This window comes from Periplaneta americana, chromosome 14 (genome assembly GCF_040183065.1).
Source record: "Periplaneta americana isolate PAMFEO1 chromosome 14, P.americana_PAMFEO1_priV1, whole genome shotgun sequence".
Classification (NCBI taxonomy): Eukaryota; Metazoa; Arthropoda; class Insecta; order Blattodea; family Blattidae; genus Periplaneta; species Periplaneta americana.
Genome location: NC_091130.1, coordinates 72,072,231 through 72,144,319, shown reverse-complemented (window position 1 = coordinate 72,144,319; position 72,089 = coordinate 72,072,231). Strand labels below are relative to the sequence as shown.

The window sequence follows — 72,089 nt, the reverse complement described above, 5'->3', positions numbered from 1 at the left end:
CTCTATTATAATACGTGTCCGTGCTAGAAGTAGCCTATTCAACACTAACATACACAGGTATAATTTAACATCTGTAGGAATAGTAGTAGCTTTATTTTTCCTGACAGAGTTAAGGCCATAAAGCCTCCTGTTCCACTCAGCCATGTTTTAAAATATATAAAGTACATAGAACACATAAAAGAACAGAATAGAAACAACATACAAGTAGACACCTAAGAGATTACATAAAATAAATTGGACAGTTACAGTTATACATATATCAAAATTAGCACATGACGTGATAAACATAAACAACTTACAGGACTTGGATATTGCTTGAGATAAACTCTACGATAACATACTAGTAATACGTGTATGAAATGCATAACGACAATGTAGACAAATTGGATGATACAGAAATTGCTTGAAATAAATTAGACAGTGATGTATACGAATATTAGACATATACAGTCTTACTAATAAACCTTGTATAGTTTTTATACGAGACTTATGCAGAGTTGAGACAGAAAACATTACTAATAAACCGTGAATAAGCTATGGACGTATAAACAGGCTGTAACTATACAATGGGAATTGCTTTGCAGTAGTTATATACACAAAACCCCTTGTTTAAGCGTTGTATATAGGGAAAAAATGGCCGCCCCTCTAACAGCTGTTCGTATCGACTGTCATTTTATGATGATGTTTACCTTGTAACCACAGAAGAACAAACCAAAGATCATAGAATTATTAGAATAATATTGCTGTAGCTTGTACTCTTTGACCAAAATATAGTGTGGTAATCGATTAGAGCCAGTTGTACTATCGATATTTAACACGCCACACTAGAGCGCTCTACCGGATGCAGTAGAGAACCTCAGATATTCTATTACCTTTCGTAACGAAGTAATGACGAAAATATGACGTAGCTGTGTAACAGTTGTACTGTTATACACGACGTATGTAGTGATTATTAGTAAGGAATCTACACATGACTTATAAACGAGCTACTCTTTGTATAAGTATAAGAAAGTTAAACGTCTGTATATAGAGTTTTTATTAGTAAGACCGATAAAGTACATAGGTAGAATATAAATAAATTAAGTTACTTGATAGACTTATATAAATTACTTGAGTTAAACTAAGGAAATTACAGGGCAATTACAAATGATTCATCAGGTTTTAAGCGGCTGCATAAAGAAAAATATAACACTTAGAATAATGTATGATACATCAAAATAAACAGAAACTGTCCAAGTTTTGGACACACCTTCACAAGTGTTCGATGTGGCTTTCTCTCGTTACACGACACACATTGATGCGATATTGAAGTTCGTCTCATACGCGGAGTAGCTTATCCCTGGTAATGATCGTAAATGCATCTGTAATGCGATCCTGGAGCTCAACCAAAGTTGCTGTTAGTGGTGGCACGTACACACCCCCAGAGAAAAAAATCATAGACCGTTATGTCGGGGGATCTAGGAGGCCACTGTAACAACGCTAAGTCATCTTCAGCGCATCGCCCAATCCAATTAGTACCCCAGATGCGTACATTATAGCGATTAACTTTGCCACTCAAGTGAAATGTGGCCTCGTCACTAAACACTAGAAAGTCCTCAAAACCATCATTCTCTTCCATAGCGGCCTGCATAGAATTACAAAATTGATATTGTTTGACGAGGTCTTCCGAGTTTAGATTTTGCAGTAACTATGCGGTACGGTTTTATTCGCAATCGGGTTCGTAAAATTTTCCATACGGTCGGTTGCGAAATATCAAGTTCCCGACTGGCGCGGTATGTTGATTTCTGAGAGCTGTGACTGAAACTCGCTCTCACTCGCTCCACTGTTTCATTAGAAACGCTTGGACGTCCACGGCTTTTACCTTTACTCACGGTACCAGTTGCCTTAAAATGACAATGCCATTCCAGAATGCTTTGGTGACCTGGCGGCGAAGTTCCAGGGTATTGTCTCCGGAACGCACACTGTACGGTAACAAAGGAAAATTACTTCTCATATTCCAAAACTGTGAACACAAAAATATTTACTGAAGAAGAGGCGATTTTTGCCTTGAAAACATTGTATAAAGGATATTATAATTTAGTTATCAATGGGATGTTCAATTTGTTTCTTAGTCACCAAGTGGTAAAGCAATCTACAATCTTCGGCAGCTTTTCAGTGAACTCGGATCTGTTAAAGATTGTCCACAGTCAGGTAGGCCTATTGCAGTTACCAATGAAGACACCGAGGTTTTAGTCTTGCAAGCAGTCCTAATAAATCTAAACGCCGAATGGCTGTAGAACGAGTGTTTCAAAAAGATCTGTTTAGAGCAGGGCTGGGCATCGGGAGCGGATCCAGACTCTAAACGGGAACGCTTAATATTCATCCGTCACTGAATCAACGCTATGCGGTGTTCGGCGGGGAAGAAAGGGGATGAAGAGAAATCATATGGCTCCCCGTGAGAGAGTAGAATCCGCTCTTGCTGCCCAGCTCTGGTTTAGAGAATACTACAAAAGGTGAAATTCATAACCTACATTCAACGTCTGATATGTGCTATTGAATGCCGATCTTGATCGCAGGCTACAGTTTTGTGAATTTATGTTGAATTAGGTTAATGAAGGAGATCCTGAGTTATATTCAAGTTGTTTGAAGTGATGAAACAATCGTTAAGTTATCCGCCCATGTTAATCGCTACAACTATAAGCACTAGTATCTTAAAAACCAGAACATCAGGCCTGAAAGTCAAATTAACCACCTAACCGTTACAGTTTTGGATGGAATATTCGGATCATGCTTCTTTTTTTAAATGACATTGTGACTGATCAGACTTACTGTAATTGGAAAAGCTATCAACGTACGTAGTTCAAAGACTACAGATACATGGCAATTATTTTGACTCATTTTAGTGTAAATTTGAAAGTTTCTCCACCGTATTAAGCCACCGATGTCGGAACTATATCGAGAATTTTTTTATGGGAAAGTCGTTGAAAGGAGAGGATTAATTGAAATGCCAACAAGGTCTCCAGACCTCACTCATATACAGATAGTTATTTTTACTCCTAGTCAGAGAAAAGTTGTGCGCCACGAAACGAAGAATATTGGATGACTTTAAAGTATCCATCAACAAGGCCTTTAATTAAATATATTTAGACCAACAACTCTGCCAAGTCGTTTGTCTCATTGTTCGTGAATGCCTTCAGCTGTGTGTCATTACGCAAGGAAGACAATTTGAACAGATAAAGTAGCTGTAAATCACTATGGAGAGTAATAAATTAAAAAGTATTAGTAATAAATTGAGACTGCCAATTTGTAAGGATAAATGGGGAGTGACGTTTGCGCAATCATATACAGAGTGTTAATGAATAACACGATGTTTTCGCTGAGAGTAGAGGGTCTTGGACGGGTAGTTCGAAATAGGGAACTCATATTTTCCGGCATAAAATGTCTATGGTATAGGGCACTAAAGGAATTGTTACAATTTGGTACTCACAAATCAATAATTAATCAAAGTAGGATTGTAACTCATCAACAGTGTTTGCACAATTTACCGTTATCATATTAATCAGCAAGATTTACTGACTAGTCACATGATTGCACACCGTTTCATTAAAGTTGTAATCTGAACTCATTTATTGATAATAATTGTTGCGATTCTACTTGTCCTAGTGTTGCGAGATATCTACAGTTGATTGTTATTGTGACTTACAAGAAATCGGAGCAACTCTAAATGAATTGAAAGTTAAAAGAATGGAGAATGGTTGCACTTTCGCTGAACTTTCCGACTTGCATTTTATTTAGCTCAGATCTGGGCGTTATTAACTCGATTTACAGTCTTAAGCAAGCAACCGGGTGTGGAGGTTGATTTGTGTAAGTCAGAGGGATTAGCGTAGCAAAGGCATTGACCTGTGTAATAAGTAGGGGGCGTATGTTGATGACCTAAAAATCTACTTAAATCAATAAAATGCCCTTAAAATAGTGGAAAAATGGCATTAAATTAAAAGAAAATGACAAAAATATTATTCAAAGTATTCGAACCACAATTTCTTAAAAATTAGTCACCTTGTTTCAATGACTGCCCATCAAACTCGGAGAGAGAAGGCAACTTCCTGCAATTTGACTAAGATAAAGGAAGAGGGCATGCAACAAAATGAAGGTTTCAAGGGAAAACTACAGATTTTAATGAGGGTTTACAATGTGTTTCAATCAGAGGTGGTCCATGTCAGTGCCTTCATTCTCCGTCGCCAGACCTTTCAGATGAGCGAGTGTGAATGACAAAAACAAATTGTGGGCGCAGCGTGTATTTTTACAATCTTTGTGTTAAAAATACTGTCTACTACAGTAGATCCCTCCCGAACCATATTGGGGACACAATGTCCTATCGTCCAGGAAACTGTGAAAGTTCCCCCCTTCCAATTGTAAATTCTAAAGACACCCTGGTACCGACAGAAGAACAGTAGCAGTCAAAGCCCTCACTTAAACTGAACTGTTGTGAAGCATTTTACATTACTTCCGTTGTGTGAGGTAAAGCCTTCAGTGGAATGAGGGAGGAACTTTAGAGTTTGTTTCAAACTATAAAACTCAAACTTCACTGTTATTTACCTATTCAATAGGTAGTTATTACTGAGCTATTTGCTTAGAAAAAGAAGTAACAGAACTATATGTAAAGAAGGAAGTAAAATGCATTCCAAATGATCTAAAAGATCTTCATAGTATTAAAAATGACCAAAAATTCCGGAAAAAAATAAAAAAAAAACCTATTAAGTTAGTTCAAAAAATGCAACATAAGAAATTATTTTTTTACGTTGCTATTAACACAGAAAGAATTTCCATATTAATAGGCATCATCCTAATGTTAAAAATAAGAAGATGACTTTTCATCAACATCCGCCCCATAGTAATAACTAATAAGTGAACGAAGCCGGTGTGAAATGGAGGATATTGAAATGAAATAAGATTTAGTAGCATTGAAGGAGATCATAGAGGAGATGAGGAAGAAGATGGAAGAAATCCAACTTGAAAATGAAAGTTTGAAAAGCAAATGGAAGCACTTAGAGGATGAGAAGAGACGGAACTTTATATATTTTTTGGAGTAGAAGAAAAGGAGAAAGAACATAGGGTGAAACATGCGAGAAGATAATAGGAGTGTGTTGGGAGTGTTTTGGAATGAATTTGAGCGACGGAAAAATTGTAAAAGTATTTAGAATAGGGAGAAGAAATCTAAATTGTAATCCAGATCAAGTTAGGCCTATAGTTAAATTGAAGAGCATGATAAGGAAGAAAAAATCGTGGAAACAGAAGGTTGCTAGAGAACACTTTTATTAGAACGGACAATGACTGGAGCAGAAGACGGGTTTTTGTCCCTTTCCTGAAAAAAAGCTAGAAAAATAAGTCAATTTGCAAAACTGTGCAGAGACAAATTAAAGATTATAAATTGATCTTTAGTGTAGACGAATGTCTCGGAGGCATTAAGGAGCCGGAAATAGATTCGCAAGAAATGGAGAGAAATAGAAGAGTCTTGAAGGAAAAAATTATGGGATTAATGTCGATGAGTATTGGAAATAATATCAGCTTGGGCAACTTTAATGAAAGTTGTAGTTATTATGAACCATCACCTCCCAAAGTGAAGCGGAAAAGCATTCACGAACAGTTTTCCGAAAAAAAAAAAAACAAGCAATGTGTCTATGACAATGTCAAGAAAGAAAACCATTGCAACAACTGACAGAAAATTTAAGATATCACTGGAAAAAGTGCAGCAAATAATAATAACAACTCTTTAGAGAGGTGGTAACGATCATCATCATCATTGGCATTGCGGCCCTTATAGTTTAGCCTTAGCCTCTCTTTTGGGTTTCTCAACGTTAACATTTTTCCGGGATTGGGTTGTCAACCCAAAGCCCAACCCCCAACCTGGAAGGCCAGGGAACCTTCTGTTAGGGTTACCATTCCTTAGCCGAAAAAATCCCGTTTAGGCGCCGGATATTCGCCTTGAGTCTTCCTAAAGAAGACCTACTGGTTTTCTTTTAGTGAGGGCCATTCCTGAGATTTAAAAATTCACCTATTCGGCTTCGGTGAATTCTTCAGGACTACTACCAGCTGTTTCTCACCGGTTTCTCATGTATTGTTGTTAAACATGCCGGGGTTATTTATCGACCAGCCAGGTCTAGATCCGCCATGTTCTGTATAAGCAGGGCCACCTCTTGCAGGATGTGGTTCTTCACCACGCATGGACGGTCTTGGCTATAGCGTCCTCGGCAAAAGATCTTGCATATGCCTCAGCTTAGCCCTGGGTAGACGAGGACCAGTGCTGAGTCAACCCCATGCAAAGGTACTACCTCTGTCATCCCCTTGACCCCGGTAACGATAGAACACAGAACTAATCGAATCCGTCAGCATATGTAGGCCTACACAAAATTACGGAGAAAGCGAGTGATATGGGATAGGAATTGACTACTAGCATTTAAATAATTGGGCGAAAGAAGCAGCCATCTCGATGGACATTCCCAATTTTAAAACTATCAAATATTTCCTGGATCAATTAAAACGCCACTATAAAATAATATCACACAATATCACAAGGTTCGTTACTAGGAGGAATGTTATTCTTGACATCGCCGTCGTAAAGATCAGAGCAATTGGAGTTTCTGCAAGAATTAGGGCTACATTGCAACTAATGAAATCAATGCAGACATGGTGTTCAGTACGGACCAAAGTAGATTTGAATATAAACTCGCGTCGAACAGGACATTATAAATGACTGAGAAAAAACGACTAAAGCTGTTATAGAATCACTCTTCTCGGGTTCTCAGCCAGGTGAGTTGGAGATTAGCTTCCAAGCTTTCGACGGCTAGCTCTGCCATCCGAAGAAGATGGCAGAGCTAGCCGTCGAAAGCTTGGAAGCTAATCTCCAACTCACCTGGCTGAGAACCCGAGAAGAGTTATTCTATATCAAACGCCGGAAAAGCCTCAAGTCATACACGACTAAAGCTGTTGTACAATGCGTTTTATCTACTACCCACTCCTACACCATTCAGATGTTTATTTTAATGTCAGGGTGTCAGTAATTTTCTGTTGATTCGTTGGAGGGACAATTGAAGAGTGTGATCCCAAAACCTGTTCAATCCATTTGGCCATTTTTATGATTTATAGGTTACATAATATATATTATTAAGCTTGAGCCCTCTATCATTATGTATTTGAAGCATGTTTTCTTCCAAAGCGACGCTAATTCTTGTCTAAAAGGCTGTTTATTGTGCATGTCACTTGAAAACTCGTTCAGTTCGTAGACCGGTGGATATATAAAACTAGAACAGTCCTTTTATAAAAATGGACTTGACGCGTTTTGAGAACACTCTTCAACTAATAATTAAATGCTTTTAAGTAGCAGTACAGTAAACGATACAATAAAGCCCATCATTAGCATAGGGATTTCTTCCTTATAAAAACATTATTTACCATTCTTCATTACTCTCTAAGGGATTTACAGACTACCGATAATGCCATAAGGATATCCATTCTTTAATTAATTAATTAATTAATTCCAGAATCTGAATTTTAGTGCAGAAATAATAAGAGGATAGATGGAATAAGAAATGAAGCCGCGTTGGAAAGAATGGGTAAAGAAAGAATGATGCTGAAACTGATCAGAAAGAGAAAAAGAAATTAGCTAGGTCGCTGGCTGAGAAGAAACTGCTTATTGAAGGATGCACTGGAAGGAATGGCGAACGGGAGAAGAATTCGGGCAGAAGAAGATATCAGATGATAGACGACATTAAGATATATGAATCATATGAGGAGACAAGGAGGAAGGCAAAAATAGGAAAGATTGGAGAAAGCTGGGTTTGCAGTGAAAGACCTGCTCTTGGACAGAACACTGAATGAATGGATAAATGATGAATGAAGGAATGCATGAATGAATGAATGAATGTTTTGATTGGTGCATGCACGAGAAATAGAGCGATATGTGAATCATATGAGGAGACAAGGATGAAGGCAATAGGAAAGATTGGAGAAAGCTGGGTTTGCAGTGAAAGACGTGCTCTTGGACAGAACAATGAATGAATGAATGTTTTGATTGGTGCATGCACGAGAGATAGAGCGATATGTGGTATAAACAGCTCCCAAATGCGTATTAATTGAGGAGATCGAAGTTAAAATGTAATATATATATATATACACACACACACACACACACACACACATTTGTATTATTTTCTTTTCGAAATAAGCAATATAGGGTGAACCCTAAGATAATGGGAAGCACGAGATTTATTAAAATGTATCTAAGTTATTTTATCTTTCACTTGCTGTTAGAATAAATAAGCCTAAACTAAATTAATGTTATTCATACGGGACCACTCACTGGACAGTAGAACTGTCCACGGGCTGGGATCAAGCATGTGATACTTTTAACGATATGAAATTGAACAGTAGAACATAGCTGCGCCCACGCATGATTCGACAAAATAATGTTATTAGTTATCACCAGGGAACGGATTTATATGGACTAAAAATATATGAAATATGTAAATATATATGTAGTTATTTTTACCAAAATATGGAATTAAATATGGATTTTTACCAAAATATGGAATTAAATATGGACTTAAAATTATAAAAAAATGACTATGTACGTTAAATATTGGTACATTTTAATCAAACTAAACAAAAAATATAATGGACGTACCTTATCTTCCAATGTAGTTTCAACAAAACACAATTTTTATTGTCTGTTACCATAACAATAGGTTACAAACATTTCTTTCAAGTGCTGAAAAGTGAATCTTCTTCTATTGTCTCTGAGGATAGATTTATACTGACTAAAAGAGCGTTCGACGTCACAAGAAGTAACTGGTACATAATTCAATTTCACAATGTCTGCTGGGGATAAGTCCAAGTTAATCTTCACTGTTGATTCACCACTCATCACAGCAACAACCTTTTGTAGTTCTTCATATCCAGGGTTTTTTGAAAGTACAGTGTCCACCTTAGCTCTTACTGCATCTGCAACTTTACCTCTACCACGATTCAGTTGTTCCACAGTACTATTTATAATTTCAAAACTTTCAGATAGTGAAAGGTGCCTATTTTGGAGACTTTTGAGCGTTTTTATGATGCATGAAAATGTATGCTGAATGTGAGCTAAGTCATTCTTCACACTTATGTCACAGGTAACTGTTTTCGCAGTATCAATTGAGACTGCATCTTCAGAGTCCAATGCAAGGAGAACATTGTTAATAGAGTCTATATGTTCGGCATAATATTCAACTGCTTCTAGCCATGTACCCCATCTAGTTAAAATTGGCTTTGGTGGCAATGGAATTTCAGGGTACATTTCTTTCAACACGTTAACTCTACTGGGAGCTTTGAGAAATACTTTTTTCGCTGATGAAATCAACAAATCTACTTTAGGGAAATTGTCTCTGACCACTTCTGCCACACGATGAAATGCATGCGCCACACAAGTAAAATGAGTCAATTTAGGATATACAACAGATAATGCTTGTCCAGCTTTGACCATATAAGGGGCAGCATCGCTAATAAAGAATAACACATTATCGTACATAATACCCTTTGGCCACAGGATACCCATAGCTTCGTTGAACAGTTTAACTATAGTTTTGTTATTGCACTTTTCTAGAACATCACAATGTAAAAGAATTCGTTCAGAATATTGTTCACTTAACAAACCGATAACTACATTACCAACAAGTCTACCTTCTTTGTCGGGAGTCTCATCAATGGAAACCCAAATTGAACTATCTTTAATTTCATCTCTTATCTTCTGTATTGTCTCATCGTAGATGGATGGAGCATACGTCTTCCTAAGTGTTGACTCATCCGGGATTGTATGTTGAGTATATTTTTCAAGGAATTCCCTGAAGACCTTATTCTTTAGTTTGTAGAGAGGAATATCAGCAGAGATGAGAGAACGGCACAGGTCGATGTTAAACTCAGATCTTACATTCGATGTTGTTGGTTGTGTTAAAAACAATTGTCTCTGCTTGGAATTTAGTTGTTTGTTGGCCTGATGTTTACTAGTTGTAATGTGTTGTTGCACCAGGAACTTTTGTGTAGATGATACTGCACACTGACACAAATTACAAAATAATATTTTATTGTCAGTTGATAAACCATCTTCTTTAAATTCTGAAATGTAACTTGTTAGTTTTGATTTTAAATTGACTGAATGACGTACTTTTGGCATATTTACCGTCTTTATAGTATGATTTACAAAACTGAACCTATGTGTACTCTGACTGGCATTTAACTGTTGAGCTGCACAACTGAAGTCTGTTAAAAATTTTAAATTAAATTAATACAGTTTTGTAACTTACTTTCCCATTGTTGATAGGACTGCTAATTTTCAAATAACTCTGATGTTAAAGGGATTACTGAACATGTGTTTAAATCTCTATTGTTGAAATGTATTTTTAAAAGTTAATGGAATTTTGTTTTGTTTTATTGTTAAACCTAATATAATATGGACTGTTTTATATGAAATATGGAAAATATATGGAAATTAACGAAAATATGTACTAAACTCTAAAATATGGAAAAATATGGAAAATAAAAGTAGGATTTTTCAACCCTACACATTGTGAAACATAAAGATAATGCAAAATATAAATTATATTAGCTTTATAAGTAAATATGTATTTACATATAAATCCTTTCCCTGGTTATCACGAAAGATGAAACAGCTTCTCACTTACTTCAGAGTGCAGATTCATTTTTGTCCTTATGTCACAATACTCCATTTACGAAGTCGCGTCTGTGGATACAGTAGCCTACTAGCACACTGGCCATACATCCAGGCGGCTCGGATTCGATCCTCGGTCAGGTCTGTAGGTCTGTGTGCAATTTGCGATTGACTAAAGGGACGTTAAGAGTTTTTCTCGGCGTACTTTCGTGTCTCTCTTCCATTCCATCAACACTCTCCACTTCCCTCTCATTTCATCTATAATCTATAATAGTAAAAATATTCTGGGGTGATATCTGTTAGGTGGTATGGGTTTCCAATGCTGTTCTAGGTTCTGAAGGCTTCGACCACAGGGCTCTGGGTTCAATCTTGTCTGTAAATGATGGAAACTTACCTGCAGGGCTAAAAAAGAATGACCCGCCTGTCAGTATCGCATTCACAATGTCACCCGAGTCATCTGTCGGACTTAGACATTCATCACATATATGATGTACAGTGAGCCTAAACATTCGATCAGTTGTATTTCCACACCCAATGAAAATTTTCACTGAGTAGCCCGGCATTCAGCGCGACGGATGTTGCTATCAGCAACTGAATCACTTAAGGCAGGGATGAGACGATATTAGCCCCCAATCATGGTAGAATAGCTTGACCTTGATCACTGGCGCATAGCGCATCCACTACGTACCGTAGCGTCGTAACGTAGACAACAGGGATGTACATGCATATAGGTACAGCACATCGAATAAAGGCAGCAATTATTACAATAACTTGCGTTACTAAATTTTTGGCTATGTAATAGAGTTAATTACTAAGTTATGTAATATACATGTACATATATGAACAAATCGCAAAGGGAAAGGTTTTTTAGGAACAAAAAGAGAAATAGGAAAAGTTAATTGTATGTAAACCATTCTATTGTTAAAAGCAATTATTTATTATGTAAATACTTCACTTCATTGGTTAGGAGAAACTATTAGGGTCTACCTGCTTGACGTATGTGATCTCTAAGTACTTTTGAGTATTTGTTGGAAAAATAATAATGGCAATATTGATTGAAATAGAGTATATTGATTGTGTGATTGTGAAAATGTAGTCCTTACTCTCCAGTCGTGATTATGTAATGACTTTTCCTAGAGTGATTTGTGAGATGCACGCAACACGAAAAAAAGAAATGGATTAAATTAAGATATTGAGAGCCATCGTAATTTTTGGGGTCAATCGTTTAAGGGGATATGTATGACTTTTAAAACTTTCAGTCCACATCTGTGGAGTAACGGTCAGCGCGTCTGGCCGCGAAACCAGGTGGCCCGGGTTCGAATCCCGGTCGGGGCAAGTTACCTGGTTGAGGTTTTTTTCCGGGCTTTTCCCTCAACCCAATACGAGCAAATGCTGGGTAACTTTCGGTGCTGGACCCCGGACTCATTTCACCGGACACCTTCATTTCATTCAGACGCTAAATAACCTAGATGTTGATGCAGCGTCGTAAAATAACTCAATAAAATAAAATTAAAAATTAAAACTTCCACAATTTCGGCCAAAATTTGTGAAATTTAAACTATATAAATAGATCTATAATAATATCATCTGTACAAAATTTGGTGCAATTAGTTCTAATAGTTTTGAAATTATTTTTAAGTATATTTTATATTGACGTTACTAAAAAAGCTCCTTGCATCAAAGTTTTCAAAATTTGCTAAAAATCCTGAAAATAGTTATTGGAATAAAAGTGAATTAGCATTTTGAGCTTAGTAATAGTATAAGTTAAAGTGCAATCAGAGATAAAATATTATTTCTAAATTAAAGAAACACGTAGTCTAATAAAAGTAAATATCCAGAAACAAGCAACAAATAAAACATCAACAATACATTTAAAATAAAGAAATAAAAGGAATCTAGATACTATCTACTGACCCAATTGTAAATTAATTTACCTTCGATGTCAATTCCGAAATGAATTTATTTCTCTCTTCTCCTGAATAATGCCTATATTTTTTTCATGTTGCGTCTCATAATGCAGTTTTATGTTGCTTTTTTTTGCAAATGATTTTTTTTTTGCACAACAAACACTGGACTTCATCACTATGTTCGAAGCGTAAACATTGTGTGGCTTCCACTCTTCCTTGAAGCTTTAAGCTCTTCCGTTCCGCCATGATGCGCTGTGTTCTAAGATCTGTACATCCTTTAGCAATGTTTACAAGTAAAAGAGCTCCGCGCGCGCGCAGCGGGCATAAAATAGCTCTCGTCCGCACTTATTAGTCGCAATCGCAAGACTGACTTAAGTCTACACCGAGGTCGCTGTGTCAATTGGCATTGCCGCGTGGCAAAAACCAGTCAGCAAAAGCCAGAACTCAGAGGTGAGTCTCTACAGACGCCACTGTGCCAATTTGCACTGGTGCATGCCACAATCCACCAGAGCCAGAACTCGACCGTCTGCCCACACTGGTGTCAGCAAGACTATAGGAGCGAGTCCATGTAAAATCGGACAGAAGATTAGACAATTTAGCGAACAATTTTTAATTGTCATATTTTTATACAATTAGAATAGAGAGAGATGGATTTTTTTTTTGCGAAATATTATATCACTAGGTCTAATAATTTTCTTGCAAAAATTCGCTAAATTTACTGTATATGAAGAAAATTTCGTTCTTTATGCAACTCTAGCTGCCGAACTATTTAAAATTGGCATTTCAACAATATCTCATTTTAAAGCTCTTATCTTTCTGACCATACATATTTGTAAAACATATTCAGCCGATTTAATTTGCATTATAATTATTTCCCCACAAATAAAATGAAAACTAAAATATGGAAATATTGCAAATTTTTAGGCATACAAGTACAGAAATACAATATTTCATGCTAGAAAATTAAGTTTCTTATATCTGTCTTGCACACCATCAGCATACAAGTCAAAGTTATGCAGGCCGACATAGCTGATACGACTTGTTGCAGAGTGACGTTGGAGAGGTGATTGTGAGTGGTTCATGGACCAGATTTCAGTGGTGACTTTTCTACAAGGGTTGTTCAATAAAGACTGGCACTAGTGCTGTAAAGTATTTATTTACAAAAATTATAATTTCACACTTTTGTCACCTTCAATAGGCTATACTCCCCGCCCGATACAATGCACGTCGCTTTGACAATGAAATCCAGACAGTGAAAGCTTTATAGGAGATTTTGAAGTATTTGCCAAAGGACGGCTTCGAGACTGTCTTCCGAGAGTGGCAATGGAGGTGGAACAACACCTCCATTGCCACTCTCGGAAGACAGTCTCGAAGCCGTCCTTTGGCAAATACTTCAAAATCTCCTATAAAGCTTTCACTGTCTGGATTTCATTGTCAAAGCGACGTTCCTTAAGATCCCTTTTGGTAGTGGGGTAAAGGAAGAAGTCACAGGGAGCGAGGTCGGGGCTGTAAAGAGGGTGATGTTTTGTGGAAAAACACTGTTTTCAGTAGCGACACACTTCGACAGGACTCTGCTTCTGTTCAAGAGTGAGAGTCGCGATATCCATCGTGCACCACTCTAGACATGTGCAAATGGTGCGTTAAAAGAGTATGAACGCTATCAGCTGCTAAAGCCTTGGTTTCTCTGAACCGACGCATGCGACGTGCGAGATGCGAGGCCGCCGCTGCGAACCATCTTCGCAATGACGAGGCTGCGAGGCTTGTGGTTTCTCAGGCTGCGAGATAGCGTGGATCAGTCGCTGAGCGCATGGTGTGTCACCTGTTTGCTAATGCTGAAAGAGGAAGATAATGATGAAGAGGAAAATGATCCTGATCCTGCATTCTTTTTGGTGAAGACAGTGATATCTTCAAGAATAGGAAAAGCGAGGGTGCTTACAATATTCTTGTAAACCGCCATCTGATAGTGAAACAAAATTCAAAAGTTATTTTGGAATCTCAAGGGACCTCTTCTATAGAATTTTGTATTATTTAACCCATTAAAGCCCAAATTATTTTTATTTAAAAACTAAAAAAAATGTATCTATTTCATAAATTTAATCCATAAGATGTTAAGAATATTATATTTTGTTTCTTCTGCCGTGCACCAAGTAGTTGAATATCACCCTGTCTATAAATAGACCGCTGGGCACTTATGATATCTGCGTATTCATTTGCTATAAAGTAAATATATTTTTTGTATATTTAATGTTTTATAACCAGAAACATTTACACCAATATAAATAAATTTATTTATAACGGTTTTAGTATTTAATGCAACAATAAAATGCTGCAGTAATAATGAAATACACTTATTTTAGTAATGTCTGTCTTTACCGAGTGTGGTAAGGCTCAAAGCATCTTTGACAGAAAGTTTCATCATACTTCTTGCGAAATGTTACTGGTCTGCATTTACACCATTCCATCCGGCAGTGTTTCTGAGAGGGTCGATTTGCCATGAAATGACCTCTATTATCAAACCTCATATCAAATTTCACTCCTCGAGATGATGAAATAGGGCGCCTCATTCTCTTGCAGTTCGAAAACATCTTGAGATATTGAACAGCGAAGTATCATCGGAATTCGAGTAGGTCCAGGGAGTCTCGTCCATATATTTCTCTGTACATAATCCAACCATTTACTATATCCATATCCAATTTTCTGACCATTCTTTTCCATGGATTGAAGTCGCATATTTGCCTGCTAACCAGTTATCATGCTCCAATCAACACATGTACTTACTGTAGTTCTCTATGATCTGTGGTCCACACCGTGGATTAACGGTTAGCGCGTCTGGCCACGAAACCAGGTGGCCCAGATTCGATTCTCAGTCGGGGAAAGTTACCTGATTAAGGTTTTACCGGGGTTTTCCCTCAACCAAATATGAGCAAATGCTGGGTAAATGTCGGTGCTGGACCTCGGACTCATTTCACCGGCATTATCACCTTAATCTCATTCAGGCACTAAATAACCTAAGATATTGATAAAGCGTCGTAAAATAAACTAACCTACATCTTCCGGCTACGAAACGAATCACGTGGGAGGGCGTTGTAATATTTTCTATTTAGCTTTAATACTGCTGTATGATAGCTCAGCACACGTCAAGGAGGTTTAAACTCGGTTGCTTGATGGGGACATCTGAAAACTTCGACCGAGTTTAAACCTTCCTGAGGTATGATTGCCGGTTTTTTACACATTTTCTACAGATTTACGCTTCCCTGTGCTATTCTACTACTAGATTCACGGTTATTTGCATCCAGTAGACAATATTTCCCTACTCCTTCATATCATCATCATCGTCATCATCATCACTATCCTCATCATTAATTATCTTGGATTAGGCCTTCTCGTCTGTTCCACTTCAGATTGAACGCTGGTTAAAAGCTGGTCTCTCCACCGCTTCCGACTTTTCGCCTGAAAATTTGAAGTATTTGAAAATATCCTCAGAATAGGGCATTAGTCCCTCAATGAGTGACTTTCGTGGTGGGACTGTTACCTTAAGGCCTCTAAACCTCCCTGCTTTTCTATCTAGGTATGACCTCTTAGCCAGAGGATTCCAGTTTGTGAGGGACGGACCTACGCTCTCATTCTCTCCCGTTTGCTATAACACTGACCAACAAGAATTTTGCTCCGACTTTAAACAATGTGTTCCTTATGTTTTTTTGTGCGCTGAATCTGAAAATGCACTTCTTTCCTTCGTATTACATAAGGAATTTAAGAGATACTATGATTTAACTTTTCGGTCAGCGTTGTCCTAGGAAACATCTGGCGCGGGGAGGTTGTAAACCAAAACTAAAGCTAATGCATTTTACCTCAACATGAGGTATACGCAATGAATAAACAAGGGTGTGGTTTTCAGTATTTAAAAGAAAAGCTTACCAGTTTCTGTGAAGGCAAATTAAAAGAGGGCATTTTCATCGGTCCACAAATTCACAAAGTTATGGCTGACTCTTTTTTGAGGAAAAACTTTCCGTTACAGGAAAAATAGCATGACGCGCTTTCAAAGATGCATGCTGAAATTTCCTTGGAAATTCTATGGCAGAGAACTACATAGAACTTGTTGTGGAAGCCATGTCACGTGCATATGAGAAAATGGGGTGTAATATGTCTCTCAAAATACCCTTTTTACATTCTCATTTGGATTTCTTTTCTTCCAACCTTGGAGCGGCAAGCGACGAGCATGGGAAAAGAGTTCATCAAGAAATATCTGAAGTGGAAAGACGATATAAAGGAAGATCATCATCCAGGATGCTTGGAAACTATTGTTGGTTCGTTGTAAAAGACATTATCGGGTCTAGTTAGAAACAGAAGTGATCCAGAAAATTCGTTTAATGTAAGTTCAAATTCCGAAATTTTTCTCATTATATGCATGAAATATTTTTATAGTTGTTCTCTTTTAAACTACATAACATCATGTTTGTATCCAGTACACATTTTTCAAATATTATGAGGCGTTTTGAATCCCAAGTGTGTTGTCATTTTACCAGAAGCGGTGAAAAATTAAAAATAAGAAGTTTGTAACAAAAAAATTCAATTCATTTTCCGCGGAAAATGGTACGTGATGGGGCAATTTGGATTTTAAATTCATATTTAGGGTACACATATTAGTAATATTCACCTATTTTTGTTTCGGAACAAGAGGAAAAGTAAAAATTTGTTGTTCAGTGTAACCACAGATTACACTGCCCCGGGGACCACGATGTGGACATGAATGGAGGTTTTCCCTACTCAACATATCTTAATTATAATAATATTTTCCTATATACCTCATTATTTTCTTCATTTATCTGTTTATGTGAACTCTCATAATGACCTTCAACTTCTCACTCTCCTTTTTTCACCTATGACGAAGATAAAACCATTCTCCGAAATGTTGTGAATTCATTTGCAATTAAGCAATGTAAAAATAATCCTATCTACATCTCTCCTATACAACCCACCATTTTTTCTTCCCTCTAGATGCAAAGCTATTTGCTGAAGCCTCGCAGTGCGCGCCTCGCACAAATTCGGCCGGACGAATCTGTCCGAGGGGACGCAGCGAGATCTCTCTACGATGCTGCGCAGACTGCGCATCTCGCAGCTGTAGAAACCACTCGCTATCTCTAGTGTAGTCCGGATTTGTGCGGGCCTTGCATCTCGCACCTCGCATGCTTTGGTTCAGAAAAACAAACGCCGGCGCTGCGTATAATTTTCGCAATGACGCTGAGAAGCTTGTGGTTTCTCATGCTGCGAGTTCGCGTGAATCAGTTGCTGAGTGCTTGTTATGTCCAATGAATTTCGCCGTCTTGCTACTTTTGAAAGAATAAGCCAAAATTATCATGCATTGTTAGTGGAGAAGACAGTGATATCTTCATTAGACTATTTGTCAACGCTATATGTATCTAATTCTAATATTTTTCTTGTGACGAAATTGGATATAGATAATCTGAAGAACGAAGAGAAAGAATAAAATTTGGAGCAAGTTTTCAAGAGAAACCCACTAAATTAGAATCCACACTTGAAAATAATAATGAGTACTGGACTCATTTTAAAAAGCTGTAAACCAGGGATGTCAAAGCGCCTGCACTGCGTGCTCTCAAGAACCTCCAAAACATTTCCTTAAGAGCGATGATTGCACTTTATCTTGCTGAAAATTGAACCTTGTTGGTTTTGTAATGCTTGTGGTATGAGCACGTAATACAGGCGATTTAACATCCCTGCTGTAAACAGATAACAGATTGGTTGGGTCACTGGCTGAGAAGAAGCTACCTACTGAAAGATGCACTGGAAGGAATTGTGAACGGGAAAAGAAGTTCGGAGCAGAAATAATTATCAGATGATACACAACATAAGATATTTGAAACGTATGTGGAGACTAAGAAGGAGGCATAAAATATGAAAGATTGAATAATGCTAGATTTGCAGTGAAAGATCTCTGCCGTTGGGACGAACACTGTCAGTGAATTAATACGGTTTTACTGCTACATGCACAGTATTTGCGATCAGTAGACTGTCTTTTTTCTACTCTACCTAGGCTATCTAATTTCAATTTTTTTCTAGATACGTCAGTATTTTCTTCATATATCCGTTCTTGTGAGCCCTCACGTTCGTTTTTCATCTCTTACGTATTTTATATTCTGCTCTTTGCAATCAATCGTTGGTTAGTCAAGTAGAATAGGTGTTTGTAACGACTCCGACGAGTAGGCTACCCTTCTTACCTTTCATTTTCTCACCCGAATAGGGAGATAGAACCAATCATCGAAAAGTTGTGAATTACTTTAAATTTAAGGAGTGAAACAATGTGAATTTACAACTTTTCTTTACCACCCACCATTGTTTCTTCCCTCTAGAACCAAAGCTATTTGCTGAGGCCTCGCAGTGCGCGCTTCGCACAAATCCGGCCGCGCGATTTGGTCCGAGACGACGCTGTGAGTTCTCTCTGCGAACCTCCGCAGATCGCGCACCTCGCAGCCATAGAAACCACTCACTATCTCTCATGTAGTCCAGATTTGTGTGAGGTGGGCCTCGCACCTCGCACGTCGCATGCGTCGGTTCAGAAAAACCAAGGCTTAACAGTGAGACGTGAGTCAGTGAGAACAGCAACAGCTCCAGTGTTGACTGTTGTCTTCGAGGCTGTAACTGGTACACTTTCTCCCTGCAATTCACAACTTTACTAGACTAGACGCCAGTTCGGAAGGCGGTCGGCTGCTAGCGTTTGCGTCGAGAGAGACAGATAGTGAGAGAAAGGCAATGCACAGCATTGCCACATCGTACTTGACGCGCGCGCGCAATACAAGTAGCTGAGGGGAGAATTTCAATTTTAAAAAGGCAATAATGACCTTAACCGTTGATTACTGCAAGCATGACAAACCTTTTATCAGAACATTATCAAATCTTACGTTTTATTAATAATGCTTAGGCTATACCAAGTTTTAAGATTTTTATGTGCTGTATTATTACATTATTATTATTATTATTATTATTATTATTATTATTATTATTATTATTATTATTATTATTATTATTTCACACAGTTTTAATACGAAATGTATACGGTGTATTACTAGAAAAAATGATACACTATTTAAGTAGAAATTGTATTTAGGTCTATTTCTAGGCGTAAATTATTTTATCTAGTTAAATACCGTAAAACAATAACTACGAGTACCATGTTATATTGTCACATTTCGGTTACATTTAATATAAATTAGGATTTAATAAATATTCAGTACCTGGTTTCAATCGAAGTCGCTAATTCCCTAATCAGTCCCGTCAGATTGTTCAGAGTCCGATTCTCGAAGGTGAATTACAAACCGATCCATGATTTCGTCTCTCGAAATTTCCCTTCGATAGTCCTCTTCTTGTAGATATTCTGCATATCTCACACAATTCTCCCAGGCAGATGTCGAGATGCTTTCAATGGCTTCATTTGTAAGTTTCTCAACTTCTGCAATCTTGAAAGTGTTGTTTCTTTCAGCGACATAACCCTTAACTTGTGATCAAATTAATTCTATAGGATTATAGTGACAATGATAAGGGGGAAGACGCACTACATTGTGGCCAAGACTTGATGCAATAGTGTCTAATTCATATGACTTGCGTTGTGGTTTGTTGGACTTCACCATATGTAAAAGTTATTCTCTGTTTTGTGAAGGCGAATAAGGAATGTTCTGCTTCTTTGGCCACATAATTATGTCTGCCTTTCTTGTAATTGTGGATGGAACTTTCTCGAGTTGCACAGAATGAATGCTGGCGTTGTCCATAGCTATTGTATAATATGGAGGAAGATTTGGAAGAAGCTGCTGACAAACCAGCTCTTAAAAACGGTTGAGTCCATATCGGAATAGTAGTCAGTAGATGTATTCTTACTTTTTGATTTGAATATTAATTTGCACTGCGGAATGAATCCATTTTCTTCGGACCCTGCGTGACACACGATGAGGCGCCCCCCTTTACTAAAAGGCTCTTTAAGACCTCCCGTTCCGTCGCTCATCTTCCAGCAATATTTCCTGGTGTGATTTTGATTTACCCAAGTTTCATCCAGGTAAAATATTTTCGATGTTCCTTCTTCTCTAATTCCATGCATTTTTCTAAGGAACTGAGTCCTGGCTGCTACTATATCAGTGCGTTCCATGAACATCTTCCTTCCATTATTGCACTTCTTGTAAGTGAAACCTATTCCTTTCATTATGCGAAGCATAGAGGTTTCACTACCTTTGAACCCTACAGCTTCGTTAATTTTCTTTACTAGCTTTTTAGCTGTTGGAAATTTCCCTTCGCTGTACATATCTAATACTGTACGTCGCAGCACACTTTTATTAAAGTCATCTAATTCAGAGACTGTTTCTTTACGACGAGGATGTTTTCCAGGAGAACGAAACGTGGCAGTTCCACTCACATTAAAAGATTTCTTTCCTTCACTAACAATTCTTTGCACGGTTCGCAAACTCACACCACATGCTTCTGCAGTCGTCTCCTGCGCGTTGGCAACGTTGCGGTCAGCACCATGATGCCCGGCAGAGTTCTGCTCGTTAATGTTTTTAAAGTAATTATACACCTTAAACACTATTTCCCGCGCCTGCCTGTGCAGTACTTGTCTTTTTTTTTTTTATAGTATCTCCTTCCATTTATTTATCTTACACACACAGTATATGTTAGTTTTACTTATTCGATGTTTCAAAACACTCATACGTGAACAAAGTAGCTCGAGAAGCACTTGTTACTGACTGATTCTGATTGGTTCTCCTGTTCAAGCTTGTGACGTCACATGCCATACTAGTTACGGCGCATCTAGTGGCCACCCGCCTTCCGAATTGCCATCTAGTCTAGCCATCTTGAAAATACCTGTGCCATCGAAAACAAGCTCGGCAAAACATGACAGACTCACCAAAAGCTCTCCTCAGTTCTTCATAAGTAGCTTAAGCGAACACAGAATTTTATTGCGTAACACTGCTCACGAAAATCAGGCATATTGGAAATTTAGAGGCGAAAAACACACACACACACACACACGCACGCACGCACGCACACACATCTATCTATGTCAGTACACTGCTATAGCTCAGCTAAGGGACAAGGGGAACGAAATCTTAGGACCTTAGGTAATGGGTATAAACATGCAGTTTCCTCACACACTGAGAGATGGCATGCGCAGCCAGTTTTGGTTACAGTGTCTGTATGAAGACAGTGTGGACCAACGAGCACAGAATACAATAGAGTAGACACTAGCATCTTAATACCATTGGACGGAGTGAAGCCGGTTTGATGGACCTGACGCCATCTTGTTGCTACCAAAACATTGAAAAATAGCTATTACGTTATAGAAGATCTTATGATAATAAGAATTCCATATGTCCCTAATTTCTTGTAGGACTCACACTTTCTTGTTTGTTTCGTAATACAGAATCGCTATGCACGTATTTTTAGCAAAAATTACGAAACTGTCATCGATAAATCACATATATACAGGTTATTTAAATTGGCAGCTCTTCAAATTGCAGTATGGTATTTAATAGATAATCTGGAAGGTTAAACAAACAATAATGATAAAAAAGGAAAATAACAGTTTGACCTTATTTTGCTACTAGTCCAATAAAAATGCTACCCTATAATAATTACTTTTATAGGTTGATCCATTTGCTTCGATTTAATAATGAAACTTGCTTCTTAACGCAAATTATCATTCTCTTCCTTTTGCCAGTATTTCGTATAGATGTCCCGATTTTGTTTGGAGAAAAAATGGAATGCTCTTAACCATATAATATTTGATAGGCTCTTCGTTTATAGTATATAATTAGATTATAACGGCGAACAAAAGTGAAGTTTTATTACCAAGTGGGTCAAGTCAGTTCACGACCGAGTTAATGAAGCTACTAAGTCTGTAAAGCATAAGTCTGATTTCGTGATTATAAAAATTAATTACAATAATATTAATACACTATTTCTTTTTCTTCATCAAACGAATACGTGCATTCGGTTTAAGAGAAACCTCGGTACACCAGTTTTCTATAGCACTCGACACAAACTTCCAACATGGGTTGTAGGTTAGCTTCGCTCGTAAATGCTAAGTCTGCAAAGCATGTCTGATTTCGTGATTATAAAAATTAATTACAATAATATCAATACACTAATCCTTTCTCTTAATCAAACAAATACGTGAACAATACGAATCTAACCGACTAACTTAGGCTAAATCATTCATTACCGTATCTAGCCTACCGGTAATAAGTACATTTCACACATGCATATTTACCCGTGAAAAGTTATTCCAGGAATTTTTTTTGGAAACCTGTTTGTGCAGCCATACGCAGAACATGTAGGCATATTGAAATTAGTTAATTTATTAATTAAAACAACGATGCAACATCACAATCAACTGCCCATGTGCTAACCGGGAGCGCAATGTTTTGGTAGCATCATAATGGCGACTATCCACAAAAGCGGCTTCACCTCCAAGCTGTTTATATCTACTCTATGCATTCTGTGCTCGTTGGTGTGGACAATAGCACAGTTCACGCCGACCGCCGCCATTAAAATTCCATGACGAGCATATGTTCCTATGGAACTAATGAAATAATCGTAATTGGAATATATTTATATGATGTTCTCCCTTTCTTTCAAACATTTTTCTGTCACACATAGTGCTTGAATGCGTTAGCAAAGGTAATTCGGCAGGTGTTTTATTATAATTGGCAGTGATGTAATATAGCAGTACGTAATGAAATTTAGGTTATGCTAGACAAGTTGGCGAGCTGCAGCGTTGCCAACCGTAGCTGGAACCGGTTAAACATAGAAGGATTTAAGGACCCGTAGCTGGTAGCCGGACGGCTGTAGCTTGATGACAAAATGTAGCCGTTTCGAGACTCGACCACCTGACCACAATCAAATATTATTCACTTTCTTAAGTTCGCGTGAGAGATGGTATATTTTTAGGAAGGCAAGTTCAAAGTAGGTTCATAAAAAGGGGAAAGATAGGATGGAGAATTTTTTTGAACAGTCTCTTGGAAAGATAACTGAATAAAGCCATAAAAAAGGGACGGGGTCTCAATTTATAAACAAACCCATGAAAGGACTGCCCGGTCAAGAAGTGAAAGTCTTGTTACCAGTACACGTTAGCAAGAACTGTGATATGTTTAAAGGTTTAAAGAAGCCGATTCACAAAAAGGAATAGGGGTTGTTTCGCATTATTCCTGTCCCTGAGAAGCTATGAATAAAGTCGTAAAAAAGGATGAAGAATGCAAACACTATTTCTGTATATTTAGATAAGTAGGCCTAATAGAGTCAACTTTCTAAGCAGAAACGTTGAATGGGCTGCGCAGTGAGGCCGTCAGTCTTGGACAAAAGATCCTACAGTATTTTTTTAACTTTGAAGGTTTCATTTTTATTGTTTTTTAAAGGGACTCTTGAACTGCAATTTTTAACATAAACTTTTTTCTTAAACTTTCTATTTCCCCCACCCTTCTTCATACCCTTCTATGCCCATCGTTTTTTGATATTTTAGCCTCAGTCTGTCTGAAAAATCAGTCGAATTCACTTAGTTAATCTTGACCTACGTTTTGCCTGTTTTGTAATAGTTTGTCAATGTGCAGTGTCTTACAATGGTGCTAAGTATGAGTTCTTCGGAGAGTGTATGTGAATCCACGCGTAGAAGAAGAGGTGTAGAGACTCCCGAGAAGAAGAAATTAATTCGTGGTGAATCTAAATTGAAACTAGAATCTCGACAACAAAAGTATAGGGGGGGATGGGAACAAGATTCTATGTTCAAAGGATGGATACGACCTGTAGTAGGGGTGCCGAATAAAGCATATTGAAAAGCGTGTAGATGGGAAACTGTGGCGAAATTGGGTAATTTGAGGGAACATTCAAATACTGAGAAACATTTGAAGTCTGTCAAAGGACTTGTTCATGGGCAGCGTACTTTGTTTCAGTGCAATTCACAACCAAGTAGGAATGTACATAGGCCTACCGACGCGAATTCTTCTGTTAAAAGAGCAGAAATTTTATGGGCTGGGTTAATAGCTAATAATATCAACCGTAGATGATGTATTTTTCAAAATGTGTTGAACTGACGATAAATCATCTTCCATTTGTAAATATTATATGTAGGGCTACATAATTATACAATATATATTTAAATAAAATTTAGGACGTAAATAGTGATTTAATTTCAAGACTTACGTGTAAATAGTGATTTAATTCCCACGTGTAGACTAAATAGTGATTTAATTTCAAGACGTAACATGGAGGACAACAATACTGCATCAGAAATTGGTGAGTTTAATGTTCAAAAACTTATTATTAGAATTATCTTTATTCGTTCTTGATTATGATTATACACTTTTAACACTTAGGTACATATTACTAATCTAATTGTTAAACTTGTTAAATTAACAACTTTTTAAATTCACTGTGTAAAATAATGAAACTACAGTATTATGGTACTTTATCTTAGAGACTAGTTTCGGCATAAAGTCGCCGTTAATTTAACAAGTTTAACAATATTACGTTAATGATATGACCGTGTAATCAAGAATGAATCTGCAAGACGATACCAATTAATTATTTTTGTTTGGTTCTTTGCTTATTAAACGTAGAATATTATTATGTAAAGTAATGTACACATGCATTAATTTAAAGATAATTACGAGCATTATTTAGGTTTATTTTCATATTTTTATTTGGATAAACAATTCTAAATTTATCCCTACTTTACTTTAAAGGGTTTTCATACTACCAGATGTTCATACAAAGTAGGTTAGTATAACAGCTGTCATTCAGTAGTAAATTTAAGTTCGGGATCTTTGACCGCTGTAAATCAAGAGACCCGTGTACTTTAGAAAATTCAGGTAGTTGTTTCTAAAGGGAACCTCACTTTCTTTGTTCGTTTGGTTCTCTGTTTAGGTGTTTACTATAAAACAGCCTACCATTTCGCACTATTACCATATAAATCACTCTATCTATAACATAAAATACACGAATCTAACTACGTATTCTGCTATCCCGCCAGAGATGTTTGGAAACTTAATGGCGGCCGCGTACCACGTGACTGCAATGACCAATCACAACTGAAGTCTCGTATGGCCACACTATCTTTATACAGACACTGTAGTTTTGGTTGCAGTAGCGACAAGGCAGCATAAGCTCTGCCCATTCGCCATTTTGTGGAAAATTCAAGTAAAATTGATATGGATATTATTTTATATATCTGGAAATGGAAGTCCAGTCCTTTAATTTCAGTTAATTGGGACTTCAGGAAAGAATATTTCGTACCTGAGAAACTTTTTTTGAGTGGTCTTCCCATTTTCAGTATCTGTAAGTTGTTACAGTGTAATGTCTTAAATGTTTGTGTTGTATTGGAGGTGGCCCTGGCATTGAACTGATCCCTTATCCGGGGAGGCCCTCCATGTCCTTGTGTGGTGGAAAAAGTATGTATGTGATCCATAAATTAATTCCTCTCCCGACAGATCGCGGCTCTGTAAGGCCCGGGTGGCGAGGATCGTGTAATAAGAACCTAAAAGGGAGAGGTTAAACTAAAGGAAAAAAGAAGAAGAAGAAGAAGAAGAAGTAGTTAGACTGAGCTCGAAAAATAACATAAACTCAACATATAACTTCTTCATTTGATGAACGTAAATTGAAATGTATTAAACGCTTTTAATGTTTATTATTACCAGTGCATTTAATTGCCAGTACCATTTAATATTCTGTGAATGGGTACCTGGAAAATAGTGTTGATACTGCATTACTAAACCGTAAACTTAGATGTGATATACAAACATCAGGCTTATACAAACTCTTCCTACTAACAGTGGTAAAACTATTAAAATATATCTTAAGCTAAATTATTACCTATTCTATGTTAATAGATTTTCATTTTATGTATTTACCATTTTTACATTACAATTGAATCAGTGAGTGGAAAAAGGGAATAACTACTTTGAGCCCAACTTTTTAGGAAACAAAAAAAACTTTCTACAACTTTTTTTGTTAAGTTTGATTTAAATGTTGTCAACAGTAAAAATGTTCACTATTGTTTGTAGTATATATATTATTACTAAACTTTGCTCTATGTCTTGTTAATATTTGTATACAAGTTTTTAAAATTTTAAAAGTTATTTCCTTTTTCCACTCAATAATCATACATTTACTTTAGTAGCTTCCTAATCTCTCCTCCAGTTTTCTTCTTCTTTAAGAATGTATATAAATGATTAAATAGGTTAATAACGACTTCCAAATTACAATTTTATGGAAAAAAAAAATATATATATAGAGTGAATCAAAAGTCTAGAACGATATAATCCTTCTTCCACTCAACACAGAACAGACATGAGATTTTACCTGGGTAAGAATGGTAGTAATATTCCCTTTTTCAGCTCATCCAATAGGTCTATCATTGAGGAACAAAATGGCTATCTCAGTTCAATTTAGCAAAAAAAAAAAAAATGTAGTTATTCCCTTTTTCCACTCACTGGTTCAATTAGGCTATTATATTTTCAATATGAATGTCTAACTATACTTCGCACGAAAACATGACGACCTTCCCTCATCCCCTTCACCAGTTAACTGCTGGCACGCGCAAGGGATAAACCCTTAGCCGAGTTGCCAATTCTTGAAGTCATTGCGATTTGCGAATGTTTTTCAAACTGTGTTCCGTGAAACCGCGATTTTCAGCGAGACTATATTATCTTTGTAAATATACCTTAATTTATAATTACTGAAACAAAATTGGTATAAAAATGAACAAACTTATTTTAAAAACACTCTATATTTATATTTTCACTAACATGTTTTGCCTAAATAAACAAAGAACTGCAGAATTATATAATAAGTGTTAAATTCTCATGTTATTGAAGTTCCAGAATTTTATACTTAATTAAGGATGTTGCGCTTGTAAAATTTTCGGAAACTGTGATCATTGAATAGCAATTTATAGTACAAGAGAGTAAACTTAGATTTTATCCGCTTCGCCTTGGGTGATAATTTCCACGAGCGCATAAAATCTGTTTACTCTAGCGTGCTATACAATATTTTATTCATTACCGATGTAAATTTAATTTTAAATTGTAGGTTTTTTCTTTGTAATGTGTTGTTGGCGAAGAAGTTCATATTTATTCATTTTAATTAATGCCAATATGTTAGTTGTCATGTAGAGAGTGATTTAAAAATATTTAATTCACTGCTGTAAGTTAGAAAACTTTTATTCACTGCTGTGAATAATGTCATTATTTAGGTTGCTAAGGACGGTGAAATAAAGACCAGTTTAGATACCCGTCATGGATAAATGTATTCCTTTTACATCATTTTTTCATAACACGAAAACCATATTAAAGCACGAAAGAATACATTTGTTTGTCTGCCAGTTTAGTTGCTGATTCGATGGAAATTTTCTTTAGGCCTAAGGAACGTTATAAGATACGAAATATGATTTAATTAATTAAGGGGGCATGTACACTTCTTATACCTTAAAATTCTGTTATATAAAATATAGGCCTAATATAAAATTTAAATTTCTACACCAACTATTGAAGTTCATTCAGGTAAAAACAACCTGTAGGCCTATTAGTTTTTTTTTTTTAGTTATTTAACGACACTATCAATTACTAGGTTATTTAGTGTCGATGGGATTGGTGATGGCAAAATGGTATTTGGCGAGATGAGGCGAGGATTCGCTATAGATTACCTGACATTCGACTTACTGTTGAGAAAAACCTCGGAAAAACCCCAATCAGATAAATCAGCCAAAGCGGGAACTGAACCCATGACCAAGTGCAACTTCAGATCGTTAGTTAACTTAGCCAACTGAGCTACGCCAGTGGCTCTGTATTAGTTCTGAAGTTATGATTTTTAATGTAAAGTGCGGCATTGGCTGTAATAGCTGTTAAGTGGAAAACGGCATGAGCTTTTTCTTCTTCTTCCCAAACTATATTCCTTAAAAACCCTTTTCCTGGTAATTCCGAAAGTGCTGGATAGAATCGAATGACATTTTTCTGAATTCTTAAATGTAATGTACAAATCAGGCCAGAATATATTTCCGCAAGTTTATTTGCTGTTGGCGATATCTCTTTCGCGTACTGTTCACATACTGTTCGACGAAGTAAATCACGCATAAAATCGTCTATCATACCGAATTCTGATTTAATTTGTTTATTTTCTCTTTAGTTGGTGAACCGTAATTCTTAATTTCTATGCCCTATATATATTTTTTTACCAACTCCGCCGGTTGCGTCCGATGTTAAACGATTAAGATTTGTACTTATCAAACTACCTCAACTTTCGATTACTCTACGCATAGAATTTCTAACGTTAGACACAATATTTTAACACTTTGTTTTCTTAGCTACGCTCCTCTGCAAATAAGATATTCTGTTTTCTTCGACGGTGTTATTTGTTCTTGTGATGGTCCTCGATCTTCAAGTGAATCAGAAGGCCTGGCTGCGGATCATCTGCTCCAACACTCATTAATCATGGCCGGAATAAATTAGATAAATTGAAGCGCACAACGGTATAAAACAACACGTCGACAAATGTCTGAAAAGTCACTGAGAACGGGTGAAACCAAACAGGTAGAGGCAATGACTGCTAGATTTGGCAATGCTGGGATCTATTGTATTTCTGCCACGCGGCTAGGGGTTGAGTAGAGGATGGGGGTTTATGAGGGATTACCAATTCCAAGAAGAGAGGCCGTCATGTTTCCGAGCATTTCATACTGCAGTAAAAAAAAAGACAAAATATAAGCAGAAACAAAATCCCATAAATTATAATTATGAAAAGTATTTCTGAAAAATTGATGAACACATACGAAAGCAGAACGTAGCGCCTAATTGGTTTTTCATAACATGTAAATAAATTATTATAAGAATTCTATTACCAAACAGAGCATGTAGGCCTCTGTTACTTTTTAAGTACACTACAGTGAATGTTCAGCAAGGGATTTATTTGAATAGGTTTTAGTACCTGGTTTGCACCGTTCCCGACCATTTTGCTGAAATCTTTATTTCTAACGTCTGTTTTTCCAAATTGTAGCTACTTTTTTCGAATCCCTTACTCCAAAACAGTTATTCCTGATGTTGATACATTTTTCCGAAAGAAAATTTTTCCGATAGCCATTATTTCCCCATGAAAAATTATGACATTGTAAAGCCCGGTTCAGACGCTGCTTGTTTTCATGCATGTTTCCTAGCTGGCTAGCAAGCTGGGTGCCGTGGTGGGTACGGTGCTGGCTCCCGTGTTGGCTACGGTGATGGCTGTTGTTCTCACGGAGCTGGCTCTTTCCACAGTTCAAGTTGGAAAAACATCTGCTGTTTCATCTGTTGCCAACACTCATGGTAAAAAAGAAACTAAACCGTGAGTGTAAAACAACTAAAGTCCTACATTAACAAAAGTAAATGTCGTAATAAGGTACTTAAGCCATAAGTGAAAAACAGCCAAAATCCAAAATTTAATTGCTGTTTCTTAGAAACTAAAGAATATAGAAAAAACAGCTTTAGTTGGAAAACAACGAACATGGCGACATGGTTTCAGTGGTGATACTATATCATCATCTTTGGTTCCAGCCGCAAACCATCACGAAAAATAGCAAGGAACCTACCCTCGGAATCCAGCAAGCTAGCCATCAAAGGAGCCACCAGAACGCATTACTTACAGCAAATGAGCACTCAGGGTAGCCATCAGCGCAGCCACCTTGGAATCCATCACGGAAACAGGCACCGTCTGAACCGGGCTTAACACTTTTGGGTTTGACGTTGCTAAGTATTGCTTATATTGCTTTATATTTCGAGGTAAAAGTTGTGTTTTATTCACCTATTTACTTACAGGCAAAAAAAATTCTGAGAGAGCTTCCAATAATAAATTACCATAGGCCTATCTGGAATGGTAGGTATGATATTGATTTTACGCCTACATCCACTTGTGCAGTAAAAATTATATTTGTAATGCAGGGAAAATGTAAGTATTTGTTTATGAGTAACTTTTCGAGTGTTTGAGGGTGCCGAACTATCACACGACTTCTTCCTCTGAACAGAGGAGAGGCAGAGAGACAGAGCAAGTAACACAAAATATGAAGCGCGCAGCCCAAGACCATCCGGAACTTCTTCCATCACAAACATATCGTACCGGTAATGAATTACGGGTTTCTTGCGGTGTCATAATTTTTTTGCTCTAACAGGAAAATTTAAAGAAATCACTTCGAAGAGAGAGGAGATGTGATTACCTCCTAAATCTGACATCACTAGAAGACTTTCAAATTCCCGAACAGGTGAATTTTTTTTTTCATTGAAAGAGAGTCTTATATTAAATTATTTGATTCATATCTACAGGAAAATAGTAATAAAGGCCGGGTAATTAATATGTTTGGCACCAAAGAAAACTTAGAATTTTAATGAAAAGTAACGAGTGGTTTATAGATAGCTTTTTCAAGGTTTGTCCTTCTATATTAAGCCAATAGGAAAGATAGGAGAATGCTAGGTTTGCAGAACATTATGTATGCGCGTGCGTGAGTGCGCGCGCGAGTTATATTCTCCAGTAATTTATTACGAAGCATGTTTACATGGTATATTATGAGTAGTAGACCTTTTTATACAGTTACTTAAAGCATATTTTAAAATCTGGCGGTTTTTATTAACATTCTGCTGTTTTTCGAGATGTTAGCGAGTTTTCATTTTTCTGAGTTGGCAACACTGGTGGAGTTACACTGATAAAAGTGACTAATGTTGTATGTTAGCTCAAATATATTGCAATTTAGAGAGTTGAGTATATAATTCTGTTGATGTATCACAAACACTTCTGGATGTGGTGGCCACCGATATTGGTGTCAAAACATGATGCTTGAGGCCTGGATTATAGTTAAGTTCCTCAAGTTCAATAGCTTTTATGATGCATCAGCATGTTGATGGAATGTAAAATTAATGTAGGTAAACTTACGAGAATTTGAATGCAGCTACTGTTGTGAACGTTATAAGCTCACAAAGTGCTTATTTAGTCGAAAATAACGCCTCACATCTTATATGTGTAATGAAAATTTGTCCTTTGTTGCTTCTCCACAACCTTTCAGAATCTACAAAACTCTTTTATTTACACCCTGTGGTGCGCTCATGAGAGAAGAATTTTATAATTAACTATGATTCAAAATTATCCCTGTGTTCAGCGTGGTGAAAGCTTTTTTTTTTTTTTTTTTTTTTTGAGATTTTGCACCTTGTCACAGTTTAAAAAAAATACGATACGGCACGGAGAATATTTATATTAGCTAGTATGACTGTCATTTTCTTATACAAATAAAATACTTAATATACAAAGTTTCAATCCTTTGCACTTATCTCATACATTACAGTCGTTGGTACAAAATTGACTATAATTACTGATTAACGTTATTGAACAAATAATAACTGCTTTACTGTGTTAATATCATATAAATTCTGGTGGTAAATTACCTGGCTGAATAGTTTCGACGTGATTTGCGTCATTCTCCGAAGCCTAGTGAGTTCCAGGGCTATCAGCGAATATGGATTATAAAGAATGGACACTGAGTGAATTTTCCTGTGTTTTGTTTCTCTGTGCGCCAGCGTTTAGTTCCACTTTCAAGCGCTAGAGGTTAGTGTATTCGAGCATACGCTAAGATAATAATTGAATATAGAGTTGAGACACAGGATCCAAACATCGCCTACCTTATTGCATAATCCAGTAACGCTTTGCTTCAAATAAATTCAAGTTAACAGCTTTTCCTTATTTCTCAATGACAAACTAGTAGTAATACTAATTTTTTATATTTCAGATATAATAAATTATATTATAAAATAATATAAAATATTATAAAGTTATGTATCAAATTGGTTTAATATTTGTATATAATATAATAAAGGTATATGGTTTTACTTCTCGTAAGAGTTTTGTTTTTTCATTTTCACTGCTATCACATCATTACATATTTCAATTGTTGTCGGGGTCAACGTCTCAACTCACATTATAAAGGAACTCGGAGTCTTGACATTACAGTTAATGACGGATTTATTATTTTATGGATCCAATTTATTTTATTTGAGTACATAATGTACCTAGATGTATTAATTATGTGTTATATTTCCGGTGTGTCGACTGCTAGCTGGTGTGATGTCAGCGCCAACTCTAGGGAGAAAGCAGAATCTCACGCTCTAGCTGGCTTGAAGGTCATTGAAATCAGTCCGGCTACATCAAAGGTACCGACGCGAAGTGTCCATTATTTATAATTCCTATTCGCTGGCGCTATCTTCTGGTTTCTTGTTGTGATGGGGTGTGTTTATGATTGTGTCGGAAAGGGCGTGTGTTTTGAAATTCAATTGAGTGTTCAAGATGTGTTGTGGGTGTGTTTTTTGTGTTTGCAAATTTCTTATTGTTCTAGGTTGTCAAGTTTCTGGTTTTTGGCTGGGTGTGTAGTATTTTCATGTCAGTATCTACATATCGTCGGTTTCTTGGTAAAAGTGACCAAGTCACATTGAAGGCTTCCAAGCATTATGAAAATTTAAGACATAATATTATATTAAAAACAAATAATGTAGCATATTTACCTTCAAAATAACTAACTACTAACATCTAAAGAAGTACAGTTTTCTTTGGATGAATCATTAAACCTTTAAATGTTTTTTCCCAACAATTTTGTATCTTGGACTTAGTCACTTTTACCAAGAAATCGAGGATATGTTGTACTGATTGGAGTTTGTGACGTGTTCTGCGTAGGTTGAATTGTTGTGTGGTTTGTTTATGGCTGTGATATGTTCCTTGTAGTGCGTTTGAAAAGATCTTCCAGTCTGTCCAATTGAAAATGTTCCATGATAATTTGTGTACACCAGTTAAGTTGTATTTGTTTGTGTGTCTTGTCTGTGTGTTAAGATGTTTTCGTAGTGTGATTTGTGTTCTGTATGCAATGTTGTAGCCTATTTTATAGTTTCTTGAAAGATGATGCAATCTTGTATGTGTTTTTGTTTTCATATGTTAGTGTGACTATATTTGTTTTGTTCTTGTGTTTGTGTTGCGTTTTCTTCTTTGCATCTAGTCTCTCTTATGATATCTATTACTTTGGGATTGCATCCATTTTCCTGTCTATGTATTCGATAGTGTGTATTTCTTCTTTGTAGTCTTGTAGGCTCGTAGGAATGTTGATTAGTCTGTGTATCATGGATACAACTGCCGCGTGTTTGTGTTGTGTGGGATGATTGGAGGTGTTGTGTATATGTGTTACCGATGTAGTGGGTTTCCTGCATATTTTGAACTTATGTTTATTGTCTGTTTTTGTTATTGTGATGCTTGAGAAATTTATGGATTTGTTGTTTTCTATTTCTAGTGTGTAGTGTGGTTTTGGGTGTAATTTGTTTTTGTGTAGGTTTTAAATCTGTCTTTTGTTCCCTTTATTTAATATAAGTATGTCGTCTAAGTATCTGTGCCAGTATTCTTTTTAATACAACCAAAGAGTTGTAATTAGCTACTGTGTCCCTCAAGTCTTTCCAGTGGTGATTACGTGGAAACAGTATGATCAAAGATAACGGAAATTATGGGGAGCAATGCATTATGGAACGAAGGAAGGGTAACGTTGATTACCAATTAAAGGCCGTTCAGAAATATAGATACCGCCAGCCCTTGTAAGACAAAATATGAAAGAAAAAATACTATACTTCCGGACAGATATCATTACCGATTCTGTGAGCAGATGTCTGAATTTGAAGTAGGCCTACATTCGACATCTAAAATTGATCATATGACTTTCATTTCCTTATTTCTTTTAGATTGCTCTGTACTTTGTGAAAAACCAGATATAATTATGTCATTAGGGAATATTTGTAGATATTCCTAGACAATGTTTAAGCTGGAATGCAAAAATGTCACATGAAACACTTCTTGAAGTGAGTGAAACGTTCGCCAAATAAATTCTCAATTCATAAGACAAACGTAGAGGAACAATTTTCGTGTTTTCAGTAGCTCAGTAAATTAATGCAAGAGTAAAAGTATATCCTCATACTCATCCTTTCACAACAATATTTTTCTGATTAATATTTCTAACTATTATGGCATCAACGTCATAGTCTTTTTCTATACAGATAGTAACAATAATGATATTAATGACAATTATGTCAATAATGTAACAATGACAATTATAAACGTCGACAGTAGAAAAGGAATATATTACGTTCGCGAAATTGTAGTACATTATGACATCCCTTTATCATTCAACATATCTCAAACCCTGCGAAAACTATGAAGTCCGCCTTATTGCCTGAGCTACTGCTAAGACAAGAGTGAAAGCCTCTCGTTGGTCAGTTTGTCCCTCTTATAGAGTGGTCACTTTTAATCGAACTCATTACTTATCTCTGGTTATATCTGTAAAAATAATAATTCATCCAAAGCGAACATAATAGTTGGCATAAAGCACTTCTTTGAGTTCTATATTTTATAGAATCTGGCAAGGTGAGATTACATCACATTCACATTCACATTACATTCACTTACGACCGTAAAATTTTGGTGGCACCTGTATGTTTGGCGAGCTGTTTGAATCCATAGGTACTTTTTTATTTCCAGAAATATAGTTATATCAGCTTATCATTTAATTGTATTGTTTCATAGGTGGAAGTAGTTTACAATTTAGTGAACTTTATTTTTATATAATTAAGCTGAATCACAATAAAGTTAAAAGAGTTAGACATGAAATTATATCACATTCTGCAGGTGGTTCTCTTCTTATAGTAATCTCTGCTGATGGTGGTTCTGATCCACTTCGAGAAGCGCGACACTTCAATAAATTTTATGGGGTATAAGCCGCTGCAGTTCAGTGAGCTGCGCGTGTTCATTCCCCACTGCATGTTTCCCACAAACAGCGGACCACCAGAATCGCCCTTTGAACACATGATGGAAAAGACAGTATTGAAATCAATAACTCCATATTAGAAATTGTTAAAACTGGCTCTCATCCTTCGATAACATTTGCTATTCCGATGGTATGGTGACAATAAAAAGACCATGTCACAGACTGTTATTTTTGTTTAACAAAAGTGTCAGGCTTTACTTTAAAAAATACACACTCCATTGTATATCCAAATTTGCCCTCAGCCGTTAGCCCTATTAAGCACACCGGTTCTCTTCCGATACCTAAATCACCTGAAAATTGGAACTTGGGCGAAGAATCGAACTGTTCCTCTGAAGCTGGACCTTCCTTCACTCCTGACTTTGGTTCTGAGATTATAGAGTCCAAAAAGCTCCATATGATTTCACAATCGGAGTTAAATGACCTCATAAGAGGCTTGGCTAAATCTCACAAAAGTCAAAGCTGAACTATTTAGCTTCTTGCCGACAATGATGGCACCTTCTTCAGCCTGACACTAACGTATCAGGTGACTCTTTGTTTGAGAAAAAACTTTCCGTTTCAGAAAAAATGGCTTGGCGCGCTTTCAAAGATGTTTGCTCAAATTTCTTTGGAAATTCTAGGGACGATAACTACATCGAACTTGTGGAAACCATGTTAAGTGCATATGAGAAAGTGGAGTGTAATATGTATCTCAAAATACACTTCTTATATTCTCATTTGAATTTCTTTCTTCCTAATTTTGGGGCGGTAAGTGACGAGCATGGGGAAAGATTTCATCAATAAATATCTGAAATGAAAAGGCGATATAAAGGAAGGTCATCAACCAACATGCATGCAGACTAGCGTTGGTTCCTTGTAAAAGACAGTCCCGGATCTAGTTATAAATGGAAGTCGTCCAGAAAATCCGTCGAAATGATGAGTTCAAATTCCGAGATTTTTCTCATTATACGCATAAAATTTTTATTGTTGTTGTGTTTTGACTATGTGACATCATTTTTGTATCCAGTAAATATTTCTCAAGTACTATGAGGCATTGTGAATCCCTAGTGTGTTGTAATTTTATCAGTAGCAGTATTATTAAATGGTACGTGATGGGACAATTTGGATTTTTAATTCAGATTTACGGCACACATATTAGTAATATTCACATATTTTTATTTCGGAGCAAGACAAAAAGTAAAAATTTATTGTTCAGCTAACCAATCTCCGAATTATTCATAACTCATAACTCATTTATTTATAAATAGCATTCAAATTCGGAAAAAAGTGTTTATTTCCTTCTGAATAACTCCTCTTCTTCATTCTCACAGTCTAATGGTTGTATGCACAGGTTTTTTTTTTTTTTTCATAGGTATTCTTCTATTTTCATCAAAACGATATTTGTTATAAATGTCGTAATTATTGAAAATATAATTAGTCTATCAACAATTTCAACATTCATCATCATCATCATCATCATCATCATTATCACCATCATTAGCAGCAGCAGCAACTGCATTATCTTCACCATCAAATGTTTCTATTTCAGCACCACTCTCTTCATCAATTTATCCTTTCATTATAATCATAATCATCATCATCAACACTATAATGACCATAATCACCATATTCATATTCATAAATTGCTCTTTCATTGACTGTCAACCTATATCCATCATCATTCTCTTGTAATTTCTTCCTAACCAACAGCATAATATTACCTGTATATTAGTATCAAGTTCATTTATTATCAACATTAGCACCATCATCATCATCATCATCATCATCAACATTTCTTTGAATTTCGTCAAAATCTTATATTTTTATTTTCATTACCATTAATACTATTCTCATCTTCATCAGTTCCTCTTAACCTCAGCAAAATTATTGTTTCACATCCTATATCAACTTATTCTATTGTCGCTATTATCTTATTTTTCAGTTTTTATAATCTTGAACATTATCGTTGTGGTTTTTTATCATCTTCAAGAAGTCACTTGTTCTACATAGATGCGTCCAGTGGAAATTTATTTCATATTCTTATTCAAATCAAATTATGATGCTCAATAACCTCTACAGTTCAAAACGTCGTTAAATTAAATACACCGTAACTACAACTTATTCACTAGATTATTTTAAAATATAATAAAATTGTTATTAGTAACTATATTAAAAATGGTTTGCTACAATAAATAATACATTAAAAGAACTATGTTGATAAATTCTCCACATGAGCGATTCCTTAACTAGAAAAATATTAAAATGGGAAACTATATATTTGCAAGACTTGTAAGAATGATGTCGGGTATGATAGAAGCCACAGATTGCCTAATCCTGTTTTCGAGTTTCATCATGTCATTCACTTTCCTTTCAAACAACCGAAAGTTCACTTATCCCCACAAGGAAAAACAACGTTAAGCAAGAATTGATCATCTTCATTGTTACGCTTAAAAATGTGGACAGAAAATTGCTGAAGAAAATACTAAATTTCTTGAAAGATTTTCAACTTTTCAGCATTTACTTTCAATTATTTTTGTTTGTATGTAGGCCTACTAATGATCTTTATACTCTTTATTCTACAATTTATTTTCGTATTGATTTACTTGGATTACAGAAAAATAAATTATTGTTCAAGTTTCTGCTGAAGCAGCAGTTCCGCCTGCTCTTCTCTGATGCAACACACCATTCGTACTAGATACTGGTTCAACCACCGTGCACAGTACTCTTAGTGTGCATTTGATAGATATTTGTGAAACTGAGGCTGGAAATGTCTCTTTAGGGTCACTGGTGAACTGGTTTGCAACAGCCATACGCAGACATTGCCTACTGCAGTTGAGAAGACATTGTTGAAATGCACAATGGCATGATTCTGATCAACTGCAATGAAATTCCTTACAGTATTAGTCTGATTCAGTTGATATTCAGTAACTACGTGTCTATTTAGCTAAAAGTGATATACGTAAATATAAAATATTATTGCTAGTAAAAGGTTAAATCAAACTGAATTGTTTTATTGAACGCAGCAAATGCTTGTTGATGTCATTACAAATAAAATCCATTTGGTATTACATTCTATAACCATGCGAAAAAATTTAGACACGGTGTACTACTACTACGAAGTCTACTGTTTCATATGTCAGTTTATTGTGTATGATTGAAAAATAATGAAAAAAATAATCGTTTTCAAATGTTGCAGTTGATTAGAATCATGCCATTGTGCATTTCAACAATGTCTTCTCAACTGCAGTAGGCAATGTCTGCGTATGGCTGTTGCAAACCAGTTCACCAGTGACCCTAAAGAGACATTTCCAGCCTCAGTTTCACAAATATCTATCAAATGCACACCAAGAGTACTGTGCACGGTGGTTGAACCAGTATCTAGTACGAATGGTGTGTTGCATCAGAGAAGAGCAGGAGGACCTGCTGCTTCAGCAGAAACTTGAACAATAATTTATTTTTCTGTAATCCAAGTAAATCAATACGAAAATAAATAGTAGAATAAAGAGTATAAAGATCATTAGTAGGCCTACATACAAACAAAAATAATTGAAAGTAAATGCTGAAAAGTTGAAAATCTTTCAAGAAATTTAGTATTTTCTTCAGCAATTTTCTGTTCACATTTTTAAGCGTAACGATGAAGATGATCAATTCTTGCTTATCGTTGTTTTTAGTGATGTAGAGATATTTCATCGTTCTAGAAAAATTAACAGAATTGCAGAATATGGGGTACCGATTAGAATTCTACCGATTAGAATTAATGTTAGGTGTGGAGTCGCTTATAATCATGGAACATTTAACTGTGAACTCATGCAATTATCTTCACCTGTTGCGCTTCAGGAATGTTGTTTCTCTACTTTAAAAAATGCAACAACAGACGATGCAAGATGAGACATCACCACATTTGGGTAATGATGTACTTAAATTTGTGGATAAAAAATTCCTATTTTGTGGGTCGGTCGGGGTGGCCTCTTCCCGTGATAGCTTCACTTTTCTCACATCACACCAGTGGCCTTTTCCTTGTGGGGATAAGTGAACGATCGGTTGTTTGAAAGGAAAGTAAATGACATGATGAAACTCAGAATCAGGATTAGGCAATCTGTGGCTTCTATCATACCCGACATCATTCTTACAAGTCTTGCAAATATATAGTTTCCCATTTTAATATTTTTCTAGTTAAGGAATCGCTCATGTGGAGAATTTATCAACATAGTTCTTTTAATATATTATTTATTGTAGCAAACCATTTTTAATATAGTTACTAATAACAATTTTATTATATTTTAAAATAATCTTGTGTACTTTTATCTAAAATAAAAATCAAATAATTTTTACAATTATTATATAGCATTATCATGTGTAACAATCCTTGATAAATTAACTTTTAAATACTTAATAGAAGCAAAATCCGGCCATTATTTAATATAAATTACTTTAAACAGTAAGACATAGGGCAAATCCGGTAGTGATGTCGCGCCGTGGCGGGTGAGTTGCTGCACTTTGGAGTTCTGATGGTAGAGGTTATTTTCGATAGATGACAGCACTGCAAGAATTAAAGGGATAGTTGACGCAATATAAAAAAATTAAACATATATTTTTATAAATTCATAAATATGTCTACTTTGAAGTTTATTTAATAAATGTCTTAGGTCTTATTTTATCTCGCTACTAAATCGATAATTATTTGTAAAAATGACGGTGAATTTTTCTTTTCACAGATTTGAGTACATTACAACACAAAATGCCTACTGAATATAAAAGAAAGGCGAATGTGAACAGGGGTCACTGGAGTGAGGAGAAACAGTCGTTTAAAAGCTCAAGTCAAGAAAAGACTGGCCCCAAAAGTTCAAAAAGTGCTGGGAAAACTATGTACTTGTTTACAATAAAGAATGATGATCGGATCGAAAGTAGAAAACGGTTTCATGTGCCTTGCTGTCCATACGGAGACAAAATATGTATCGATTGTGGTATGAAACAAGCACGAGAGTTAAACCGCGCCAATAAAAAATCATTCTTTTGAACTCTAAAAAACTAAGTAGTCAACATCCAAATTATAAATAGGTACTTTGAGAACTTTATCTACCTGTAGCCTACTTAATTAGTGATTATGAATATTTTCAATAAATCAGACGTGTTATATTTTAATTTACGGTATATGTGTTTTTATATTTAATTCACAGCGCGGCTTCTCACCCTGAATAGACGCGGCAACTCTACCGACATACTGAGAAAGACTCCTGGAGTTCAGCTTTTTAAATTGTTTTTATATCCAAGAAACTTTAATTTCTACACCTGTTCTGCCTATCTACAGGACATCATTTTATTTTTACTAACTTTTCTAATATTAATCGACTATACCTTTATATTAACGATTGAGAACCGGAAAACCGTTTGATACACCTTTCCACGACTGGACTCTTGATGATACTGGCGTAAAATAGAAAGAAAGAAGGGAAGAAAAGTAGTTCATCCATTTACGTAAACTAGGAAATATCGCGATTTTCAGTTTCATAATTTTCATTAGGTTTTTATTTAATCAAAATACAGTACTGTATTAACAATAAGTGTTTTTACTCGCGAACTGAGCTATCCATTCGGACGTATTCATTATGCAGTGTATATTATACTGTCTACAGCACATTAGCGTACAATTTAGAGAATGATGTTAAATTGAAAAATAATCATAATATAGATATTAAACACATTTTTTAAAATGGTGACCGTTCATTTCGATACAGGCTTCAGTTCTTTTGTCCATATTATCGCACTATAGACTATTGTACTTAATTCCAATTACCAGTTTCGGCCTTCCTGTACTATTAACTCATGTTGAAATAATTCTGTACCTACTCCATAAAAGAGTACTTTACGTACTGTAATTTCAATCTTCATTTCTGCCCGATCCGAAAAGATAAAATTACTCAGACATGCTATCTACTGTCCGTCCAAGTGGTTTTGTAGCAGGGTCTAGAAAGGGGGGAAATCACGTGACAGTTAATTACTTAACGAGAAACTTTTATTTAAGTTATTTTGAACTGTTGCCTAATATTACGTAAACGTCCAATTCCTAACAGAAATTAATGTTTTCAGAAAAGAGCTAAGATAGTCCAGCCACTTGCGTTTACAGAGGAGCGAGCAGAAGCGGGTGGGAGAAGCCGGGATGCGACGTAGGCAAACGGACGTCAGTACCTGTGCGAATATATGATTCAATATTGAAAGCTTTTTTGTCATTGAAAAACGCGAACATATTTCTGGAACATACTATGCTCATTAACTCAGTACTGCCTACTATGACTTTGAACTTAAGGCGACTTTGAGTGCATACGCGGCCTTGGTTCTGTGTGGAGAACGGTTGGAAGTTTACTAGTAGAGGGAGTGGGAGTGAAGTACATTCAAAACTTCAGGTACAATAAAAATTGAAGCAAAATAAAATGTCCCCGTATTATGAAAACCCATACATTAAATATATTGCTTCAGAATTTTCAGCCGTTTTGAACCTTTGGAGAAAAGGTTATAAATATAATTTTAGAAAGTATGGCATCACTACCGGATTTGCCCTACGTACGGAATACCGAAGACCATGTTTCTGCATCTGGCGTGCTCAAAATGTGTATTCACTTGAAATTGTCTAAGGAGATTACTTACACCTACAGTAAACTTCCTTTATAATTTGAATATTCAGGAAATTAAAATGATTACCACAGAATTTGTGAAGTATTACTTACACGGCAGGCACCCTTGAAGGGTATGGCAGAACTGGTCTCACTGCTAACACATATCGTGTTAATGTCCAAATAGAGCCAGAAGTATTTGCAATCCTGTCTGGAGATCGTAGTCACATCCAGGGCTTGTAGTATTGGAGGACTTATTATGTAAGGTTGAAACTAATAAAACACAAATTACACTCTTTAACTTGAAGTCTGTTATGGATTTATTATTTTCAGTTATGTGGCTCAGTGCAAGAGTTGCCTAAACCATAGTTACACTGAAAAGAGTTATTAATGTTTAAACTTAGACGTTATTTTTTTAAACTATATGCTCTCAATTGGAAATTAATTCTCATTTACTATCATCTAATATGTATTTAGTACATGTACTTTGGCACAAATATAAATGGTAATTTACAGTCATTCTGTGCAGAACTCAGAGGCTTAAAATTTGTGAGTTTGGCAACTTTGGAACTGAGTCACTCAATTCTGAAAATGAAAATAACGTTTAGAATTAAATGTAATCGAGTGGGCACGTTTTCTCTCACACGTTTTAAATGTGTCGTAACAATTCGGTTCATTTAATATTTATTATTTAATCGCGGTTAATTAGCATCAGAAATGATGGTTCAGCAATGGCTTATAAGCCAGAATCCCGGTTCAAATCCAGCTATACCCTGAGTTTATAATTTGTATTTAGCAAGCACGTGATCCGACAACACAGGGATTTTCTCCGGATACTTGCGGTGCCCATGACATCTCAACGATTCTTTATCATCATACTCAGCATCTGTAACGGGTGTAATGTAGATCCACCTGTTATGCTGCACTCTTGATAGTCTTTGACGAACTAGGTGGTGTACACTTCTGAAAACTAGCTACTTCTATGAGGATGCTAGTAGAGTCGAGGAGAATAACTGCAAGCTAAGGAAGCTCTGAATCTTTTAAATCTGCCTGAACATTCATTTTTTTAAATGAATAAAGCCCATTAGCATTGTTTCCTTGTATCAATTTGCTAAAAGAAGCACACTCAGGAATAGCTGGTTTATTTATTTCATTTTCCATAGCAACAATATTGAAACAATTGAAACAAGAGCTTATTTGAGAATAAAATATTCTATTCTGACTTTTGAATAACTCTATTTCAAAAACATAATAAAATTATTAACTCCTAAATGAAGTATTATAATTAGTAGTACATGAAAAGTACCTGAGTGAGGCCCCAACCGACGAATGTGGCTTTTGTTCCTACAGGCAGCTTTTGGCGAAACGCTGGAATAGTAACGGGTTCAATTGCTCGGTTATAAGCCAAGGGGTGTCTCATCTGTGTAAATAAAGAGTATTAAGGGACGATAATTAATTTTTTAAGATTAATTATAAAGATATTAATTGATTGTTTTACTTTGAATACAGTAGGTCTTCGATTATCGTAGGTTCTACTTAGTATATGGAGCGTTAAGGAAAAATCATTGGTTTTATGGGGCTTGCCTAATACATTGTAGAAACTGTGTGGTAGGTAGGCGTTTCTATGGCAACTGTCATTTGATGAAATAGTCCCATATACTCAATGTTTCTTTCTTAACGTGGAATCATCCATAGTTCGCTATTTAATACCATTAAATTCGATAAACTTAAAAATTCTACTAATAGCCGTGTTTGCCTAATCGTGTACTGATTGGGCAGTCTCGGGTAATTTCATAATACTAAGATTTTGATGAGAGAGAAGCAGTGGCGGCTCGTAATCAAATGTCCAGGGTAGGCAAAATTTACAGAACATTTTTATGTAATTCCCGCGATTCAATGACAGCTCGCTTTCATCATGCCCCCCGAAAATTTAACTCTTGCTTACATAACAATACTGTTACATCAATGAGCCGTTTCATAATTTGTCGGTTTTTTCTAGTTTATTGTAATACTGTTGTCTTGCAACCCTTGTTGTTCAGACAACATTTCCGAAATTGGATTCAAATTCTTTTCAAGTCTCTTTAGACTTACCGAGTTACAAATATGATCTGATTCCAAGTACCTTCTTTAGATTACAATAACAAACGTGACCACCTACAGCTTAGCTTTAACTTCACTTCCTGTTAGCCATTTATGTGTTTCATACCATACTTACTTACTTACAAATGACTTTTAAAGAATCCGCAGGTTCATTGCCGCCCTCACGTAAGCCCGCCATCGGTCCCTACACTGTGCAAGATTAATCCAGTCTCTATCATCATATCCCACCTCCCTAAAATCCATTTTAATATTATCCTCCCATCTACGTCTCGACCTCCCCAAATGTCTTTTTTCCTCCGGCCTCCCAACTAACACTCTATATGCATTTCTGGATTCGCCCATACGTGCTACATGCCCTGCCCATTTCAAACGTCTGGATTTAATGTTCCTAATTATGTCAGGTGAAGAATACAATGCGTGCAGTTCTGCGTTATGTAACTTTCTCCATTCTCCTGTAACTTCATCCCTCTTAGCCCCAAATATTTTTCTAAGAACCTTATTCTCAAACACCCTTAACCTATGTTCCTCTCTCAAAGTGAGAGTCCAAGTTTCACTATCATACAGAACAACCGGTAATATAACTGTTTTATAAATTCTAACTTTCAGATTTTTTGACAGCCGACTGGATGACAAAAGCTTCTCAATCGAATAATAACAGGCATTTCCCATATTTATTCTGTGTTTAATTTCCTCCCGAGTATCATTTATATTTGTTACTGTTGCTCCAAGATATTTGAATTTTTCCACCTTATCTAAAGATAAACCTCCAATTTTTATATTTCCATTTCATAGTGTTTCATACCATGAAGGATTAAATTTTCTTGCACCTTTAGCACTGACTTTATGAACAATAGAGCTTAATGCAGGAGTGGGTCGTCCATTGTCCAAAATACTTCTCTTTTCAATGTCATTACGACGCGAAAACGGACAACGTAACAGTTTACTTATTATATCAGTCATAATATAATATTATTGTTATCACTTACATTAACTATAAATCACCAAATATACTTAACATTAATATACAGTACGTACTTGCAAAAATCACATTTTCTAAAATACACTGTTAAAAAAACATCTTTTAAAACACACTGTTTAAAAACTGTTATACTACTCGTAACAATCTACGTTCCAACTCGTGAAACTTTCAAACAGAAATTTCGCAAATCGTAGGTGTTCGATAATGCTCGTGGGTTCTCGTTAGGGCAGGCAGAATTCTAGCGCGCTGGCTTCAGCATAGAACGCATGCGCTAAGAAAGCATTTAGAATAGCGATCTCTTTTAATGCTTACTCCAGGGCCAGCTTTGAAGTTACGTGGAAGGTCGGCTAACTTCGCTTGTGCCTACCTTCTGACGCATCGTGATCTGTCCAGTGTATTCTTGTCGCATAAATCGAACTGCCAGCAGTAAGCAACGTCCAACTAACCCTCAAAAAATCCCATTCATAGTTAATTGAAGAATTTCTAAGCACCTAGACAAGAATATATAATTATATAAGGTTTTCCAAATGTGTTGGGGTAGTTAATAAATATCCACTTTCAGGTTTTTCTAAATGTGTTGAGGTAGGCTTAGCCTACCCTGCCTGCCCTGAGGAGCCGCCTCTGGAGAGAAGGTAAAAAAAAAAAAAAAAACAAGAGTGTTCTGGAACTTACATATCAGCATTTTTACCTCAAATAAATTTATACAATAGTTACAAACAAGCAATACAAGTATACAAAACAATATAGCATTCTAGAAGAGTTGGTATAATTTAGGAATATTCAGTCAAATTTTAAATTCCTCTGTCAGATTCATACCTACAATACAAAAATTAAAGTTCTTTCGGAATTTTGAAAGGCTTTGACATGTTTAATTAAATCACTGATACACCTAAACCATTTTCCACCATGGTTGTTTTCCTAGAAATTTTCTAAGCGAGATGGCAAGAGATCATTAGGCTTATAATTCGGCTTTTCTTTAAGCACAGCTTTTCATTTGGCTCCTGAAGGTGATGTTGCTTCGTTATCTACCTCTTTAACTCATCTGGGAGTCTGGAAATGTCATTCTCTTTGGTTCCTTCCTAGTCCTCGTCTAACTTGCCAAGAAAAATCGAGGTCTCCCTGAGGAAGTTTTCTTTGTTTTAAGACACAATCAATTGCCTCTTTTTGTAATTTATATTGTATTTATTTCCACATTTTACCTTGCGATTATCTGCTATCTGCAACATGCACGACATGCAGAATATATCAGAGATGATCTGCATACACACACATACAAATATTTTACATCTAATGCATCCAGTATTTCTTCCACCAGAGAGTGTTATTATAATACGTAAAACATTTTAAACAGAAAAAATGACCTCGTAGAATGTGAAAAACAATAAGAAAATAACCTCTCAAAATAAGGCTGTTTCATAATCAGTACACTAATAAACATATATATTTTCAACGAAAATATACAAGGTCAGTACTTACCATTGAAAACAATTAAACCACAAATCACAACAAAAAATCTTCTTTTAACAAAGAAAATCGGATGGTGTGATCACTCGTAATTACAAAGCTATAGATCTCACAACTCTTCAAGAAGTTTCCAAAAAATCCGTTAACATCACTGGAAGAGCGTAGTGAACAAAATCTATGTTACAGATAGTATATTTTTTTACCATTGATAGTATACCATCAAAATTACATTTGTCGCTGGTATAATTTCGTGGTAAATTTGAAAAGAAGTATCACGAAATTAGTCGAGTTTGCCTTACATTATTTCTCTTGGATGGCTAACATTTGCATAATGTTGAGCATCCAGTCACTCATCCATGTAATTCATTCTCTAGAATAAGGTCCTTGTTACACAGGCATATAGAATTATGTCATCTATTAATTATAATTTCAAAATCGGCAAAGAAACATGGCGTTCCGTCGGAACATCCAATTTGGTGTATTGAAGTTTACATGGTTTAGCCTGTTATGCTTTTCTATCAAAGGTCTATAAGAATTAAAACGTATGTAAACATTTTTATATTTTACTCTAAAACAGGATCCTGCGGATTAGTCACAAATTACCGGTCACACGGGGAATTCGTCACACATTACATATTCATCATACAATTTTTACTTTTGTATTATAAAGTCGTTACCATATAGTTCGTCATATCTTACATTCCTGTCATTACAAAATGAGCCATGCATTAAGCATTTTTCAACCCACAATGTCAAATGCTCTATGGTGTAGCCGTCATCGCTCAATTCATGACACTACTGTATTTATATTGAAAATTAATTATTGTAATTAATTGATTTACCCTAATCTTTTTACGCAATTAATACATAATGATTACGTAATTTAATAATAATGTATATTATTGGACGTCTAACAATTAACATATTATCTGCATAATCTCAACATAATTTATCGGTTCAAAATTTCTAGTTTGACAGTTTAATCGCTTCTCGTTGAACATGCTGCACGATTACCCGTAAATTTAGATTAAAAAACAGAACGCGGCCGAGAGAAATTGATTCACTAAGATTTTATGTAATCTAATTACAGCTCGGATTTTTTGGTGCTTAAAGTCGAGAAAATATTAATTTTTTATGTTCTTATGTGACAAAATAGGAAAAATATTTAATTATCTTTCAATATATTGTATGTGAATATAAACAATATGCAGTATTAACAAGTATAAATTATGCTATCTCGCCAACTGCTTAAGACTTACAGTACAAAGTGAGATTCATTCTCAAGTTGTCCATCACAAATGACTGACGATTATCGTGGAACACTGCCTTGTACTGGGAAAAAAAGCGCTCTGGCCATTGAGAAACAACATGCACTCCCTAGAGACATGTTTATGATTGGAAACGAAAACAGAGGTAGCTGATGTTTATGAAATTATTGCTTCCTAATTCAGCGTTATGATAACTTACAAAGCACTACTAAGTGACACATCAATGTTTATGTGTGTTAGTTACAGTACAATTTTTAGTGATGACAGCTCTTCTCACTTGTGGTGAGAGAGGAAATTGCAGTTTCACAGGTCCCCAGATAGGCAATTCCGAGAAACAGTTGCCAGCTGTCACGGAGACCTCGTATGCTTCAGTTACTTATGTGAATGGAAAGGATTTATATGTAAAAAATGTGTAAATGTGTAAATATATGTTAGTTATTTTTATTTTAATAGTAATTAAAAATGGATCTAAACTTACCAAAAATGATAATTATTTTGCAATGTTTTACTTTCAATTTATTGAATTTACTTCCTGCTACCAAGTCAAAACACTACGAAAGTGCCTTTCAAGGACTCGAAAATGTATTCTGTTGTCTCTGATGACAGATTTATATTGACTGAAAATGCTTTCAACATCACATGATATAATGTGAACCGCGGATTTTTAAGTCCTAAATTGGTGCCTACAATAGGTTCTTTCAGTAACTCATTTAGGCTTTATAAAACATAAAATAGGCTCTAAAATTAGAGGATAGGAAACACTATATATATTAAAAAAAAGTAGTACTACAATGTTAACAAATTAGCGAATTGATTGGCAAATGCAGAGAGACTAACATTAGAGCTATACATAGTTGTAAACTGTAGGATATAGTATTTAATTGTTCACCGGTACTGTCACTTAAAATGATATGTATTCACCTAAAGGCATTTAAATCTCCACAAAAATTGTTTCAACTGTTCAAACCATAATTGGCTTCTCAATAAAAGCTTCTCTAAGAGTTCTAGAGAAAAACTTTGGCACTTATCGGTGAAAATCAGTTTATAAGCAGAAAAAGAACGTTCTACATCAACAGCCGTGTCGGGGGTACTTAACTTTCGGCACGTGTTCAACTGGAATGTTGCAGTCAACTACATCGTATTTCCCTACAAGAATATCTGTTGCTGCACACAGTTCTTTCGGGCCCTTGTTGTTTCTTTTGTAACACGTTTTCCATTTTTGTACGCACTTTTTCTCCCACATCTCTTGGCGCTTCCTTGATTCTTTTTAACTCCTCCAGTAAAACCATGTTTTCATAGATAGGTTTTAATGAACCTTCCAATTCTGAAATGACTGCCACAAGAAACGTAAAATGGGACCTATTGAAAGCCAAATCGCCGTGGATTGAGGGATCTTCAAGTAACTGGTTTGCCGAAGTGACACAAGCAACATCCTCGGGTACATTTTTTATATAACTTTCTGTATCTTTAATAAATGTTCACTGTAGTATTCTGCTGTTTTTAACTATGTACCCCATCGGGTAAGAACTGGTTGAGGTGACAGAGGAGTATCTGGGAGCTCTTCTCTGAAAGTCTGTGTCCTTGACAATGACTTAACGAAAATTTTCTTCATTGTAGAGGTTAATTTATTGACCCTAGGAAATTCTACCCTATAACTATCTGTATAGGCGAGCAGCACTTTGTTTCCTTCAAAATTATTAGTACTTTCAGTCCATTGTTGACAAATTGTGCAATTGTTTCCAGGTTTGTCTTAGAAGTTGCTTTGTGCATATCAGATAAGTTCGGGCTGGCGCATTTGAATTCAATTTCCCGACAACTAAATTCGCTGTGTATCGACCAAGATCATTAGTCGTTTCGTGAACTGATATCCAGGTATGTGAGTCTCCAATATCTTGTCGGATTCCGTTAATTGCGTCATTTTATGTTGAATCCAAGTACTTTTTGCGCACCGTTGACTCAGAAGGGAGGGAATATAAAAACAAAGGCTTTGAATTTTGGATTTTCTAGTTTCCGAAATGAAATATCAGCCGCAACAACGGCATGACAAAGTCACTGTAAGACTGTTTCTTTGCTAGATTCTTCAGGTGATTGTGTCAAAAGAGTTTAATTTTAGATTTGTGTTCAGCATTTGCCTTATGTAACGCTCATTGTATATGCTGAATTAAACAGGACTTTTTAAATCTCGAAACCAAAAAGAAGAATTCTATATAGAGTGCAAATAGCAAATTATTTGATAATTAATTCAGATAATTTTAAATTAATATAATCTCTTGATACATGCTTACATCATTAGGCCTATTAGGCCTAACGCCTAATGCCGTGAAATGAAAGCCGTAACTCTGAAATAAAATCAATAAAAAATAAAAGATGACAACTAACGACCTTGTTGTATGTTTGGCACAATATAATTTTCCCATCTGTCGAAAACTTCGGAAAGTCTTGAAGCCACTGCCTTATACGGTTTGGTTTGAAACTCGCTACTTTTGGCATTGTCATCACTGCACTGACATTAAAACTGAAGTAAACTGAAAACAAGACGTTGGATATTGAATTTCGAAATACTTAGCGTATTTAAATTACCAAATTGTTGGTTGCTCTGTTTGTGATCTGTGGTTGGTTGTGCCCATTGTTGTCAGTAAAGCTAGCCAGTTTAGTCAATAAGAAGCGCTCTTCCACTCACAGAGAAAGAGAGAGAGAGAGAGAGATATAGAAGAATTGAAGTCATTGTTGCTTTTAGAACGTAGATCTTCGTTTTTCTAAAATAGTACTTCACAAAGAGGGGCAAAAATAATATAAAATTTCGCTGTCTATTTTTAAATTGAAAAAAATTAGCAAAAACATCAAAATAGGCTGTTTTAGGCACTCTCATAAAGCATAAATGTTCATGAAACGTGTAAGTACAAAGTACCAAAGCCATACATTATCAATAGAAAAATAGTTTTTTTCCGAAAGATCTTCGGTCTTGACTAATAAGTATTATCGCCGTGGTCTCATGCTTAACATTCCGGCAGGTCTTTGAAATTTAATTGTATTATTGTTTTCAATTTCTTATGTCGCCGCTCCAATCACTCGCCTCAATTTCAATATTGCAACCAATAAGCTGCTTCCATTATTAAATGACAACTACTTATCTAATCCACGTGGACCAAAACCGAGGTTGCAATGTCTTGTGCTGAGGACGAACATTAAGGTATGTGATTAAAAATTATTATTAAAGAGTTATTATTAAGATTTAAAAATGTCAACGTACTCATAATTATATGAAATAATAATAATAATAATAATAATAATAATAATAATAATAATAATAATAATAATAATAATAATAATAATAATAATAATAATAGCCATTTAACAATATAACAAACTAGTGCATATTCTTATCGAAGAAGTAGACGTGACAACGTGACGCTTAGAGTGAAACCTACAGAGCAACAATCGGTCGGCAAAATTATGTTTTAAAAGCACACCGCACGTTATTATATGATGCCGACATGTTAAGTATGAGGCCGCGGCGATAATAATAACAAATTCTTAAATGATTGTTGAGATGTAGGCTACATAAGTTAGTTAATTTTCTTTTCTATTGTTGAGAGTACAGTTAATTTTAAAATAATAACAGAAACCAATTTTAACAGAATTACCGTAAATGATCAAGACTCTATTGTCTGAATCTATTATTAAACGTTTTTATTTAATGGAATTTCACAGCTTTTAATTAGACTTAATATGGACTGTATTTAGTTCTGTTTAATATTTTAAAATATCGCAAATATATTGAACTTTATTGTAATGTACCAAACTCTAAAATATGAGAAAAATTAGGAAATAAAAATAGCATTTTTCATCTCTACACATAGTAATACACAAGGGCCATATAAAATATGACCTACTATCTTAGCTTCATAAATATATGTGTATTTACATAGAAACCATTCATATATATATATATATATATATATATATGAAACTCATATATTTACATATGATTGTAACATACATGTAATACTGGACTACAGTACGTAACAATATACAGTAAATATTTGCTTACCTTCACCAATGCTATATCGAAACTAGTTCTGTTATGAATCCTATACTGTGGATGCACCCTTATACCCCGCACGTCTCTGAAAATAGCGTTTTTATCTTCCCAAAAGTCGAACCCAGCCTTTACAGTGATATCTTCACGTCTCCTTAAAAAAGAAAGAATAATAATAATAATAATAATAATAATAATAATAATATTATTATTATTATTATTATTATTATTATTATTATTATTATTAAAAACATGGTAACATGTAACAGTATATAATTGCGATAACACTTAATAGTTCATTAGAGGATGAGCAACTTAAAACGGTCCGGTCCAGCTAGCTGTGCTGACTATTATGTCTGCTAATCTTTGCTGCACTACGATCGGTGCACAGGAAGCTCACATCCAACATAACATTTTGAAGAGTAAACATATCCAGTTCTAATGTGAGTAAAAAAAAAAAAAAGAGTTTTTTTTTTTCTCATAACATTTCCTGGTGTCACTTTATACAGCCGGCCAGTTTTAAATTGCTCATTCTACAAGTTTCATGAACTTCGAAAGAATTATGTTCTTTCTTACGTAGTAACTGATAATCCTATTTGTGATTTATTTCTTGAATTACCGCTCAAGAAGCAGAACTAATTTAAATTATTTTATTTTATTTCACAAAGATCGAAACAAGCTTTCGTGTTCCACATTGCACATAGTCTTTTCTTATAATCCCATGACGTAAGGCGTCTAAGTTTTCTAGAAATACTTGTGCGATTTACGTAGCTGTAGGCCTACCTATTTTTTGTTTCAGAAATTCATAATAAATATTATTCGTACTGTAATATATTTTAATGTTGTAATATATAATATGAATCGTAAGTAATGTCATTAATTCTCGTGGATGATTCCTTCAGTAAGGAGCAACAAAAAAGACAAATACCATTTTTCTGTATTTTGAATAGTTTTCCAGAAAAATGTGCATTTTAAAATAAATCAATTACAAGATCGTGCAACGCTGCCTAATCAGCAGGGAGTGCACATAAAGTTAAGTTTGTTATGTTGCTCTGAACAATCCCTTATATGACTTGTTATGAACAGGGAAGTTGAAGTTCATTGCCACGTACATTGTTTTTAAACTCAGATGATATATCGTTTAACTTTTGTGTTTAAACTGCGATAGAGAGCGGAAAATGAACACTGCTCATTTCACGTTAAATAATATATTGAAAAATTTAAAATAAACTCTACAACCTAATTTTAATTAAATGTTCAGAAAACGCAGGCAATAAAATATGCTTATTTCAAATTAAATTGAAAAGATTCTACTCTGTCATTTCAATTGAATATTCTAGAGAAAGCTTCTGTCACGTTATGAGAACAAAATTTTAAAACGTTTAAAACTCCAAAGGAAATAATAAAAATACGACATGCTTATTTTACGTTAAACGAAAAAAGTTAAAAATATTAATTTTAAATTCGACTTAATTTTAATTAAATATTCGGTAAACACAGACAACAAAAAAGCTTATTTTACTTTATATAAATCTAATTAATGATTAAAAAATCTCCGTTTGTCGTACTAGAAGCATTTTCTTCAGCCTCTCTCCCTCCCACTTTAATTTTTACAGTAGTAACCGGTAAACTTTATACAAGAAATCAAATTTTACTTGAAGCAGTTTTATTGTGTTGTGTTTATATATCTCAGTGTCTCATCCATCTCTTGCATTACGCGAATTGCATCTGTCCAAACAATAACCTTTACAGGATTGTCAGAGTGCATCACGTTTTAAAATTCCTTTCCGGAACGAAAAGTTACATTTATTGGGATCAAATTTCTGCAGATTTAAAGGAGAAAACTAAAATTCTTTCAATCAGTTATCATCATAATAGAATGCTCTCTTAAATTGACTGAGCATATCTGGAATTAATTCAATAGTTTTCCCAAAATACGCCATAAAATGTTTCATATAAAATATTTGTTTTTCTTGAAAAGGAAGTACAAACGAGCAAAATTATATTAAGCATTTTTGTTTGAAATATCTCAAAAGGATAACATCTTGAAATTAATAAAATTACTTACGGTTAACCCTGTATAATCATAAAATCCTTCACATATAGCCTACTTTCCTTCTTCAATTAACTTGTTCAAACAAGCTGTGTACAGTACCATATTTTGTAGTTTCTTCACGGGTTTATATTAGTGACATATGTATAGAACGTATGGCGAATAATTTGAAATATTCGTGTTTCCGTCAGTAGTTTACCTTTATTACAATTGCATTATTTCTCTTTTATTCGTGCACGCATAATTCAGATTGTACAAATAATCTACGTACTTTGTTCAAGAAGCAGAACCAGAAAATAGATTATTCGTTAGAATGTCATATTCCATTATGCTCACACAACTGTCCTAGGAAGCAATGCTACCGTAACTACAGTTGTGTTCACCGGTTTGCATACACCTTAGGAAATGTCCATTAAAGATCTGCATAACAAAAACAAAATAAAAGCATGGATCCTCTCCTGAACTCTTATATCTGACAGAAGGCTTTACCTACATTCGAATGTGAAAATGAATTTTATATTTGTGGTCCATTTAGAGACGAACTTAACATTGTATGGGATTTAAATTCCGATTCGTACGTGTGCTGCATCTCTTATATGGAAATTGCTATTTGTCTCTTTTTTCTCTCTCTCTCTTGTGCCAACGAGTGACCTGAAGGCTTGCACTGCAGTCTGAGACTTATTGTGCTTACCACTCCTATTCTGTGAATGATTGGGTAACCGAAAGGCCGCGCTCTTGTACGAGTATAGCACACTTCACAGTGAACTGAGCCCGGGATATGGTATGGATGATGATGATGATTATGATGATGATATGTGAATTAATAATTACGAAATGGATCCGAGGTCCAACGCCGAAAGTTACCCAGCAATTCTGCTTCAATTTGTTGAGGGAAAATCCCGGAAGATCCCCAACTAGGTAACTTGTCCCAACCAGGATTTGAACCTGGGCACACTCGTTTGACGATCAGACATGCTAACCGTTACTTCACAGCGGTGTAAACTACTATTTTTCTTTCTATTTTCTGTTACTTTTAAATATATATGTATATAATTACTGAAAAACATGCATATAATAATTAAAACATACTTCTATATTATTTATTTTACTTCAATAGGCCTAGTCACGTTCGAATTGCCTGTTTTTATTCGATTTCAACATTAAGCAATACACCTTCTGATCCACTTCTTTTATTTACTGAATTCACTTCTGGCACTCAGAAATAGTAGGTTCCTGCACCGAACACTTCATATTCAACTCTAGAAATGAATTTTTATGCACATGAAGAAAATTCTTGCATGGGTCTGTACTATTCCAATATCCAACTTTAGAATCGAAAGGATGTATGTTTTCGCTATTACACTTGCAACATAGTAGACTAAATTAGTACACATTAGCACCATTTTAAGCAAAATATTATTACATAGACTATTAAAGGTTTTATTATTTTGTCCTACAGAATAATATCTGTAATATTGACAATTAATATTTGAGAAGAAAAATTCGCTCCGGCGCCGGGGATCGAATTTTTCTCCTTAAATATTAATTATTACATAGACGTTAAGGCATAATGAGATGTTTCACAGTCTGTAGTTTATTCAGTGGTTAAGTTTAATAATAATAATAATAATAATAATAATAATAATGAATGATGATGACGATATAAAGTAGCTATTCATCTCAATGCCATGAAATAAGTTTTATACATTTTCACACGAGTCAGTTTCCTAGAAATGTCATAAGAATAACATAGGGTGAATTAGGGTCTGTTGGACAGTCGGGCATGTTGGACACATTGTACTTTAACGTGTTACCTCGCTACCTGTGGGCACCACATTCTGCTATAAGTCAATGACGGAAGTAGCCTCACTCGTGGCTACTTCCGTCATTGACTTACAGCAGAATATGGTGCCCACAGGTAGCGAGGTAACACGTTAAAGTACAATGTGTCCAACATGCCCGACTGTTCAACAGACCCTAATTTACCCTACAACTTGAAGCATCATATTCAGAAAAGGCATTTCCATCATGTGCTTAAAAACTTTAGTCGACGTTAGATTACATTAATTTTCAGCAGAGATTTACACTACTCACTTGTTTTTAACACAGTGACCCGCTGTCAAAATAAATTTTCTGGTAATAATCGTACCAGTGCAAGCTCTTCTTCTTTTATATAGAATAGATACCTGTAAAATGAAACAAGTTACATTTATGCCGCATAGATGCACACACACACACTATATAAGGGAAACCCTAATAAATATATATATATATATATATATATATATATATATATATATATATATATATATATAAGGGAAACCCTGACTTCAATATTTTTGAATGCCTACCCTCCAATTTTGTTCGAATGACTCTAAAACATATCTACACAAAATTTTGTTGTGATTGAAGCTTTGTAATCAATGCCGACTGGAGCGCGAACTCGCATGAAGAACATGCCTGGACTTCTCACGCTGAGTCAAGCCTCGGCCTGTCAGTACGTGCAGTACAATCATCTGTTATTGATCGTGTCGCACGTATTTTCGAGTCGTTACTCTAACATGATGTCACATCAATTACGCAGTACCAGGAAACGTTTGTTTTTAATAGGCGTTATAAAACACCAAATAACTGGACACAAATTACCATCAAATAGCCAAGTGCTGAAAGTTTTATTTTATAACATACGGGAGGTAAAATTAACTCTTAATGAAAGTGCTCATCTTGTGGTTCTTGAGTGCGTTGTATTTTGGGAGAATTCCGACAAGAGCTATTGAGCATTGTTCACAAAAACTTATTAACTTGCATTTGGAGTGCAAAAAAAAAAAAAAAAAAAAAAAAAAAACGCAAAGTTTGCAGATTTTTAAGTGCCGTGAAAAGAAATTTATAAATAATTCGGACAATCTAATTGATATCGCACATGCGAATGCTCTACAAACAATCGAGTTGGAGGAAGACATGATATTTTTACTTCAACAGTGAGAGCCAGGACGTAAAGTCTACTTTGCAGGGGTTGACTGAAAAATCGGGGATAAAAAAACAAAGTGCGAGGCAAAGAAAATTGGAAGAGAAAAGGCAAACGAGACAACAGTGTCCAGCATCTACTTCTACATCTTCTGTTGTACCTCCTTTTTCATCATCTGAAGATTCAGATAAGGGATTTCCAAGTTTAGATGAAATCGATGTTGGTCAGTTTTTAGATTTCTGAGAGTACATCAATGCAGAATGCTACAAGGCGAGATACCAAAAATTTTATCACTACAAAATCAGTGGCTGCTTTGGATAGATGTCAGCTGAGCGTAAGCGATTCTGTATACATCCTTCAGTCGACAGCAGAGGCACTTGGCCACAAGACTGAAGAGTTCCCTATTAATAAATCTTCTATTCATCGACTCACGCAGAAGATGGGAAGGAAAATAATTAAATCCATTTTAAAGAATGATAGCCCTGCAATTCTTGCTGTTCATTGGGATGGTAAACTGTTGCCCGCATTAAATGACAGAGACTCAAAAGAAGAAAGGCTTCCAATCGTTGTTTCATTTGGGAACATTTAGCAGCTCATCGGCGTTCCATAATTACAGAATGGTTCTGGCAAAGAACAAGCGAATGCTGTTTGGAATGCATTAACGTACTGAGTATTGAAGACAATATACAAAGTCTCTGCAGCGACACAACTGCACGTGTCTTACTTGAACAAAAATTGGACAGGGAGTTGTTTTATTCGTGTCATCACATATATGAACTTATTTTATGATGTGTATTTGCATGTAAAGCAAGTGATGTAACAAGCAGTCCTGATATACCACTAAACATTTGAGGGAAAGCTGGAAAAGTGTCAATGCCAATAATTTTAAAAGTGGCAGAAAGAATGTGGACGTTTTTTCAATGAGTCGGAAATTAAGGAGATCTTAGACTTTTATGACAGTGAATCAGATAAACCAACACTGAGAAGTGATTACCGGGAACTCGTAGAGCTCTCTTTAATATTTTTGGGAAGAGACTTTGGAAAAAAAACTAGAAATATGCCCTCCTGGGGCGATGCATCAAGCAAGATAGCAAGAGCAATATATTGCTTAAAAATGTTTCTGTTAACATCTCAACTTAAAATGTTCATTAAAGATAAAAATGCCTTAATGGATCCCTCTCAGTTCATGGTAACTATTTATGTCAAACCGTGGTTTCAGTGTAGTGCATCTGTAAAACCTCCTTGTCAAGATCTCTGCTTCTTAAAAATTCCCAAATCATATTAAAGAATAAATTTCACAATTTCAAAAGCAGCTGTAAAGAAATTTAATCGCCATATGTGGTATTTACCAGACGAGTTGTCTGTACTATCGCTCCTTGATGATGAAGTAGATGTACTACTCAAAATCAAAATAGTAGCAAAATTTGAATAGAGAGAATCTACACATGGAAAATATATATATTCCTGTTTGTAGAGAATTGGATGGGCAAATATTTGTAAGTTTAATTTTTTTTCTGATTACCATTCTTTATTCATTTAATTCGTTAATTTACATCTCCTAATTCAATCTTATCTACATTTCAGAGAAAACAATAGCCGACTTTGTGTCAACCAAGAACAGAGTTTTGTGTATTTTTGCCTGAAGATGGATGCTAGTTTTAGTCAAGAAAGTCCTTCGACATGGACGAGCAACACTTAATATTTAGAAGCTGAGAGGATAGTTAAGGTGTTAAAAGCTGTGGAATGTCTCTCCTGAGAGCGATGTTAAATTAATGCAAGATTTTCATCGACTATTGCCTGTACATGAGGAGCAAAAGCAATTTGTGTTGCGTTGTGTTCAGGAACATCGTATACTGTAACATGATTTCAAGAAAAAACACTGAAAAGAAAGTATAGACAAGAATCCTAAAAATCATAATGCACTCTAAAGAGCAAAAATGTGTTCAATTTTAATAAAAAAAATAGATATTATACATTCATCAATAGCTTTTACACTGACTTCAAACTACAAGACCTTGAATTCCTAACATTCAAATATGGCGTTCGAGTCGGCATGGCTTAATGTTATCCTGTTGAGGTGAAATTTTGTTTTTGAGTAAATCTAACCAAATGTAAAATATTTACGGGATGGGCGCAAAAATCTTCGACGTTTTTTTTTTTTTTTGATAGAATAAGGGGCACCCTAATAGGGGAGAGTAGCCATCGATGGACCGTTGTCATATACTTGGTCATATTGACTGTATGTGCGTGAAACGTCACCTCAAGGCTTCCTCCTCGCATATGTCACTGCTTAGTTGTCTTTGGTGGCGGAAGCAAACACGTAGACTGAACAAGAAGCTCAGATATGTTTATCTTATTTTTACTATAATTTTAAAGTAAATTTAAGTACACAGTACATTGACTAAATGCCATTAAATTATGAAATGACATATATAGCTGGAAGGAGTATTCTATCTGCTTCTTTTTTAGTTGTCTTTTCATAAATTTTGTATAACATCTTCAGCGCTTTTGAGATGTGATTAGAAAATGGCGAAGTCGCTATGGATGGACCAGCTGGAATTCCCATGAATGGACTGCATTTTAAAATGGATCATTCGTGGAAATCAATTCCAATAGAAATGAACTTGACAGTTTCATCCCATCTCACCCTTTCGATTCCGCTTTCGTCCAACCTCTCCTAGCAAGGTGATTGAAGAAACCAAGAAATGCTTACAAGAATATCCTAGAGACATGGGACTGAAAATAAACTAAACAAATCAGTATGGTTTTAGGCAAGGCATATGCTAAAGCAGCTTAATTATTCACAGCTATGAGTTCATTTCGTACCTTCGTACAGCAAGAGTTTGCCCTGTGAATAGAGACATTTTTCAAGATCATCACTTTGCTCCTTCAGTGGATTTCACAATTGAAGTCGACGCCATTTCTGATCTCAGTTACAGACTTAATACATTCATAATTATTTATGTGAATTGGTGAATTGTCATGATGCCACATCTAACAGAGAGAACACAGAGTCTAATCTCGCTCTCTCCTTGATACCAGGCTGCAGCCCATGTGTTGAGAAGCCAGAGACCACAGCAGAGAGCTATTAAGTTAACGGCCTCAACTTACAAGAGAGCTCTTGAAGAAGCTGAACTTGGGTCTAAGACTAAGATAGGGTCCACCTCAAAAAGGGACTGTTATCCACTACTGGAGAAGAAAATTAAATAAGCAAGCCGAAAAAGAAGACAATGAAGAACCCATCAGAAAGCAATCAAAATCAACTCCTGGTTTTGTTTAATGTGTGAAGAAACCATCGAGAAATATATGATTCAGTGTATGTCTTGCAGGAAATGAGTACGGTTAATGAAAATTGTGCAAATGATAGACGGAGTCAAAAGAAATGTTTGCGTGCCATGTGTGTCTTGAAAAGGAAGTACTGTTTGATCTACACTATAAGAATAATCTCTAACTCGAGAAAATAATTTTATGTGCATCATTATGCTGTCTCATTATTTAAAGATGTTTTCTAACATTTTTAGCTACAAATTAGCTCATGTGAGCAGCCTAGAACTTTAAAATAGTGAAATGACAAGGACTGTATTTTTCATGGTTTCAGTTTCAAAATACAATTACAATTAGTTTAAAAGTAAGTTCAAAATCCATTAATCGAATCTATGTTTCTTCATTGCTATGATTTGTCATTTGTAGACATTATTTTGAGATATTTTTAAAATTTTTCTTTTGGTCCATTAATGGGAACTTGGTGGTCCATTCATAGAGGCCTGTCGCCTTCAATGGACCAATAGCCGAATTTTTAATGAGCTAATTTTTAAACAGATGGAAATAAGATGTAGCCCTAAAATTTTATTTTATCAATCCTTATTAGTAAAGTAATTGTTCAAGCTTAAAAACTGAATTTTTTAAAGCATTGATTTTGTCAGTTATAATAAGAAATCGTTAGGTGTTCCATTGATGGCAACCTTACCCCATATATATATATATATATATATATATATATATATATACATATACAGAATATCCGCCTTCATATGTGATAATTACCGTCATTTTTCCAGGTAACCGAAAATGGAGTGTGCTGTTGATGAGAAAGCTGTAACGTTTACTGTGCTGGATAAGTTTGATCTGATGGTTTTTTATGTGAGATCTCTCCCAGCTTAAAACATGTGATGAATTTCACCATCGTCATTCAGACAAAACGAAATTGAATGGCTCCCATAGTCCCTCAAACATTACAAGCCCATGTTCAATTGCGGATCTCTTACAAACATTCGCGCTGCATACCGTCCTATCGCACCAGAAATGTGCAATATGTAAAGAAGTTTTCATGCTCGTATCATTTCGGCAAGGCTCATGAGGGGCATCAATCTTAATGTCTGTTGCTGCAATACTTTCCTGTTGCAATGGAACGGAAATTTACACTATAATAACTATATTCCATCTATGAGACCGGAGATTTGGGACATCCGCTATATATGACTACAAAAGTAAGACAGTAAACCTCTGGAAGATCTTTTGACATAAAATTAAAATAGTGTTCACATTAGTTCAGGAACTATTCTATCATATGTGTCGTTCATGCTTTATTCCGAATTTATTTCTTCCTTGGATTATTTCTTCCTTGGATCTATATATCTTAAAGAGCAAAAAATCGTAAAGAAAAATGGAGATATGTGTTTATCTGGATTCTTGCGATATTTTTCTTTAAGAGAAGGAATCGATGAGGAAAATGAAGAAAATCAGGTATCCTTAATGAATATATAGATAAAACACTTAAAGATGCAGTCAATGAAGCTATTCGTTTTTGGATCAACCATTCAGAAAATATTTTCTCCTCGTCATAACTTCAGTCGGAATCAGTCTATTATAAAAACCTTAATTCTTTCATTACCGTCTTATAGTTCTGTTAGCAACGAGCAGTAGAAAACCTATGAATTATTCTGTGAATTGGCAAAATAAATAAGAAATAGTACCGGGAAAATCATTTAGCAACACCTAAAGTTTATTTTTTTTAATCAGGTGCAAGATAAATGTGACTGAAGACAACATAAGTGGAGTCTATAACTTTGTTCCCAACATCTCCAGTGCTACAACCAAGAGGGTGGCGAGTTCTTGGATGAGATTGGGACAAACGATGAGATTCTGGCATGCAAGTAAATTCCTAATACAAAGACTGCTTGAAAACAATATAAATATTAGATTCGTAACAATTAATAAAATTTCTTATAAAAAGGTAATGGCTGTAATGCCCATGGTTTTTGGGGACGTGGAAGACCGATATTAATCGATTTATCTTCTCTTAGAACAATGAATAATAAGTGTAGAACATTATTACATACACCCTTTTGAGATGAACATCGAAAGAAGGCCTAAGGTTGAGGAGACTATGAAGACTGCTTAAAGGCATTCTTTTTACGCAAAAATCACGCAAGATACCTTACTGATCGTTGCTGGATCACATGTATCAGACATATCCCAGCGAGGCCGATTATAAGCTTTTGTTCTTAATTGATTTGTTTTATGAATTGCGATTGTTACCTATCGTTTGAGTGAAATGGAGGTGATAATATCTGCGAAATGACTCCAGGGTCAGGTGCGAAATTATCCAGCATTTTCTGTTGAAACATGAAATTAAATTAATCCATTTTGTTCAGTGTATATCCATGATTAATGGTTGCGATGGTAATACAGTATTATATAACTATACTTTCAACTTCAGAGGTTATTTAGTGTCTAAATTCAACATAAGGGAGAAATAATAGACACGTTTCTAATAGGGCATTCTATTAGGGACAGAATTTTTTTACTCTATGACTGTGTGTTCACAGGTTTACTTCCTCACTTAATAAGATCTCTAAAGATTGTACCGCTTTCAAGAGCTCATCTTCCATATTATACAGTGAGTAAACGAAATGAAATGCAAATTGCATTATGAAATTCATTAATCTAAAACGTTTTGTCATTGATCACTTTCATTATTAAAGGCCCGTCAACCGTGATGGGAATATATTCCCACCACGCTGTCAATTTAAAAGTAAAGTGGTACTCAAAACTCAAAATAAAAGTTTTGTTAAGAGAAATATATCAGTGAAAACGGCAAATTCCTACGACTCCCGTTCTGTCAAAATTGCGTGTATAATGAATTAATGATACACCAGCTGTAGTCGTGACATCACAACTCCAGGTACGAATAGTTACTGCGATTTTTCCTTAGAGCTTCACTCAGTAGTGTTTCGTACGGCGAAACAACTAGGATGCTATTCATAGACATTTCGCTAGCCCGGGCTACGAGCGTGCTAAACAGGATTCATATCATATCATATCGCTGACACAGCTTTATGAATACGAAAAACGTTAGTTCGCTGATCATCCACCGAAAGCCCGCGATAAGAATGTCTATGAATACGGCCCTACGTGTCTTATTATTTTATATACAGTATAAGTTTGTGTGCTATTCTATCGGAATATTTCTGTTCAAATACTACAAACATAGATCTTGATATAACTATTCATGTATTTCATAATCGCCAAAGATCACCGATTAGATTCAAAGCGTGGGAGAATTGAATAAATCGGCGTAATTTCGAACCCACTTGGAATTTCGTCGTTTGTTCTGAACAGTTCACTCCAGAATATTTTGAAATTACATCCCTGCTAAGAAATTAACTTTTTGCGTATCAAAACAATTAGACCGGTTGAAAAAGTGCAATCCCTTCTTTAGAATTGAAACCGGGTGAAATTAACGAACGTCATCAAAGTCAGTGAAAGACTGGTGCATATATATGGAAGAAGATGATAAAACAAGCAATAGATGAGTCATTTACAAGTTCATACACCGAACTTTGTGAGACAGTGTACGAGGAAGCAGAAACCAGTGATATCCAAGACCAAACCAGTGATGATGCCAATTTAAACACATACAAATTGCGATGAATTTGTTTTGCAATGTGAGCTGAGGAGTGAAATTTTCAGGGGTATTTCAAACTATGAAGTGTCTGAAAGTGACAAGGTAAATGATGAGGATGTGTCCTTTTGTGAAACGACTTGTAGCAGTAGTGACGAGTGCACTGACTCTATGGGAGAAACGGTTTTACCGAAATATAAAAAGAACAAGAGTGTTATATTTTTTTATTGTGTGCGAATGTTTACTCACTCTGGTTACCTTTTGTCCAATATCCAATAAAAATTTCTATGTGTATATTGATACAAATTTATCAGTTAAAACTTTGAATTTGTTTTTTTAAATGCAGGTTATAATAGGTTTTTGAAATTGATTACTTTTTTTTTGATCGAGTTATCACCAACATTGACACAATTATAAATGACCAAGAAAATGTTTATTGTAGATAAGATTATTAAAACCTTATAAAAGGAAGAAACAAATTGGTAGGATAAAAGGAAATGTAAAAGTTAAGACTCTTTTATTGTTCTGAGTGTAGGTTGCAAAATATAATAAATTGTGATGATTTTTTTAAATTAAAAACAATTTCTGATTAATCAAAATACAAAATTTCCGTTCTATCAGCACTTCGAAAGTTTGTGTACTTATTGTCAGGGTCGGGATATTCCCGACGAATTTCTTTTATTACACAAGAAGGTAAGACTTTTCTGTTTCCTCTTCCGAGGGATTTCGAAGAAATAATCCAGTAAACAAACTGTCTGTAAGCTACATAGCGTATGTTCCTGATATTTACCAACCGCAACTTTTCCCTTTCAAAATTAGACTCTGATCTCGCCATCATAACATGCCTAGCAGTATTCAACTTGTCTCTGTTCAGTACAAAAGCGTGAAATGCATTATGAAATGTAATACATTCAGTACTTCCCTTTACATCTCTTATCATTATATTTTCATAGCAACAGTAGCACTCTTGATGAGTTGCTAAAGAAACATTCATCACAGAAACACCAGTCCGTGGTTCGTAGCCAGTCTGTATTCTCACTGCTTTCTTTTCGTATTCTTACAATTTCACATTTCCTGGGCTCAAATTGATATGGCTGATTCCAGCAATGATTCATGGAAATAACTATTTCATATAAGACACGACACCGGACACCAGAAACTTACAATAATAATAGGAAGAGGCTGACGCGGGAAGAAGCTTACAATTACCATAACGCCCAGTTGCTGCTCTCCTCAGTGGAGTAACTCCGGGAATTTTTAATTGTGAATTGTCGCCGTTCTATTAATCGTACGACACTTGGATTTTCACAGAAACTAATCTTTACATCTACGTACTCTGTTAGAATCATTTTCTACCTAAAAGTACATTTTTTAAGTTGACAGGGCCTTTAAGTTATACTAGATTTCGGATCTCCGAAGACTAGGGCAAGAGAACTTCGACTTCAAATAACCTGATCCACCAGGTTAGGGGTTGTTACGAATGTATCAACGAAAGAAACCGAGCTGACCTCATGAAACTGCCTTGGATGGATCATGTTCATATCTTGCGCATGGGCATTTGATTGGAAACGTGCTTTGCAAAGTTTGAGACCAAACCCAAGACAGAAATGGGAGATCGACGCAAAGGATGACCTAAGGGCAATGGAGGTGATGGGATAGAGACATTTAGCAGGAGAGAGGTCACAGTGGAAAAAACTGTCGAGGGGGCCAAAACCGCCCTATATTTTACAGCCAAGAGAAAAAGACTTGATTTTGGAAATTGTCAGCATGATTTTCACTATTTTATATCACATTGAAACAAAGTGAGAGAAGCAATATATTTCCACACATACGTAAAATGTATGGCCATGTATATTATTTCCTTCAATAGAAGGTATCTTTTCAGTTATCAGGGACACCCTAAAGTACGACGGTCCCCAGCGAGCTTACTGTCATCCTCTGAGGAGTTTAGTGGTGAGAGGAATGCGGTTCCTACTAGCCTAGCGCGGTACTGGAGTGGGAGGGAACAGTGACAGTGGCAGTCTGGAAGGAAGTACAATCATACTGAAAACATTTCACTCGTATATAGAGTACCTAACACTTGCACACAGTCACACACTACTAGAACACACTACAGAACTGAAGACTGCATATTTTTGGACGATTCATACTTCCTACTCCGCTCGGCTCGGCTTGGCTGTAGCAACAAAAGAATCTACCTGCAACCCCCCGCACCGATGACAAGAATACCTCAGGTTCCAGCGCTAAACTCGTCGGAGGAAGACAGTACATACGGGCGTGACTTACCATTGGCTATGGGCACACGTAACACAGGAGTAATTTGGAATATGTTTCGTTTCGAGAACTAACGCCAATCTTATCAGAAGGATAGTTTAGAGACAAAACTGCAAAAAAAAAAATATATATATATATATAGAATAGAGTGATCCTTGCAGTGCTTACCACGAAAGGAAACTGATTTTCTGAAGCATTCCTTCCACCAATAATTTTTGGCTGTAGCGGACTTCCTACTTCATCCGTGGCACTGCCATCTGGAAGTAAATTATCCATTTCTGAACAGATAAGTAGGTTTTGTAAGTTGCGTTGATATTTAACTCGTGACATGTATGTTAATTTCTAAATTAAAACAAACCCAGAGATCTCGTTCAAGTTTCATGAGGAAAGTGGATCTGAATTTTGTTGGGACTATGTGTGTGTATTTTGTTTTGTCTTTACGAGATATGTCTGGACAGTATCCATCCACCTGCCTAGGACAATGGCGTCTTATTCCACTTCAACGTACTCCTATTGTGACCTCCCACAGAATTCCCAAGGTTCATTCCACTTTTCAAAACAATCTGCAAAGACTTCTTTAGGGGTCTCCTTTAGCTGCCTCGTAATCCTGTCCAAGGTCTGCATTCTTGCATTCTTCTACGTTTCAATGACGATTTTAGCTTTGGAAAGAGCCAGAAATCGCGGGGTCAAACCAGAGCTACGGAACTTTCACCAAGTCAGAGGAAATGAAGATATAGCACTGTAGGCCTATGTAAGTTAATGTTTATTTTGAGTTCGCATTTCGTAACGGCATTTGTCTGGTCTCTATTCTGTCATAGACACAGAGTATTGAGGGACTGGAAGATCACTTTTCTCATGCTGCTACTGGAGTGATGATCTCTGTTCCTGACTCCAGTGGCTTCTGGGCTCTGTTTTATCTTCTAGGCTGCTGACAGTAGCAAAACAAATGTAATTTTAAGTACGTAGCTCATTTTGTTTTTACGGACATGTATTGATTCTGTACTTCTACATGTCTTTCTAAGCTAAACTCGGGATTGTGGTAGGGCTCGGGTAATAACAATTAAGGTAATGTCGGGTTCGGATCTGGTTCAGATCGAGCCGAGTCTAAGAATTTCGGCCCGTGCAGGCCTCTACTGTATAGACGAATATGCTAGACATTTGTGGGTAAGAACCAGAAAAATTTTAGCTTTTACATGGCGATAGTTGTAATAATTGTAATTATTATTATTATTATTATTATTATTATTATTATTATTATTATGGAAGTACACCTACATAAGAATATCCCTGTTGTTGCTAGCATCTTGCCGTTCAGTCCACCCCGCCAAGACTAATTGCAAGGTGTCAACTTGTCCCAGGTTACCGACATCTATTATTGAAGTAATGAGGAATGTGGTCTACTATCTTTCTCCTTCTAGATGGTCTCCACTGAAATATTATTTTACGCAGGCAGACGTTCTTCCAGTATCCATACTATCCTCTAGGTCCTGAAATATAGAATATTTCATACATGCATTTAGTTTCAAATTTTCCACTAGGTGGAATCGTTATCGATCACTTCTTTTCTGTGCTTATTAAGCTCCTGATATGTCTCGGGACTTATAGAATGCACAAGAAGATGGATTCAATCATTAGAATGCGTGTTTCAATTATTTGTAAATTTTGACATGCTTTCGAATACACAGTAAACGTTATATTTTAAGGGTAAAAAATATGATATAAGCTGTATATTTAGAGACCTGAAGTATAGTATATTATACCTGCATTTGTGCCCTAAATGTAACCTGCATAATATTTTCAGCATTTTTTCTCATTTAAGTGACTTTTTTGAAGTGTAGAATTATATTGAATTTCAGAAATAAAACAAAACAGGTCTCAGGACCCAGCAGGATATATGTCCAAACCAATTTAATTATCATTCTTCTTTTCTGCCCGTCACTGTCTCTTCCGCATTAATTCCTGTTCTTAATTCCTTATTAGCTTCCTTTTCCACCGTTGAAATTCCAGCACTTATCAATAGCCCATCTTCACAGCTATCAATGTTTTTGTTGTGTGGATATAAAGAGAAAAATTTTGACGGTGCCATGTATAGTTTCCGGGTCGTTCCGTCGGTAGAGCATTTGTGCGCTAAGCGAAGGGTCCTGGGATCGATACTCGGCCCCGGAACAATTTTCCCTGGAAATTATTCTTACTAAAATTCTTGAGCTTTGTTGTATTCGTTGTTTTATCTGAGTTTTCTCCTATTCCATTTAGGTCGATGTATGTTCATGAACATAATATCTAATCGTTTGATAAACACCTAGTCATCAATGACGACTTCTACCCTATCGTGGCGATTCATTAACAGATATTCCATGTCTTTTTTATGCAAAAGGTCAATTTTAGAGTTAAAAAAGAGAACGAATGTAAAGTTTTGACGTGGAAGGTATACTCTGACTCACTCGCGGTTCGGTACCATGGAAATACAAGTGTAAGATGAACTTTGTGCCTCGTCAGTTTTCCACGTGATCCATGTCACTCCATTCTCTCCATATTTTGCGTCGTTCGTCTCGTTTCATAATCTGATTTTATTGGATACGCTGCTCTCATCCTGCTTTCGTAGTATTTATTTAATACTTAAATCCATCCTTATCTAATATAAAAATACTTAGCAAAAATAAAGATGTTTGCAATCCAAATGATTTCATATATCCCCTGCCGCTATTTTAGACTAAGTCACATAATTTTGATATAATCTGTTCATCAGCGATTGAAGGATATGTGAATCTTGTGCTGAGCTTTGTAGGCGATCAGATTGAGTTTATTAACTAGTCTAGGAAACTAAGTTGTTTTCTGATGGCGGTCACGATGTTGACGATGGTAATAGTGGTAGTGGTGGTCAGGGCCTGATTTACAATTTCAGAGGCCCCTTCTTTTCATATAAGACTAGGCCTGTCTATGTTTATTTTAAATTCTGACACCTTCTGCTTTCACAACGTACTTAATTTTCTATTTCGAGGAGGATTAAAAATTAAGTGATCACATAATTTATCAGTTATTAAATATGGCCACAAGGCAGGGTCAAAGCTGATTGTATTGATTGTAGTACCTGTGCCGTAATTTAGGGATTTCCAATGAATGTTCATTTTTCCTAGATTCTGGTTTAGGCTTATGTAGAAAATACCTTGACTGTTCACAATTTAGGAGCTGTGGCGGATTGTTGTCTGCATATGTAAACATCTTCATTAGTCTGTGTTAAAATATTCTTACCTTTTTGAAAGTGGAGATCTCTGTGTGTAAAGGAGAGTTAATGTGAGTAACACCTGAAGAAACATACTTGCTCAGTGATCAGCATTGTTTTTCCTGTTATTGAATTTCAATATCTTTCCGTTTTGTTTTATGGCACCTAACTCAAAATAGCTTGGGATTCCATTTTTAATTTTGGATATTCCTCTTTAACATCACCATTATACACCGATAATGGTCCTATATTAACAAAAATTAGGTAACCTGCCAGGAACACAGCGCTAGTACTTGGTTTAACATTTAATACAATGAGAACTGATAATGTTAATGACTTTAACTGCTAAATTCATTATTAATTGTTTAAATAGGCCTATTGTTACACTGTTACAATTGAATAATCTGCACAAAGTAACCAACTTTTACAAGTTGAACACATTAAACTCTGCAATCAACTTATCACTCTAAACTTAAAATAATGAAGTGATTTTTAAGCATTTTCTAACATCGTTAATTACGTAATTACTTATTTCTTCAATTCTGATTTCATTTGCAGAATTTATTTAAAAAAAGCTGGTTTCTGAATTTTGAGGCCCCCAGAATCATGAGGCCCTGAGCAGAGGTACCATAGGCTCCTGCCTAAATCAGGCCCTGGTGGTGGTGATTTATTTGCATTAAAAGATAATAGACATAATTTCGTGATGCCGACAGTTCTTGTACGGCTAAGATTAGATTACATACTGCTTGTATCCTACGTACATACCTGAGAATCCACAAACAGCAACCAGATACAAAATAATAGATAGCAACATCGTTTTAAACATCACCGAATGTAAATGGAAATGCATACCTGTGGCGTTGGTTATTTACATAATAGTTTGAAATACACGTAGGCCCCTAACTTGAATTATGATAGATATAAAATCTTTCTAATTGTGATTAACTACTTATTTCCATAATAAATATCAAGACAGATATTTATAGTTTGAAATAACCTAAGAGATTATTTACAGTATATTTAATAAAGCACTTATTAATATTTTACACATGGTTGTAAATATATTATATTAGTTTCAGAAACATTACTTGTTTAACATTGGTCGCTGACGTAACTGTGCGGCTTTTCTCCGAACAAGCGGGACGCCTGCTTGAAATCTGGACATGCCGCGAACCTTAGCACAGCGAAATCATGACATTGAGAATGCGCCTAGCAGGGGATAGTTCTAGGTTTCGTCCACTCCCTTGCAGTATAGTGTTCAATGAAGTTGCATTTTAAGTGAATGCAAAGTGAATAATATTGAAAGTAACATTTCGAGCTGCATTAAGGAATGTATGATTGCAATTATATATCTTGTTTTTTTTTTTATTTTGAAGTTCTTATTGTGTCAACTGCATTTTTAGTGAAGATTCGTGACTTGATGTCCAGTTACTTGTGTTCCATATTGAATCCCAGTTTGATTGTGGGCCTACACTTGGTATAACCATGCTGCAAATCTAGTTGGCTTCAAAATAAATACTACAGCCTAAATTATAATCGAATTTCTAATACAAAGGTTGGATAAAAACTTATGCCAACTCTGCTGTCACATGACGATGGTTTGTTGGAGAGCTGCCAGCTGTGTGGACATGAACAGGGACTGCTAGATGAGTTAATGCAGCCAGCGGCGACAATACTCTGTCAATCTGCTGCAGTGTGTAGAACGTTGACTTTCATAGGGATAGTGCGAGTGCCCTAAGACCATGTTTACGAAACTAGAGCAACGTTCCTGGGTCAAAATTGAAGTGGCATGAGGTCGTAGTACACAAGAATTTTTTCAGGACTGCGTCAAGCATGTGGCGATGGAACGTTGCCATATCGCACAGTGGCACAATGGGTTAAAGCGTTCCAGGAAGGCAAGGACGCCGTTCAGGAAAACCTCCGTACAGGACGACCCTACGTGGAGAACAACACAGTTCCACTCCTTGCTTCCCTGTTGGATGCTGAACGCCGATGGACTGCGCGTGAGTTAGCAGCGGAAGTCGGATTATGTCACAAAACTGTGCTCCACATTCTCCACAACATTCTGGGTTACCGCAAAATTACAGCGCGTTGGATACCCCAAGAAATATTCCAGATGCAACAATGGCACCGCTATGCAGTCGCACAGGCTTTGTTGAATCGGTACCAAAGGGAAAATGACGACTTTCTTGGACGAATCGTCGCTATGGACGAAACCTGGGCTCGCTCATACGAACGCCAATCAAATGAATGAAAGCATCCCGGTTCTCCTCGTCCAAAGAAAGTGCTGTGAATGTGATGTTCATTGTGACGTATGACATTGATGGGGTAATACTGCACCACGCTGTACCTCCAAGGCAGACGGTAAACGCGGACTACTACTGGAGGTTCCTGCAGCACCACCTTCGTCCAGCCCTCAGGAGAAAACGATGGCACTTGGTGCTATAAAACCTCATCATGAAGGCACTGTCTTCATTGCCCGCGTTCATAAGTTACCTGCGCTTGGATAGTGTGGTGTATTCCTAGCTTGTTGTGTGATGGGAGGGGAAGATACGGACGTTCCCTCCGTTGTACAGGTTCAGTGTCGTGAAGGATAAAGTTGCACCTTCTTTACATGACAGTGTTGTAAATAAATGCATTGCAACACATCCTTAGAAATTTAATAACATTGTATTATTCATAGAATGCAAAACTGTACAACAGTTTTCATTTATGATTCACCTATCGTCCACAGTTCCATTACAATAAAGAACAATACATTTCCGTAAAGTATCGAAAGAAAAACCTCTTCGCCTACCACTTAGAAACATTTTGAACCGA

The 72,089-nt window shown here is 35.8% G+C and overlaps 1 protein-coding gene across 3 annotated transcripts; it reads right to left on the bottom strand.

Moving 5' to 3' along the window:
- Window positions 1–35,013: 35,013 nt before the first annotated feature.
- On the bottom strand, window positions 35,014–70,110 carry LOC138713452 (brachyurin-like). 3 transcript variants are annotated; one of them, XM_069845563.1, is made up of 7 exons: window positions 70,035–70,110; window positions 66,218–66,306; window positions 56,001–56,092; window positions 51,866–52,007; window positions 43,310–43,423; window positions 42,118–42,276; window positions 35,018–35,447 (listed from the first exon to the last, which is right to left on the bottom strand). In XM_069845563.1, the coding sequence occupies exons 1-7, from the start codon at window positions 70,093–70,095 to the stop codon at window positions 35,268–35,270; spliced, it is 837 nt and encodes a 278-aa protein (XP_069701664.1). In that variant the 5' UTR covers window positions 70,096–70,110; the 3' UTR covers window positions 35,018–35,267. The 3 variants fall into 3 exon arrangements, with proteins under 3 accessions (XP_069701666.1, XP_069701664.1, XP_069701665.1); XM_069845564.1 differs by lacking the exon at window positions 35,018–35,447 and adding an exon at window positions 39,636–39,935; XM_069845565.1 differs by lacking the exons at window positions 51,866–52,007; window positions 56,001–56,092 and having other exon boundaries at window positions 35,014–35,447.
- Window positions 70,111–72,089: the final 1,979 nt, after the last annotated feature.

Bases quoted from the DNA above. Each gene is read 5' to 3' on its own strand.
- LOC138713452 (XM_069845563.1), bottom strand. From the start codon at position 70,095: ATGTTTAAAACGATGTTGCTATCTATTATTTTGTATCTGGTTGCTGTT. The intron at 66,307-70,034 runs GTATGTACGTAG...ATTTACTTCCAG, and splicing joins TGCTGTTTGTGGATTCTCAG to ATGGCAGTGCCACGGATGAA. The intron at 42,277-43,309 runs GTACTTTTCATG...GTGTTTTATTAG, and splicing joins TCGGTTGGGGCCTCACTCAG to TTTCAACCTTACATAATAAG.